The 72089-nt window shown below is 37.5% G+C and overlaps 4 protein-coding genes across 5 annotated transcripts; 2 read left to right on the top strand and 2 right to left on the bottom strand.

The window, feature by feature from the left end:
- Positions 1-43141: 43141 nt before the first annotated feature.
- LOC108021859 (prefoldin subunit 1) lies at positions 43142-43852 on the top strand. The gene is made up of 3 exons (XM_017090648.3): positions 43142-43308; positions 43386-43528; positions 43585-43852. Exons 1-3 carry the CDS (start codon positions 43279-43281, stop codon positions 43790-43792), a joined length of 381 nt encoding a protein of 126 aa, XP_016946137.1. The 5' UTR covers positions 43142-43278; the 3' UTR covers positions 43793-43852.
- On the bottom strand, positions 43806-44676 carry LOC108021858 (protein-lysine N-methyltransferase CG9154). The gene is made up of 3 exons (XM_017090647.3): positions 44458-44676; positions 44245-44404; positions 43806-44189 (listed from the first exon to the last, which is right to left on the bottom strand). The coding sequence occupies exons 1-3, from the start codon at positions 44596-44598 to the stop codon at positions 43819-43821; spliced, it is 672 nt and encodes a 223-aa protein (XP_016946136.1). The 5' UTR covers positions 44599-44676; the 3' UTR covers positions 43806-43818.
- Positions 44677-44829: 153 nt separating this feature from the next.
- On the bottom strand, positions 44830-56096 carry LOC127010768 (uncharacterized). Its single transcript, XM_050885581.1, has 2 exons — positions 55518-56096; positions 44830-45126 (listed from the first exon to the last, which is right to left on the bottom strand). The coding sequence occupies exons 1-2, from the start codon at positions 55910-55912 to the stop codon at positions 45072-45074; spliced, it is 450 nt and encodes a 149-aa protein (XP_050741538.1). The 5' UTR covers positions 55913-56096; the 3' UTR covers positions 44830-45071.
- Positions 51521-54969, top strand: LOC108021857 (Krueppel homolog 2). Of its 2 annotated transcripts, none has more exons than XM_017090645.3 (5): positions 51521-51639; positions 53707-53975; positions 54032-54281; positions 54336-54469; positions 54533-54969. In XM_017090645.3, exons 2-5 carry the CDS (start codon positions 53746-53748, stop codon positions 54759-54761), a joined length of 843 nt encoding a protein of 280 aa, XP_016946134.1. In that variant the 5' UTR covers positions 51521-51639; positions 53707-53745; the 3' UTR covers positions 54762-54969. The 2 variants fall into 2 exon arrangements, with proteins under 2 accessions (XP_016946134.1, XP_016946135.1); XM_017090646.3 differs by having other exon boundaries at positions 51527-51646.
- Positions 56097-72089: the final 15993 nt, after the last annotated feature.

Genomic DNA, 72089 nt, shown 5'->3' with positions numbered 1-72089 from the left:
CAGGTTCAAGAATGGCTAGAGGAAGGGATAATCAAGCCTAGAAAATCCGAGTTTGCTTCGCCAGTGGTGCTTGTAGATAAGAAGAACGGGAAGAAGCGCTTGTGTTGCGATTATAGAAAATTAAATGAAAAGATTGTCCGAGATAACTTCCCAACAGCTCAAATGTGATCGAAAAGCTACAGGATGGACAAGTTTTTACAACTCTAGATTTGACTAATGGCTTCTTTCACGTGCCTGTTCCGCCAGAATCCCAAAAGTACACATCGTTCGTAACTCAAAGTGGTCAGTATGAGTTCCTGTTGGTACCCTTCGGTATAACAAACTCTCCAGCAGTGTTTACCAGGTTTATCATGGCGGTTATGCTGGATTCGATTAAGAACGAGGATGCGGTTGTATACATGGACGATGTGATAATTTCGAGCAAGAGTATCGATGAGGGCGTGCAGGAGTTGAATCGAGTTTTGGACGTGGCACAAGGAAATGGCTTGCGCATAAATTGGAGTAAATGTCAGGTGTTGAAGCGCAAAGTCAACTTCTTAGGCTACGTCGTTGAAAACGACTCCAAGGATTCCAAAGATTCCTAGGTTTGACGTCGTATTTCCGTAGGTTTGTGGAGGGATACGCCGTAATTGCCAAGCTGTTGTCCGACACGTTGCGCAAGGAGGTGAGGTTCGAGTTTCAAGACCAGCAATTAGCAGCATTTAAAAAGCTAAAAGAAACGTTAATCAATGGACCAGTTCTGAAGCTCTATAATCATTCGCTTGACACAGAAATTCATACCGATGCATCCAAGTTCGGATTTGGAGCCGTTTTGCTTCATCGAGATCCCTGTGATAACTTGTGGCATCCAGTTTTCTACATGAGCCGTAAAACCAAGCCATGTGAGGAAAAGTATCATTCCTATGAACTGGAAGTAGTTGCGGTTATTGGAGCCTTGGTAAAGTGGCGGGTGTATGTTTTAGGGAAGAAGTTTAAAATTATTACAGACTGTAATGCTTTTGCCATGACCATGAAGAAGAAGGAGATTCCGCTCAGAGTGTCTAGATGGGCGATGTACAACAAGATTTCGACTACGAAATAGAACACAGGTCAGGTGCTAAGATGAGATATGTCGATGCGTTGAGTAGGGTGTCATGTTACACGTTGACTGACAGTTTGTTTCATCGTTTGCGGGAAGCACAGCTTTTAGATGATTGGACGAAGGTGCTCAAAAGTGTCGTTGAGACCAAAGGCTACGAAGACTTCTACATAGTGAACGAAGTTCTGTTCAAGGATCCTAACAAAGAGTTGCTAGTAGTTCCTTCACTCATGGAAACTGAAATCATCCAGAACAGTCACAGGCAAGGACATTTCTCATCCAAGAAAACTCAGGATTTGATTGAGAAGTCGTATTATATTCCGAAGCTTAAAGATAAAGTAGCTCGAGTGGTTGATAGCTGCGTAGAGTGCATCCTTGTGAATGCGAAGGCTGGTAGGCAAGAAGGGTTCCTTACACCAATAGAAAAGGAGACAAGCCGCTCGTCACATACCATGTAGATCATGTTGGTCCGATGGAGTTAACCAAAAAACGATATAATCACATTTTCGTGATTGTAGACGATTTTTCCAGGTACGTATGGTTGTATCCTACACGAAGTACAGGGGTTGAAGAAGTAGTTGTAGAAGTTGCTTTGGAAGTCCGTATAGGATAGTGTCAGATCGTGGAGCTGCATTCACATCCCACCTGTTCAAGGAGTACTGCGATAACAAGAAGATTCAACATTTGCTGATAGCAACAGGCGTACCAAGGGGAAACGGACAAGTAGAACGCATGCATAAAATAGTTGTTCCGATGCTCTCAAAACTAAGCCTTGAAAGCCCAGGGTGCTGGTATAAGCATGTAGGCAAGGTACAGCAGATCATAAACAACACTGAGCCAAGGAGTACGAAAGTTTCACCATTCAAACTGCTAACAGGATTAGATATGCGTATCTCAGGAGATGTCCAGCTCAGGTCATTGATACAGGATTGTTTGATTGCAGAGTTAGATGAGGATCGCAACAAACTAAGGATGGAAGCAAGGGAGAACATTCAGAGTATCCAAGCTGAAAACAAGAAAGCTTTTGATGCAAAAAGAAAGGTAGAAAAGAAGTTCCAGTTAAACGATTTGGTGGCTGTTAAACGCACCCAGTATGGCACTGGTTTGAAATTGAAAGGAAAGTACCTAGGGCCGTATAAAGTAGTCAAAGTAGAAAAGCATGGAAGATACGAAGTTGAAAGGGTAGGAGAAGGTGATGGGCATCAACCGTCGCAGAGTACATGAAGGCATTCATCGAATCCTGCGTCAGGAGGGCCGATTGTGGGATGCGGTACTGGAGAGACAAGGACCACTAGAAGCGGTCTCACCTACTGATCTCATATCTTTCCCTTTCTGAATGTCTTTGCACTGAATGTCTGTTATATTTATTCTGATTGCAGATTGTGAAATTCTTAACAAACTCCATTCGTTTTTGCTATAAGTTAGGCCAATAATATAGCAGGTTAATTTGTTTATAATTTTCATAAAGCCCTCTGTGTGCTCGACAATGCGTTTCTGTTATTATAAGCGATCTGTCTTCAGCGTTTTCTACGTCTTGGACAAATATTCTAGTAAATAAAAATGTATTTATTAAGTTATCCTTAAGTGGTTTTTGAATTATATAAAGGTCTTCTAAGCTACATTGAATTCCGATTGTTGTATTAGGTGGAATAACTTCCTTTAAGATAGTTATTAAATTTTCCAGAGTGTCTTACTCTATTATATGTCTAGTATTTCCGAACACATTAATCGACTCATGTATTGTATACCTCCCCGTTGCTATTAGCAATTCTTGCTTAAGCTGGTTTAAGGGTTCTCGGATTTCTTGTATACCATTCTCAAAACTTCTCTCTGCTGAATGCTGAATGTTTTGATCTGAGGTGGAATCCTGATTCCAAATCAATTGTGGAAAGGTATTAAGCCTTCCCGAGGTTTGACAAAATTACGGAAGGATCTGCATTATATTTCTATCCGGTATGGTGTTTTCGTTAAGTTTCTTATAATCTATTACTAGTCTAAGTTTTGGAGTTCCATCTTCGTTAAAACCCCTTTTTTGGTACGTCTGATACAGGGGAATTATAAGGGATACTGCTTGGCCTTCTAATTTCTTCTTTAAGCATTCTGGCGACTTCAGAATTTACAAAATCTGAAGCTGATAGAGCATAAGGGTATTGCTTACTATAAGTAGTCCTATAATTTTCGGTATCTGGAATCTGCATATTTATTTTTGAATGTTCTTTATTAATAATATTTAATATTTTGTCCTCCAAATCTTTTCTTTGATATGAGGGTGAATTCTGTATATTGTTGTTTTTTTTGTTTATACCAAACTTTTATTTGTGAAGAATAATTCAACCACGACATGTTCAGGATTTATGTTTCCCATACTAAATTCACTTATATTTCCATCGTCAGATTCAGATCTGATTTGTGGCTTTTGATCAAAGTATTTTTTTACCATGAATTCTTTTAACGGAAGAATGGTGTTTTCCTCTGTCAAAGAATGTTGGTTTAAAATATTACCGTTATCGTAATTTAATTTATCCTCCTTTCCATTATACTTTATTACCCGTTTTGCTGTATCAATTACAGCTCCGATTTTATTCAATAGGTTGTAGTCAATAAATAAATCTGAGTCAAGCCCATCATAAAAAGTATACCGCGTATCGAAAATAGTTATCATATGATAAAACTTAATTATTGAATATCCAATCTGTGTGGATACTTTAAATATAACAAGAAGTTGCACAGTTCCTGTTTGTACTCTTTTATATTGAAGTTGTTCTTGCTGTGCATTTTGTGTTTCGATTCTTTTAGATTTTGATTGTAGTTGTTATTTTGATAATTATTTTATCCTTGATAATTACTGTTATGGGGTCTATTTAGCATCTGAGTTGATTTATCAACATCCATTGGCTCTGGCTTACTTTGTTGTGGTCTAACAGAGTTCCACTGAATTTGTTTATCAATATAAAATTTCAGGTATTGTTTCTATTTTAATTAAAATTGTTATAAATATTTCTGTTTTGATTAAAGTTAAGTTAAGTTGATTAAACCTTAAGTTATTTATTTCTGTTTTGATTATTTGCTTGATAAAACCTTTAGTTATTAGTATATCTTTGATTATTATTATTATTGTTATATTATTTCTGTTTTGATTATTTGCTTGATTAAAACTTAAGTTATTAGTATATCTTTGACTATTATTATTATTGTTATATTGTCTTGGTTTATTATTTGAGTTTTGTTGCCCATATAAGTTTGACTCATTAAGCTTGCGTTGTGATGATAAAAAATTGTTTGCGAATTGCGCCCTCAAATTGTTGCTATCAAGTTCTTGTACTATTACCATTGAGTTCGGTAAATCGGGTGGATTCATTGAAAATATAACAACACTCGTAGTACTGTCTTTCTATGTTTTTTATTAAGTTCAGATATAATTGGATTATTCCTTCCATGTCTCATATGGTTTTGTTAATCAAGAGAGTTAATTTTTTATTTACCAAATTATAAAATTCCATAATCGATAATTTCCCCTGACACTTAAATCCTGTTCTAAAATATGTATAGATCACTTGTCACTAAAAACAAAATCTAGTCTTGCCATTATGGCGTTAAAATTCAATACGGTTCCATTATGAGTTAAAGCATCATTGGCATTGCCTGTAATTTTATTTCGAATAGATAGTGCCGAAAAGTATTTTTCACTTCCCCTTTTGTATTGTCCCATTGCTATTTCCGCCGATTCTCTCCAGATAACATAACTATCTTCTTCGCCCTTATATTTTCAAACCGACTTAATGATTTCTTAAAAAATATCGCACCTTACGTTTGGATCAACATCTTCCACCTTGAATTCCTTAACCTTCTTTATGTTGTAATTTAATTGTGTTTTTAAACTCGCGAATTCATTCCTCAAAGGACTCTATTCATTATTGACTATTTGTTCTATTTAATCGCTTACAATTACCATCTGGCTGCTAGAAGCCATTGAAGGTATGGGTGGAGTCATGGCTAGAATTTTTTCAAAGTAGTTATTTAACTCTTCCACCTTGTTTGTTTTTATTTAAATTTTTTTAAAGTAAACAGCTCACTAAATGTTCTTCTTAGTTTCCTTGTATATGGGATCCCTTCTTTTTGCCTGATGTTCCTGTTTGGGGTCTTCTTATGACGAGGGATGACCCTCAGCTCTTCCTTCAATTTATTTCTCGGCTCTTCCTTGTTTTGTTGAATTTGTATTTGATTATACACTTGCAGAGGGGAAACAAATTAAAAACAATTATATCTTCGCTGTTTTAATAACTTTTTAAGCTTGGAACTATCATTTTTTAATTAGTTCTGAATTTCGAATAAATATTTATCTAAATTGGACGACTATATCATATATATGCCATATGAACGATCGGAAAATTAGTGGTAAAATATTATGAAAAATATATATCTTCGGTGTTTTTTAGAATATAACCTACTAGGCTTGGAAGTAAAATTTTTTATTTAATTGTGAATTTCGAATTAAATTTTATCAAAATCGGAAGACTATATGATATAGCTGTCATAGGAACGATCGGAAAATTGGTGGGAAAATAATATATTACGAATTATAGCTTTTGTGATTTTTGACAAATACCCTTCTTAGCTTGGAAATAAAATTTTTTAATTAGTTCTGAATTTCGAATTTAATTTTAATAAGATCAGACGATTATATCATATAGGTGTCATAGGAACGATCGGGAAAAAAATTGAGTATTTCTTATAGCTGCAAGGGTATACAAACTTTGGCTTGCCGAAGTTAACTTTCTTTCTTGTTTTTGTTTAATATTTGTTTTTGAGAGTAATAGTTTTTTGAGCAGTGTGTTTTTTGTTACGGTCACTAAATAAAGGATTGTTGTAAACAAAGGGGGATTATTGCATTTATTGTTTTCCTCCTTTAGCTATTTTTACGAAGTAAACACTTTTTATTATGTCATCGGTTAGGTTTTTGAGCGGCGCGAATACCCTTTTTTCTCGAAAACTTTTTTGTTTTAAAACATATTTTAGGAATATTTTTTTTAAAACACCCACGTTGGCGAAAATTAAATTATTGAATTTAAAAAAAATATATTTTTTTATTGTTAATTCTTATTCACTAGTTTACACAATTGTTATTAGTACCGAACTTAATTTTCACTGCTCGCGATATTCAAGTTGTCGACCGTTCAATTCGGTTTCAAAAAACGGACTGCCTGACTTTGGTTCAATAATCCATAATCAAACCTCGGCTTAAGAGATTTATCTAAAAAATCTGATTAAGAGAGTCGGAAAATAGGATGATGATATTTGTCAATTAAATTTGAAATTGAAAATTTGCAGTATTGAAACTCTGCCGGAAATCGATGTTTACGCTAGCGGACTTGGGACTCTCTTTTTGGGTCTCTGGTGTTCACAATATCGGCTTGGATGTTTACAGAATCCGTTTGAAGCGGAGAGTGTGAAACTGATCAGGATGGGAATCGATTGGAGGCTTTGTTTAAAGACTGGAAAAAGTGTTTTATAAAGTGGACAAGAGCCCCTTAGTAATAAGTCATATAACTTGTATGTTTGCAATATGTATGGAACACCCACATGGTGTTTAAGTATATTTATAATATTAATGAATCCCTGCCGGTACGTGTTGTGTTGGACGTTTTCGATTTTTTTTTGTAAGTGGACAGTTGAGAAGTTGAGAAAATCTTGGACGCTTTGAAAATCTTGGAAGGTTTTGGAGGCCTGAATTGGCAGAACACTGGAAATTAAATAACTCTCTCTGTATGCTTGGGCTAAATTTGCACAATCTTTTTCTTTAAAGCTTGGATTTTTTTCTCGTATGGATGTACGGCTAAATGCAAATAAAAGGATTCGGAAAATAGGCAATTTGGCCGCATGTAGCAATAGAAAAATCGAAGAAAAAGGGCGATTGTCGGATTTAATCGGATTAGGATTTTAGATAAATCGTTTAAAAAGACAAACGGATTATTTTTTCGAGTGGCTGACTGCATCCCTGCAATTAATGCAATAAAAAGCTTTTTTATCAATTTCGGGAACGGCTCAAATGGATCAAAATGTACGCCGGTCTGCTGTCTGCGCTGGTAGTATTGACGTCTGGAGGCGGCGTCTGGAAACGGCGGCGACGCGTGTACAATATCGAACTGCCCTAAGCCTAAACAGAGTTCGCGCTGCAATGCGCAGTGGAAGGAGGGCCACGTAGGGGATACGGAATAAGAGCGGGAGAGCGAGATCGGGAGAGCGAGATCGGGAGAGCGGAAGTGTGAGAGCAATGCACCAGGCAAGCGGTGCGGGAGTTCGGATTTCGCACCCCTTGCAATCGCTAGCGTTGCAACGAGCTGCCTACGCCTGTGTTGTCAGATCTGGTGGGACGTAGTAGAACTTGTCGAGAGTCGCTTTCCATCGCGATGGATGCATCGTACGCCGAGAGTCTTGGCTATGCTCTCAGTGTCGATCTCGAGGAAGTCTGTTGTCAGAAGATAATTGCCTTGGATATGAGCTAATATTTCTTTGTGGTTGGAGGTCCATTTTCTCAATGAAAAGCCCGCGGAATCTAGAGAACTTTGTAGCTCGCGAACAATGAACTAGCGTTCCGACGGAGTCAGCTCCCGAAAGGACATCGTGTAAGTTTCAGGACTCGAGTCGCCAGGAATGGCGTGCTAAAGTTACCTTCTGTAACTCGAAATCTCTAATGTACCCTTCGCCGTTTCTGAATAAAATGTATTGGAACGGGGAATGCTTTAGATATACCCATGTTGTCGATACATTTTCTCGATATCGGCACTGTAGACGTATCGGAAATATCGCCACTACAGGATCTGGATCTTTAGATCGAGCTGTGAGACTGGACCACAATGAAGGATATCATTTAAACTGACCCCAATCTCTGAAGAACTGGAGGCATTAAATACCACACGCAGCTTGGTGGTTATACTTTCCGGCTTGAGCACGGCATGATGCGGAAGGTAATAACTAAGAGAATTATGGTCTTCTCTCATGTGATGGATGTCGAGATACTCCTGAGTCAAGGAGTCATATTTGGTCTTCAGCTGACTGTCCCTTTTCAGGCGTTGCTCTATTCTTGGGAACTGCAATAGCGCGGAGGATCTAGAATGTTTATGGATGCCGACACGGAAGACTTATCACAGACCTACCGTTATCGTCTCTCGTTGTCGTCCAGAGAAATTTTTCCTCGCTGTCACATCGGAACATTTTGCCACTTTTAGTGGCAGTCCTAAACCTAAATTTTGTGAGAAGCTTGTCTAGGGTGTCAACTGCGATGAAAAGGCGGAAATCTGATTTTTCTTCGGAGCAGGAACGGGTCCAGTTGGGAACCACCCGAAAATGGTTTCTTGACCGAGGAGAGAGCAGCAAATATTCAGCAGGGTGCAGCTTAGGAGAATGGGTGGGAGCACGTCGACCCCGACCAGAATATCTATCTGTGCGCTCTCTTAAAACTTTGGATCCGCTAGTGGCAGTTCGGGAAGATCCCGTAGAAACTGTTGCGGTATCGGACAAGATGAGAGGTCTACAGCTAATTGAGGAAGAACATTGGCCGTCAAGTTTTTGACCCCATATGACAGATGTTAATTATGGCGGTGCCCAGGAGGACGGATCTATGCCCCCACGCGTAGTAATATTGGACTGTAGAGTCCGAAGACTCGGTAGCGGTCGCAGCTGGCATATTTGTTCTTGATCTGGGTCTCGGACACAGCTGCTTTCTCTTTATATATGCCGGCCGCTCGTCGACCGTCATCTGGAGAAATCGTGCACATGTGCGGACCGGATCGGTTTCCTTCTTACAAAGGTCACATCCTTTGGGCTTTGAAGTTAACCTTGTCTCGTTAGAATTTATTCTTCTCTTAGGCAGCGATTGACTCGAACCTGCCATACATCGTCGATGTCTTCTAAGGTCCGGTGACACATGGAAGGAATGTGTTTAGCTACTGCCACGTCGGAGGCTGAGCCTTTTGTGCAAGGACTGTTCCCACAAGGATAGTGTGAGCTTTGGAAGTTTGGAGGAGCAGATGTTACAGATGTGTAACGAACTGATTAGTTAGCTTTTTGCTCGCTACGATATTTGTGCGGCTACCTCAGTAGATTGTGTGTGTTCGTCCCACCAAATTTATATAAATGTGACCGCCCAGTAGTTCAGTGAGAAATCACAGAATTCTCGGGTTCGTAGTGCGTTTATTGCGGGTATAACAACAGTCGGCTTTATAATTTGCTTGTCCTCGCTCTCTCCGACGGTACGGGTTGGGTCGATGTTCTCTCGCCTCGTTGACACGGTGTTCCAGTTTGTAGCTCCCTTGTCCGCTGCTTGTCCCTGACGCGTTGACTCGGTGACTGCTTGGCAACGATTCAGACTCGCTATGGGGTTAGCCGTGCGAGCTTAGGGAAGCGTCACCGTTTTCAGACTTGGGTGAACAGACTGACGAGTTCTCCAGGATCACTTCTTTCGATACACGACCGCCTGTCCCTTGCTCTGTCCCGTATGGTCCCCTTGGGGTCTCCGCTGAAATCGTGCGGACGGTCAAAAGCGAAACGTCAGGAAGCTGCCTCGCTCTTCATTTCTCTTCTACTCCTTGTGTACACGAACGTTCCAACTCAGCCTCACCCTTTCGCTTACTGTCCGAGACGTTCCAGTGAGCTCGGTTCTCCTTGCGTGGCTGTTGCGGTATGGCTGATGGCGGTGTCCTGCGAACTGCTCCTGACTGGGTGGCTGTACGTAGCTTGACTTCGGTTTTGGGTTCTCGGGCATACGCCGATCCGGGACTTCTCTCCCTTCTGGATAGTGCTTGGGGCGGGATACACTTGGGTACGGCTTACCCCCGAGCTCACGATTTCTTGTTGCCGGCCTTCACTGCTCCAAGTCTGGTAGACCCTCCGCCTTGACTTAGCCGTGTGGTGCCCCTTAGACCTCAGCCTCCTGTGTCTCAGTTCGGAGATTCCTTGTAATCCCAATCCCGAACGTAGATAAAATAGATACACGCAACTTATGTATTGTAACTATTGCGGACCTGATACTCATTTCGAGAAGAACTGCTCCAAGAAATGCGATTAAACGAATATTAATAAAAAATAGTGTAAAAATACCTTGCAGTTAGGAATACTATAATATATTAAAAATCATTCTGAACAAAATTAATTTATTAAAAAAAATGTTAACGCAAATTATACATAATTTCACAATGCTTTTTTGTGAACCCTCCGGATCGGGAAAAACCACTTTTTTGAAAAATCTAATTACCAAAAAAAATTATCTTTTTAATATTTTAATGAATAGAATTATTTGGTGCTATGGAGAGGAGACCCAATTTCGAAAATGTGGAATATTTTAAAGGAGTTCCTGAAACAATTGAAATTGAAACGAGTGAACCAATTTTTTTTAATATTGGTTAACTTGAAGATGGAAGCCATTATTAAAAAGTGTGTGAGTTTATCAGTAATAGTGGTAACTCAAAACATATTTCATAAATCTTACTACTATTTTACTAAATACCAAATACGTTGTTGTTTTTAAAAATCATTATGATAAGCTTAAATTTAAATGTTTAGCAAGACAAATTTACCGAGAAAAACCAACGGAGCTATTTCGAATATATAAAGAAGTAACGGAGCAACCTCACGGATATTTACTTAATGATCTTACTCAGGGAATTAGCGATCTCTTAAGATTTAAATCGAACATTTTTAACTCAGAATATTCTGTGTGCTATACAAATGAAAATTGTTTACAAAAATACCTTAAATCGCTTGAATGCGAAAAAATATTCATCTGATGTTCTCAAAACGGCCGACAATAGACCTTAAAGTAATAGTAACCTGGTAAAAACAATAGTAGAGATTGTAATAAACACATTACAATGAAATCAAAAAAATTAGTAAGTCCCATCTTAATGCTCTAAAATAGTATAAACCTTTCGTGCCCAAAGCGTACATAAAACTCTACGAGAAAAGTCCCTTATTAAAAAGTGGGATTTCTAACGATTCTAATCACTCCATTGCTTTCTTGAATTTTTGAAAAACTTTTAAAAAGTAATTAGAAGTAAACACAATCTAAGCAAAGTAATTTTTATGCAACCTAAGACCCATCAGCAAATTGATAAAAAATGATAGAGGATGTGAATTATTAAATTTAAAATTTTTACCAAATTTTAAATAATAACAAAATAATTGATTTTGATGAATGGCTTAAAATTTGTCAAGAATTAAGCTACTATTAAAATAAAAAACGTAATAACTCATGAAATCTTCAAAAAGAACAAAAAATTTTAGTTCCCCGACTTTCCACCTGAAAGGAATGATGATGGTTTTAATTTAAATAAAAGAAAGGAAAATGTAGTATCCGATAATCTTATCAGGATTATTTTGTAATTAGTGTGGAAGTCTTTATCGGAAGTCTTTAGATATCTCCGCATATATTGCAACAAGGACGTGAAATCGGACATTTTTTAGCGGTATTTTTAATTACATAAAACAATTTTTTTCGGGAAGAACTGCTATAAAAAATCAGGCTGCTGAGACTGGTAAGGCTGTAATCAATGAATTTGGGAGAACGCCTTTAAGAAATATAATTCAAGAACAAAGTAAAATTGCTTTGCACAATCTTTCTAATAAAGCAATTGAAAAATGGAAAAAACAACTTCATTATAAATTTAAACGACAACGTAAACATACCGACCCGCATCATAAAAATAAAAATCAACATGAAAATTAAATATTAAAGATATTTTTTTAAAGCAAATATGTACGCATATCGAATATATGAAAAGTGATTTTGTTTGAGATTTGTTTTTGTAAATAAGTTTGCGTCCCAGCCCCAGCAAAGTTCTATTCTAAGAACTGAAGAAGTCTTATACAATCCAGTTGCATTTTGGACGGCGCCTCTTCAATCGATTTTGTTTGCTTGGAAAATGGCGATACTTATTACTTCTGCTGAAGCACAACGCAGAACTAACAAGAAAGGAAGTTAACTTCGGCAAGCCGAAGTTTGTATACCCTTGCAGTAATAAGAAAAAATCAACTTAAGTAACACCATGGGAAATTTTTAAGGACTGTTTCTGACTTCAGTGTTTGGAGACAAGGGAGTTTGGAGAGCAAGAGAATTTAGAGAGCAAGAGGTTTGGAGATCAGGAGAGTTTGTAGACCAAGAATGGAGAAGGAGAGAGGACTTGACGGACGGAGCGAAAGTGCCGTGTGCAAAAGGGAGTAACGGGACGCCGCCGGACTTTGGAAGCGGCCGTGAACTTTGGACCGAGAAAGAATGTGCCACATCTCGGCAGCGGTGCGGCACACAAGCATGCCATATGCATCACTGGAATCAGCGGGGCGGCAGCATCAGACTGGACGTCGGCGAATACCGGTTCCCGGAGGCCCTATATAAACCCGCAGAGCGCTGGCAGCGGGGCAGTCAGTCGATTACGGTCAGTCGAAGATCAGTCAGTCGATTACGTTCAGTCGAGCAGGAAAAGTCGATTACGGTCAGTCGAAGAATACCAACCAAGCAAACTACGAGGGAGCCACAACAAGGCGACGTTCGGGATTGGGACTACAAGGAATCTTTGAACTGAGGCTGAGGTGGCTGAGGTCTAAAGGGGCACCACACGGCTGTTCATTCTGCCAACGGAGTCCTGGCGTTACGCCTGGAGGGTCTACCAGACTTGGAGCAGTGAAGGCCGGCGACAAGAAATCGTGAGCTCCAGTGTACCTCGCCCCAATCACTACTTTGGCGTGTCTCGGCGTGAGCCCCGTGCGTCAAGTGGAGTTGAGCAGGTCCTGGCGCGATCAGCCAAATCACGCTACGCACAGTCACCCAGTCAGGAGCAGTTCGGAGGATGCTGCCACCAGCAAGCAGGACACCACACCGCAACAGCCACGCAAGGAGGATCGAGCCCGTAGGAACGGCACGGACAGTACGCGAAAGGGTGAGGCTATGGTGGAACATTCGTTTACACAAAGCGTAGAAGCGAAGTGAAGAGCGAGGCAGCTTCCTGGCGTTCCGACTTGACTGTCCGCACACTCTGAGCGGAGACCCCCGTGGGACCATCCAGAACAGAGCAACGAACAGGCGGTCGTGTGTCGAGAATTCCTGGAGAACTCGTCAGTCTGTTCACCCTAGTCTGAGAACGGTGACGCTTCCCTAAGCACGTACGGCTGACCCCATAGCGAGTCTGAATCGTTGCCAAGCAGTCACCGAATCAACGCGTCAGGAACAAGCAGCGGACAAGGATCTTCAGGGAGCTACAGAACAGGAATACCGTGTCAGTGAGGCGAGAGAACATCGACACAACCCGTACCGTCGGAGACAGCGAGGACAAGCGAATTATGTAGCCGACTGCAGGTTTACCCGCAATAAACCCACTACGAACCCGTGAATTTGTGCTTCTTCACTGAACTTCTGGGCGGTCCACCAAGGGACGAATACACACAATCTACTAGATAGCCGCACAAATATCGTAGCGAGCAGAAAGCAAACAAATTAGTTCGTCACAACACTAAGAGGCAATACCAATTTTCGGCTTGAATACCAGACATTTCTAACGCCGTTAGGCACCCCTGGATGGTGCGTTGAAGTTCATTCACATTGCTTGTTTTCGAAACGCTCAGTCAGGTTATCCCAGGCTGAGCGAAAGCCACGTTAGTAAGGGGGCATTCGAAACTATAGTGTCTATCACCACTTGTTTTAGAGTTCAGGTAAAAGAGTTTTCCGACTGGCGTCAACCTTTGGTTATTTATATAAATTGCCGTGAACAGATCCCTAAAGGTCGGCCACCGCAGAAAATCTCCGGTGAAAACATCGGTATTGCACGAAGGCAGCCGACAGCCAGAGGAAATGTAATTCCGGGTAGGAGCAGCCTTAACTTGGGGAGCTTGGGCTATCATGTCCGCGATCTAAGCCCCACATTTAGCTTTGAGAATTGGCAAGCTGTCAGATGCACTGTCTTCGGCTTCTGCTTTGCACCCGATGCATTCGTCGTACTCTGCCCTTATGCGGTCCCATAACGCGAATACTTCTTCGCGGCGGATGTTAAGCATCGAAAGAGTAGGGAAAACTGGCGAAGGCGTTTTTCCCTAGACTCAAATTCACTCAGTCGGTCTGGGACCTCAATATATTTGTTTAGAGCAATTTAATGTCATTTTATTGGTTGTGCCCATTTTTCGGGGCGCCGAAGTATTAGCGCTTAGTTCGGATGTGGTTGGATCTACAGATATGCCTGGGACTATAGCAGGTAGAATAGACAACTTGTCCTCATCACTTCCAACATGCCAAAAAAAAGACCATTTTTGGGTCAGAATCTGATCGCTTTTGTTTATGTCGAAAAAACTTGAAAATCTAACCCACTTCTGGAACGGTGGAACGAGGTGTCGACAATAAAAAATATTTCGGATTGGAATAAATAAAAAATGGTGCTATGTACGCCCTCCATAGAGAAAGATTCAACGACGAATCTTAAGTCGGAGACAGGGGAGCATTTGACTAACCAAACTCAGGCTAAAAAAGTCTAAAGAAATTGATATTCGGAAACTTACTGGTGTCGCGTGGCCAGAGCAACGGCTGATCGACCTACTAATAACCATACCCCAATAGCTGGCAAAGTGCAACAGCCGGCCGTTGACTAAAGAGATATCTGATACCGAGAGATAGTAACCCTAGGTAGGAACACCTAGTTTATCCGATCCAAACTGGCTAATCTTGGTGTCTTGCTGACGAAAGCCGCCGGCTTTGAGGAAAGGCGACTTTTCCAGGGGTAGGTTTCCACGGTCCTCTCGCCCAAGATCAGCCACCAGGATCCAGCAGTGCTTGAGGAGGAAATCAATAGCTCAAAAGATTTTCATGTGTTGCCCCATCGCAGCCATTATAATCCAAAAAGGAGGGAAGATCAACCACAAGGACAACATTCGACATACTGGGATGCTTGTGGCCGCAGTACTCGAAATCCTCATGCTTCCGAAAATTGTTCAGCTGTAGGTGCCACCCGATCAGAGGCTTAATAACTAACAGCATAGTTCGAAAATGTGAAGGTACAATGTAAATGTGTCCATCTAAGCTAAATTTAACTTATGCATAACCAAAGGCAAATAGCCTCATATAATACAACCAAAACATAAGTGAAAATAAAAAACATTTTAATCAAGTGAATCGATAGTGTTGATCCTTATAAACAATTGGCGAAGACGAGTCTCACCTCTCGTACGTCTGCTATCCAATGCCTGAGCGCCTGGGAGCCATTCTTTTGGTCAAAGTGTGGATAAAGAGAAAACAAAAAGAGCTGATTAACAATCACATGGATAATGGCTACGGACTATGGCCTATGGCACACGCGGCTCGTTATAAAGTAGCTTTGGACGGCTCTCCTGGCAGAAAAACCACCTTGGTAACTTGACGTTTAACAATGCCGCACGAATATCGACTACGTGGACCTTGCCATCGGTTCTCGGAAAAACGGAGTCTATGCTCCCGAGTCGCCACCCATTTAAAGGCAAACTGTCATCCTTAATGACGACCATATCGCCGACGCGAAGATTTTCGGTGGGAACTTGCCACTTGTTGCGCTTGTGGAGCTTTTCAAGGTACTCATACTTCCAACGGATTGTTGATGAAGAGACTTTAAGTGCTGCCACCGGTTAGGACTGGACTTGGATTTGCCCTTTACTTCAGGTTCCACTATGGACAAAAAAGACCCACCGATAAGAATGTGCTTTGTTGTCAACGCTTAAAAAATAAAATCAGTTGGATCCTCAGGAAAAGAAGATAGCGGTCTGGAATTTAGACAAGCTTCGATTTTCGCTAGGAGGGTAGTCAGCTCGTCGAAGGTGTACTTCCGTGTAGCGGTGGACTTGTAAAACAAGGTCTTGAAGCTCTTGACACCAGCCTCCCATCGGCCGCCCATATGGGGTGGCCCAGGAGAAATAGTCCTAGATGAATGGCCCTTGTAGAAAAACAACTGAAATCCAACACGTAACCTTGCAGGAGCTAAACACTGCCTTCACCAAGTTCTTTATTCTCGGAACCCAGTATTTGGACCAGGTGAGACGCATCACTAGCTGATAACCGCCATGTAATCAGATAAGATTCGTGAATTTACCAGAAGCCGCGGGAGTGAACATTCGTACGTTACGCGGCCGCATGCCCTGATTTACAAAGGGGTTCACGGAGATAATTGAACTTGCCGCGGGCACAGGACGCTTCTGACCTAAGCAGCGGTATTCTTCAGGAAAATACCTGCGCTGAGTACAAATGGTCATGAGCTGTTCCGCGGCGGCAATTTACTGGGCCTCTTACTCTCTGCGTACGACATCGCTAGATGAAACGATAGACATACGCGAGGATCCGCAAGGCTCTATCTAAATTGGAAAAGCGATCTAGGATATCTTTTGTCGGCATAGACATTACGCGGGCTTTGACGACCTGGATTTCAATTTCGGTCACCGGCAGATCGGTTCCCTGGGTTGGCCAATGATCGCGTGGCCGTTGCAGCCGAATGGATTGCTGCCACCAAAGCGGGTTATCAACTAGCTCCTGAAGGGGAACTCCTCGACTAGCCAAATAACCTGGGTTATGTTCGGATTGAACGTGTGGCCAATTGGCTGCCTCTGTTGACCCGGTGATCTTCGTCACCCTGTTGGCAACGAACGTTGTTTATTGACACGCTGGGTTGGATAACCAAGCTAGCACGATGGTGGAATCGGTCCAACAATGGAGTTTTGAAGTCAGCCTCGGCACGTTGGGATGGATAGATTCCGCCATCTCGGACAAAAAGAGAGTGCGACATATTTCCAAGGGACTCCGTTTGAATGGCGCCACAAGCGTCTTCGCCCAAGCAAGCGCACCATCGTCTTATGGCCCATCTCTACGCGCATATAATTCGCAGCTCCGTAGGGCTTTTGCGAGGCGTCACAGCATCTGTGATGCTTTACGTGGAAATCTGGACGGAAGGAAACCCATCTTGGTATTCTGATTTGGTCTAGGACCGAATAACTCTGTTATCTGTTATCTCTGAAGTTTATCGTCCCAATCTATATTTTGAAGCCAAATCTCTTGCAAAAAGATTTTGGCACACACAACAAATGGAGCGAGCCAGCCTTCAGGATCGAACAGCTTGGCAATTTAAGCAAGGGCTTGACGTTTCGTGAGGGAAATTTCCGTTGCCAGATCTGGTGGGATGGAGAAGAACTCGTCGATGCCTCCATTGGGTTTAGACGCACCGATAAAGGCAATGCCGATGACTCACGCTTGGCATTAACAAACATCTCAATTTAGTTGGAGGAACTAAAGGAGAGAGGGTATCAGAGCAGCGGAGGCAAATTATCAATTTCATAGGTGGATGATATCGGTCTTTAGGTACAAAAAAAACGTTATCGTGACTTTAGACGGTTCTAAAAAAAACACAAAATCTAATTGTCTATTTAAGGAATTTTGTATAAAGCTTTCTTGCTGCACCGATAATTCTAAAAGGCCATTCACAAAATCATAGGCGGATAAGTAGGAGGAGACCAAGAAGTATAAAATAGATTAAAGTCACCCAAAACCATCAAAAGGTCTCTGTTAGAAATAAGGGATAGTACAAATTTTACTGCAGACAGATTCTGCTCATATATTACAAGAGCAGAGCCAGGTGGAATAAAAGAACACGTAACAAAAATAGATAAGGACTAGAAGTTCAATTTCATTTGGGACATGAATGTGAATTCTTTCAGATGTTACTCTAGAGGTAACGGCAATTTGAACTCCGCCTCTCCCGTGAGTGGCGATCGGTATTAAAGTTATTTGACAGAACTTCAGAGTCGTAAATCTCTGGTTCCAACCAAAGTTTTCGTAAAAGCCAAAATATCTTAAGTAAAAGTAGAGGAGCCAGCATAAAGCTTGGGTAGCTTCATATTTAGTCCCCTAACATTTTGATACGCCAAAATTGAGTGGAGGGCCTGTTATTTGTTCTCGGTTTATTGGAAACAAATTCTTTAATTGCTAAATCATCATTGAGCCAAAAGCTTTCAGAAAGTAAAACGTATAAAAGACGAAAATTTTCAACTCTAATATTCTCGGATGGGAATTTTTCACGTAAAAATTTCAAAACATCCTCAGATGTGGGGTCTGGGGTGTATCTAGAAACAAATAATAGCTTCTTTAATGGGACAACTGAAAGTTTCTTACGCCTTACAGCAGCAGTCTGAACCTAAATAGGCTGAGAACCAGGAACGGTGCCTACTATACCTATAGGTACGGTCGGCACCGAATTCTTTTACTTAGCCAGTACTAAAAATTTTATTCCGGAAACAAGGACTCCACCCAAACTAGCTGTATCCATAGGCAAAGTTGGATCATTTACCCCTGTGTCAACAGAAACTGTTGCTACCAAGTTCGGATATGGGGTAGATTCCATACTCGTATTGACGGCGGTTGAGGTGGCTTTTTTGCGTTTAGTCGACTCGGTTAAACATTTTTATACCCTTGTCCGTCCGTCCGTCTGTCTGTCCGTTTCTACGCAAACTAGTCTCTCAGCTTTAAAGCTATCGGTCTGAAACTTTCCCAAAAGTTTTCTTTCTATAGCAGGTAGTATATAAGTCGGAACCAGCCAGATCGGATAACTATATCTTATAGCTCCCATTGGAACTAACGGGAAAATAATTTTAAAAAATTATACCTTCGGTGTTAATTAACATATAACCTTCTAAGCTTTGAAATAACTTTCTTTAATTAATTCTGACTTTCGAATTAAATTTTATCAAAATCGGACGACTATATCATATAGCTGCCATATGAACGATCGGAAAATTAGTGGTAAAGTAATATGAAACAAGAAAGGAAGTTAACTTCGGCAAGCCCTTGCAGTTATAAAAAACAATTGATAATTTTATTAAATTGAATTAAATTCTTAAAAATACAAAAATTTATATTCCCAATATTATAAAATAATTTGTCAAAAAGCCTTAATAATTTGTTTCACAATATTTCCCACCAATTATCCGATCGACAGCTATGTGATATAGTCGTCCGATTTTAATTAAATTTAATTTGAAATTCAGAACTAATTTTAAAATTGTTATTTTCAAGCTTATATGGTTTTATGTTAAAAAACCCAAAGGATATAATTTTTATTTCATGTTTTCCTACTAATTTTTCAATCGTTCCTATGGCAGCTATATGATATGGTCGTCCGATTTCGATAAAATTAAATTCGAAATTCAAAACCAAATAAAAATTGTTATTTCCAAGCATAGAAGGTTAAAAGTTAAAAAACACCGAAGATATAATTTTTCAATATTATTTTACCACTAATTTTCCGATTGTTCCTATGGGAGCTATGCGATATAGTCGTCCAATTTTGATAAAATTTAACTCGCAATTTAGAACTAATTTAAAAATGTTATATCCAAGCTTAAAAAGGAATATATTAAAAAACACGAAAGATATAATTTTTTTAAATGTTTCCCCGATTGTTCCTATGGGAGCTATATGATATAGTTGTCAGATCCGGCTGGTTCCGACTTATATACTACCTGCAATAGAAAGAAGACTTTCGGGGAAGTTTCAGCTAGATAGCTTTTAAACTGAGAGACTAGTTTGCGTAGAAACGGACGGACAGACGGACGGACAGACGGACGGAGAGACGGACGGACAGACGGACGGACAGATGGACGGACAGACGGACATGGCTAGATCGACTCTTCTTGCGACGCTGATCAAGAATATATATACTTAAATGGAAACGTCTCCTTCACTGCGTTGCAAACTTCTGACTGAAATCATTATACCGTCTGCAAAGGTATAAAAATTATATCTTCGGTGTTTTTTAACATATAACCTTCTAAGCTTGGAAATAAAATTTTTTAATTAGTTCTGAATTTCGAATCAAATTTTATCAAAATCGGATGACTATATCATATAGCTGCCATACTTTAATAGTGGTAAAGTATTATGAAAAAATTATATCTTCGGCGTTTTTTAACATATAACCTTCTAAGCTTGGAAATAACATTTTTAAATTTGTTTTGAACTTCGAATTGAATTTAATAAAAATCGTGCGTCTATATCATATAGCTGCTATAGAAACATCACCTTCTAAGCTTGGAAATAACATTTTTAAATTTGTTTTGAATTTCGAATTAAATTTAATAGAAATCGGGCGTCTATATCATATAGCTGCTATAGAAACATCACCTTCTAAGCTTGGAAATAACATTTTTAAATTATTTCTGAATTTCGAATTAAATTTTATCAAAATCGGAAGACTATATCATATAGCTGTCATAGGAACGATCGGAAAATTGGTGGGAAAATAATATATAACAAATTATAGCTTTGGTGCTTATTGACATATAGCCTTCTCAGCTTGGAAATAACATTTTTTATGTGGTTTTGAATTTCGAAATTAATTTTATGAAAATCCGACGACTATATCATATAGCTGCCATACTTTACTAGTGGAAAAGTATTATGAACAAATTATATCTTCGGTGTTTTTTAACATATAACCTTCTAAGCTTGGAAATAACATTTTTAAATTTGTTTTGAATTTTGAATTAAATTTAATAAAAATCGGGCGTCTATATCATATAGCTGTCATAGGAACAATCGGGAATTTAGTGGGAAAATAATATGAAAAAATTATTTGCCGAAGTTAACTTCCTTTCTTGTTTATTATTAAACTGGTCACAGACGGAATTGAACAACTTATTCTTTTGTCCTGATATATTCAATAGGCTGTATCTATTCTGCTTCATAAAGCCCCTCATCTCAAATACCATTTCCTTGCAAAACCTACATGACCACATAAGACCAGAAATAAGATCAATAAAATCTTGAACTCTGCCGATAAATCCTGCACATTAACGTGCATCATCGAATCAAAGAGCCCGCAAAAAATAAATGGGTCCTTAGTTGAAGACGCAAGAGTACAATTTTTCTTAGAACAGACAAGCCATATTATAAGTTTAAATATAATAAAATTCGAGAAATACCTCAAAGTAAATTTGACACTGCGATCAAATTCAAAAACCACAAAGGCACAAAACACGAAAAAAAAACGCGAGGTCGCAAAAATTTATCAAACGTAACAGAGCACAAGAGAAAAAGTATTCTATCGACTGAAAGTGGCTTGTGCGAGGAAAATTCATAAAACATGATCTGCAGAATCAATTTCACCTCTTATAAGTATAAAAATAGTATAAAGCATTGTTCTATGATTTACAAGTGTAGGTAAATTAAGCAATTGTAATCTACTCTGATAGGAAGGTAGCCTTAAGAGTACCGTCTCAATACGGTCGATGTGCACTTGATATTATGGACTCCCAACCGACGAACAAGATTCCAAAATAGGACGGACAAGGGATGTAAATAATAATATGGTAGTATAATTTGGTGGTGTAAGGGTCATCAAATTGTTTTGACCAACGCTTTATAAATCAAAGAACACTGTTGGCTTTGTTAACAGATGTCACGTAGATCAGTTTTGAAACAACATTCTTGAATATAACCCTCTGAGTCCTACCATTCAAGTAACATGAAATCCAAGATAATAGATACCAGGAAACCCAAGTTGATCTAATTTAAATAAAAGAAGAAAGTGGTTAACGGAGTCAAAGGCCTTACTATGCAATGTCAATTCAAGAAGATTGGTGGTGGTCGATCTTCGCTTAACAAAACCATGCTGATACGGTAATACAAGCGAGGAAGATAAATGTTTCAAAGAAGAAGTGATAAATGCTATAGAAATTGCTGACAATTTAGAAATATCTAAAATAAAAATATAATTTTGGGCATCCGCCTTCGCACCCTCTTTATGGAGTGGAATAATAAATATGTCCTTCCAGATAGAATAAAAAACTAATGATGAAGTAGACAAATTAAAAAGTCTAAGAATCGGTTTAAAAATGGTTGACGCACATAACTTAAGGACACATCCAGGAAGTCCATCTGGACCGGGAGAAAATGTTGGCGTTGTTGTTGCTAAATCTCTTACGAGAGAGCTTTCGGTGAATATAGGGGAAAAGAATTTAAGGGATTAGGGTAGTTCGAATTTGAACAAGATGTCGAACTATAAGTATTTATTTCAGCAAATAAATCAGCAATTTCAGAATTCGTCGATGCCTCCATTGATTTTATACGTACCGATGAAGGCAATGCCGATGACTTACGCTTGGCATTAACAAAGTTGTAAAACTGTTTCGGATCGTTTGAAAATTCAAATGTACATCGATTTAGATACATAGATACATAAAATCCGTTCGGCCCACCAAATATTTCTAAAAATCTGTTGGTCTACCCGGTTTTTTATACTTTTTATAAGTATTAGATTTCAGGTTTTTAAGTCTTTGTTTGTTTTTGTTTAGGTTTGAAAGAAACCTTTCAGGAACGCATTCATTAAAAAAATATATTTAACACTGTATACAATAGTTCAGTGGAGTTATCAATGCCTGTACATTGAGAAATCATATCGTTAAGTTTATTATAGTATATTTACGAAAACATCTCATTTTATTTGGAGAAACTAAAGGAGAGAGGGTATTAGAGCAGGGGAGACAAATTGTCAGGCAGATTAAAGTCACCTAAAACAATCAAAAGGTCTCTGTTATAAAGAAGTGGTAGAACAGATTTAATTGCAGACAGATTGTGCTCATAAATTACTAGATCAGAGCCAAGTGAAATACCTCAAAGTTAATTTGGCACTGGGATCAAATTTAAAAACCACAAAGGCACACAAAACACAAAAAAATAAGAGCGCCAGATCGCGAAAATTTATCAAACGTAAGAGAGCACGAGAGAAAAAATATTCTAACGACTGAAAGTGGCTTGTGCGACACTAACAATTTTAAGCACCACCAAATAAAATGTAAAAAAGAAAGAGAGACAGAGAGAATTACAGAAATAGCACCGAAAAAGTTTACCAGAAATACAGCAGGTTCATAGAGAGGGTAAATTACAGTTATAAAATAGAGCGAGGGAGAGGGAATAAAAGAGTTTTAGGAAGTTTAGAGGGCATAAGTTACACTAACAAAGCAAAGAGATTAAAGGAATGTAATATAAATGTTAAAATATCTATAAACACGTACCCGTTAACTGGGAGATCTACTTAAAATATCTAACACAATTGTTAGGCTAAGCTTTGTAAATAAATACACACAGAACACTCGCACAAAATCACTGAAAAAGACAAAAACTAGGAGCACAAAAAGTAAACACAGCTGTTTACAAGCGACGTTAAATCGAATGTGAAATAGCTAAATATTGTATACCCGTAACTTGTGAATTACTAAAGCTACAGGCTTGTGCTATATGTCGTTTCTTAATACTATTTACTTGAGCTTGAGTTTGCTATTTATTTTGATTTGTGCAAAAGAAATGTGAACAATTATTATTTTGATAATAATTAAATGTATATCTTCCTCTATTATAATTAGTCTGCCAATCGACTGCCGATTGTTATTAGGTTTATTCTGGAATCGAATCGATGCTTTTGATTATTTTTTTGCCAAAAGTTTCTTTTTTTGTAGCCAATTATAATTTTGGTTGTTACTCCAATTATTTTTTTTTGTATTATTATTTTGTCGTTTTTGATCAAATCGTATGTTGTTTCCCATTAAGGAAAATCATTAAAATATATATAATTTATTTTCGTTTTTAAATCAATTAAACCTGTTTGCATATTGAGCACGGAAATTGTTTGATTCTAATTCTTGGACCTTTGCCAAAGGATTAAGCACATCTGGTGGATTTTATATGAAAAGAGTTATCGAGATAGATCCATTTAGCCCTGATGTAAATATTTGTAGAGAATTGCTCCTTATTGTTTCGTTTGCTTCATTGGTAAATTCGCTGTCCTTTCCGTATATCATTATAGTTTTGTTTATTAGTACTCGAAAATATGTATTGGTCGTTTATCGATATATATAAAGACCAACCTAGATAAGATTCCTTAAAAATTTTAAGCAGTGCCGTGATTGGTAATAAGAGCATCATAGGCAGCTCCCACTTTTAATTTTAAAAAGACTTACAGCATAAAATATGCAAACTTGACGTGCGTGCTTTCGAAGACAACAGCTGACTATACAGTTTTAACATTTTGAGTTTGAGGCATAATAGTTGGATATTTTGTTAAAACATTCACAGTAACTTAGTTCGAATAGGTGCACTTTCAAAAAAGGTCTAAATGCCAGTTAAAGTGGACATTTACACCTTAGTGCGGTGGAGATAATTACCTCCGGCTACACACCTAGTTTTATTCTCAATTAAAATAAGCGAATGACACCTCAACTGTCAAAATCTGATGCTCCGTTCAAAAGTAATACGCAAAACGAGATTTTCGGGGTCTTCTCAAAATTAAAATTATATTTTATTCTGTCCGTTGGTCAGTTTGTCCCAAAACGTTATTTTAGAAATACTACTAGCACTTTTATATTTTATCTTTTCTTCCAATGGCACTTAAAGTATTACGGCATTTTTTGTACTACGAGCCGTTAAATTCTCATTGGTTCTTTACCAGCAACAATGGTAAGACCTACTTCTTGTTTTAAGGAAAAACAGCGATAAAAATTTGTTTGTCTATGTTTTGTACAGAAAAAATTGATAAACATCTTAATCTAAGATAAAAATAAATTAAACAAAAATAAAACATGTCATATCTTTTTTATCCTTTCAAATACGTTTTTTTTTTCATTTTCTAAAAATTGTATAGAAGGGGCAATATCTATGAAAAACAAAAAAGGAAGTTAATTTCGGAAGCCGATGTTTGTATACCCGTTCAGAAATAAGAAATAATCAACGATTACATGTTTAACGATTGTTGCTAGCTTCACGGATATTAAAAAAAAACGAATCGTCCGATTTTTACTAAGTTTAGTTCGAAATTTGTATTCTCGTTAGAGAATACTCGTAGAGTAACTCGTAGAGTAAAAGGGTATACTAGATTCGTCAGAAAGTATGTAACAGGTAAACGACCCCATACGTATATATATCAGGATCAGGATCACTAGCCGAGTCGATCTAGCCATGTCCGTCTGGCCGCAGTCCGTCTGTCCGTCCGTCGGTATGAACGCTGAGATCTCCTTCTAAGCTTGGAAATAACATTTTTAAATTTGTTTTGAATTTTGAATTAAATTTAATAAAAATCGGGCGTCTATATCATATAGCTGTCATAGGAACAATCGGGAATTTAGTGGGAAAATAATATGAAAAAATTATTTGCCGAAGTTAACTTCCTTTCTTGTTTATTATTAAACTGGTCACAGACGGAATTGAACAACTTATTCTTTTGTCCTGATATATTCAATAGGCTGTATCTATTCTGCTTCATAAAGCCCCTCATCTCAAATACCATTTCCTTGCAAAACCTACATGACCACATAAGACCAGAAATAAGATCAATAAAATCTTGAACTCTGCCGATAAATCCTGCACATTAACGTGCATCATCGAATCAAAGAGCCCGCAAAAAATAAATGGGTCCTTAGTTGAAGACGCAAGAGTACAATTTTTCTTAGAACAGACAAGCCATATTATAAGTTTAAATATAATAAAATTCGAGAAATACCTCAAAGTAAATTTGACACTGCGATCAAATTCAAAAACCACAAAGGCACAAAACACGAAAAAAAAACGCGAGGTCGCAAAAATTTATCAAACGTAACAGAGCACAAGAGAAAAAGTATTCTATCGACTGAAAGTGGCTTGTGCGAGGAAAATTCATAAAACATGATCTGCAGAATCAATTTCACCTCTTATAAGTATAAAAATAGTATAAAGCATTGTTCTATGATTTACAAGTGTAGGTAAATTAAGCAATTGTAATCTACTCTGATAGGAAGGTAGCCTTAAGAGTACCGTCTCAATACGGTCGATGTGCACTTGATATTATGGACTCCCAACCGACGAACAAGATTCCAAAATAGGACGGACAAGGGATGTAAATAATAATATGGTAGTATAATTTGGTGGTGTAAGGGTCATCAAATTGTTTTGACCAACGCTTTATAAATCAAAGAACACTGTTGGCTTTGTTAACAGATGTCACGTAGATCAGTTTTGAAACAACATTCTTGAATATAACCCTCTGAGTCCTACCATTCAAGTAACATGAAATCCAAGATAATAGATACCAGGAAACCCAAGTTGATCTAATTTAAATAAAAGAAGAAAGTGGTTAACGGAGTCAAAGGCCTTACTATGCAATGTCAATTCAAGAAGATTGGTGGTGGTCGATCTTCGCTTAACAAAACCATGCTGATACGGTAATACAAGCGAGGAAGATAAATGTTTCAAAGAAGAAGTGATAAATGCTATAGAAATTGCTGACAATTTAGAAATATCTAAAATAAAAATATAATTTTGGGCATCCGCCTTCGCACCCTCTTTATGGAGTGGAATAATAAATATGTCCTTCCAGATAGAATAAAAAACTAATGATGAAGTAGACAAATTAAAAAGTCTAAGAATCGGTTTAAAAATGGTTGACGCACATAACTTAAGGACACATCCAGGAAGTCCATCTGGACCGGGAGAAAATGTTGGCGTTGTTGTTGCTAAATCTCTTACGAGAGAGCTTTCGGTGAATATAGGGGAAAAGAATTTAAGGGATTAGGGTAGTTCGAATTTGAACAAGATGTCGAACTATAAGTATTTATTTCAGCAAATAAATCAGCAATTTCAGAATTCGTCGATGCCTCCATTGATTTTATACGTACCGATGAAGGCAATGCCGATGACTTACGCTTGGCATTAACAAAGTTGTAAAACTGTTTCGGATCGTTTGAAAATTCAAATGTACATCGATTTAGATACATAGATACATAAAATCCGTTCGGCCCACCAAATATTTCTAAAAATCTGTTGGTCTACCCGGTTTTTTATACTTTTTATAAGTATTAGATTTCAGGTTTTTAAGTCTTTGTTTGTTTTTGTTTAGGTTTGAAAGAAACCTTTCAGGAACGCATTCATTAAAAAAATATATTTAACACTGTATACAATAGTTCAGTGGAGTTATCAATGCCTGTACATTGAGAAATCATATCGTTAAGTTTATTATAGTATATTTACGAAAACATCTCATTTTATTTGGAGAAACTAAAGGAGAGAGGGTATTAGAGCAGGGGAGACAAATTGTCAGGCAGATTAAAGTCACCTAAAACAATCAAAAGGTCTCTGTTATAAAGAAGTGGTAGAACAGATTTAATTGCAGACAGATTGTGCTCATAAATTACTAGATCAGAGCCAAGTGAAATACCTCAAAGTTAATTTGGCACTGGGATCAAATTTAAAAACCACAAAGGCACACAAAACACAAAAAAATAAGAGCGCCAGATCGCGAAAATTTATCAAACGTAAGAGAGCACGAGAGAAAAAATATTCTAACGACTGAAAGTGGCTTGTGCGACACTAACAATTTTAAGCACCACCAAATAAAATGTAAAAAAGAAAGAGAGACAGAGAGAATTACAGAAATAGCACCGAAAAAGTTTACCAGAAATACAGCAGGTTCATAGAGAGGGTAAATTACAGTTATAAAATAGAGCGAGGGAGAGGGAATAAAAGAGTTTTAGGAAGTTTAGAGGGCATAAGTTACACTAACAAAGCAAAGAGATTAAAGGAATGTAATATAAATGTTAAAATATCTATAAACACGTACCCGTTAACTGGGAGATCTACTTAAAATATCTAACACAATTGTTAGGCTAAGCTTTGTAAATAAATACACACAGAACACTCGCACAAAATCACTGAAAAAGACAAAAACTAGGAGCACAAAAAGTAAACACAGCTGTTTACAAGCGACGTTAAATCGAATGTGAAATAGCTAAATATTGTATACCCGTAACTTGTGAATTACTAAAGCTACAGGCTTGTGCTATATGTCGTTTCTTAATACTATTTACTTGAGCTTGAGTTTGCTATTTATTTTGATTTGTGCAAAAGAAATGTGAACAATTATTATTTTGATAATAATTAAATGTATATCTTCCTCTATTATAATTAGTCTGCCAATCGACTGCCGATTGTTATTAGGTTTATTCTGGAATCGAATCGATGCTTTTGATTATTTTTTTGCCAAAAGTTTCTTTTTTTGTAGCCAATTATAATTTTGGTTGTTACTCCAATTATTTTTTTTTGTATTATTATTTTGTCGTTTTTGATCAAATCGTATGTTGTTTCCCATTAAGGAAAATCATTAAAATATATATAATTTATTTTCGTTTTTAAATCAATTAAACCTGTTTGCATATTGAGCACGGAAATTGTTTGATTCTAATTCTTGGACCTTTGCCAAAGGATTAAGCACATCTGGTGGATTTTATATGAAAAGAGTTATCGAGATAGATCCATTTAGCCCTGATGTAAATATTTGTAGAGAATTGCTCCTTATTGTTTCGTTTGCTTCATTGGTAAATTCGCTGTCCTTTCCGTATATCATTATAGTTTTGTTTATTAGTACTCGAAAATATGTATTGGTCGTTTATCGATATATATAAAGACCAACCTAGATAAGATTCCTTAAAAATTTTAAGCAGTGCCGTGATTGGTAATAAGAGCATCATAGGCAGCTCCCACTTTTAATTTTAAAAAGACTTACAGCATAAAATATGCAAACTTGACGTGCGTGCTTTCGAAGACAACAGCTGACTATACAGTTTTAACATTTTGAGTTTGAGGCATAATAGTTGGATATTTTGTTAAAACATTCACAGTAACTTAGTTCGAATAGGTGCACTTTCAAAAAAGGTCTAAATGCCAGTTAAAGTGGACATTTACACCTTAGTGCGGTGGAGATAATTACCTCCGGCTACACACCTAGTTTTATTCTCAATTAAAATAAGCGAATGACACCTCAACTGTCAAAATCTGATGCTCCGTTCAAAAGTAATACGCAAAACGAGATTTTCGGGGTCTTCTCAAAATTAAAATTATATTTTATTCTGTCCGTTGGTCAGTTTGTCCCAAAACGTTATTTTAGAAATACTACTAGCACTTTTATATTTTATCTTTTCTTCCAATGGCACTTAAAGTATTACGGCATTTTTTGTACTACGAGCCGTTAAATTCTCATTGGTTCTTTACCAGCAACAATGGTAAGACCTACTTCTTGTTTTAAGGAAAAACAGCGATAAAAATTTGTTTGTCTATGTTTTGTACAGAAAAAATTGATAAACATCTTAATCTAAGATAAAAATAAATTAAACAAAAATAAAACATGTCATATCTTTTTTATCCTTTCAAATACGTTTTTTTTTTCATTTTCTAAAAATTGTATAGAAGGGGCAATATCTATGAAAAACAAAAAAGGAAGTTAATTTCGGAAGCCGATGTTTGTATACCCGTTCAGAAATAAGAAATAATCAACGATTACATGTTTAACGATTGTTGCTAGCTTCACGGATATTAAAAAAAAACGAATCGTCCGATTTTTACTAAGTTTAGTTCGAAATTTGTATTCTCGTTAGAGAATACTCGTAGAGTAACTCGTAGAGTAAAAGGGTATACTAGATTCGTCAGAAAGTATGTAACAGGTAAACGACCCCATACGTATATATATCAGGATCAGGATCACTAGCCGAGTCGATCTAGCCATGTCCGTCTGGCCGCAGTCCGTCTGTCCGTCCGTCGGTATGAACGCTGAGATCTCGGAAACTATAAGAGCTGGAATATTCATACTTGGCATGACTCCTGGGCTTCCTACGCAGCGCAAGTTTGTTTCAGCGGTGTGCCACGCCCACTCTAACACTCATAATCCGCGTGCCTACAGTTTTTTTGACAGAACCAAATTTTACTGAAATGTATTTGTTTCATCAATACCTATCGACTCACCAAAAAATAAGATGCCACGGCCACTCTAACGCCCACAAATGGCCAAAACGCTTAAATCTGTCCGCCTGAAATAGCCGGTAGGAGCCGCCCTAATCTATATATATCTCTTTTCTGCTTATATATCTTCATTATCCTTTTGCTTCTGTTCAGACGAACTTTAATAAAAACAAAAAAAGAAGTTAGCTTCGGCAAGCCGAAGTTTGTATAGCCTTGCAGTTATAAGAAATAATCAACTTTAGTAACACCATGTGAAATTTAAGAATGGTTGCTGGCTTCAGTGATATTAAAAAAAATAATATTTCATTTTTTTTAAACATTTTTTTGACATCTATATGATAGAGTAATACGATTTTTATTAAATTGATTTCGAAATTCTTAAAAATATAAAAAATTATATTCCCAATATTATAAGATAATATGTCAAAAAGCACCAAGGATATAATTTGTTTCATATAATTTTCCCACCAATATTCCGATCGCTCCTATAACAGCTATATGATATAGTCGTCCGATTTTGTTATTTCCAAGCTAAGAAGGTTATATGTTAAAAAACATCGAAGATATGTATTTTTTTAATTTTTTCCCCGACAGTTCCTATGGGAGCTATAAGATATAGTTGTCCGATCCAGCTGGTTCCGACCTATATACTACCTGCAATACAAAGAAGACTTTTGGGAAAGATTCAGCCCGATAGCTTTAAAACTGAGAGACTAATTTGCTTAGAAACGGACGGACAGACGGACATGGCTAGATCGACTCGGCTAGTGACGCTGATGAAGAATATATATACGCTATGGGGTCGGAAACGTCTCCTTCACTGCGTTGCAAACTTCTGACTGAAATCATATACCCTCTGCAAGGGTATAGATATATCAACGCTTTGTTGCTAATGGATCTCATACCATAGGCGTGCCAAATGATCAATTTCTACGAGGTCACAATTTCTCTCCCCACGGCAAGGCAGTTGCTAGAATAGAAGAGAGCGTGAAGCAACATTAAGAAGATATGGGGGACGTTAATCATACTCAGGAACCTTCGCAGTTTAAGGAAGGCTCATTGACGATCAATCATTTTTTGGCCCTAAATATGGTTACCCCTCAACGGGGGAGAATGTTCGAGCCCAAGGTTGCTCAACATGACCAGCACCCAACAAATTATGTATTAGCCAAGTTGAGGACAGTACCAGGCGCTCAGTGTTGCCCACTTGTTATGAGAACTGCTGATCACCATAGTATAGTCAATGTTAACGGTTCACTCAACTTTTCACTAATTCGACTGCACACTGACTCGCCAGTGTGTTCAGCTCATTGTTGCACGAGTCGTGTGAGTCGAGCCAAATACTTTAAATGCTACCAACATCAAAAACCACATACTCTACTGAATACTACTCTGGAATATATCATACTTTACTAAACTTCCGTACTCTAAGTAGTAAGCATGTACCACTTAAGGAAAAAACCAGTTATCAACGCATTATGAGTGCGATATTGTACTTCCTACAACTGGGAAAAGGCCTCCTACTTTGCTTAGACACAAACAGGGATGTTTCCGGCCACATAAAGTATATTTATTCTTGACAAGCATCACAAGACGAGCCATGTCCGTCTGTCCGTTCGTTTTTACGCAAGCTTGTCTCTCAGCTTTTAAGCTTTCGGGCTGAAAGTTTCCCAAAAGTCTCCTTTCTTTTGCAGTAGTATACAAGTCGGAACCAGCCGGCTAGAACAACTATATCTTATAACTCCCATAAGAATAGTCCGAAAAAAAGTTTTAAAAGTGATATCTTTGGTTCTTTTTATATACAACCTCTTAATTTTATCAAAATCGTACGATTATATCATGTAGCTGCCAGAGGAACGATAGGAAAATTGGTAAGAAAATAGCTTCGGTGTTTTTTGACATATTATCTTATACCATGCATTTTTGGTATTGTTGAGAATTTCTGATTAAATTTAATAAAAATCGGACGAGTGTAACATGCAGCTGTTAAAGAAACGGTCAAAGAGATAATAAAAAAAGTATTTTCTTTTTTTATTTATTTTATTTTAACTTTTCAGAAATACGAACCCAATTTAATAATATAATAATAATGTAAAATAATATTTTCTTATATCACTAAAGCTAGTTTGCTTAAATTAAGTTTTAAGTTTTTAAGTCTAGTTAATTTGCCAATCTTCACCTCTCACATTGACTTGTATATTGCTATATTAACCCAATATTGTCTTATATGTATAGCAAAAAGGCGACAACTTGTGCATGAAGTAACTTTGTTGAATAGCTTGATCCGAATGAATATAAGAATTCGTAATTTTGGTCGAATTCCACCAGCTACGCAGTAATGTGTTATATCGTGATTGTAGTAAAATCGCGAAATTCATATGCGTTATAGGAGTATGTTGACTCCTCGTCGAATCAGAAAATTTAAGAGTTATCTGATCGGAACTTTCCGTTTAATGGTAAACAAATGTGAAGGGTCTGAACGTTGAATAATGGTTCGAAAGTTATTCAAAATTTTAGGGGTACGCAAATTCTGAAGTTCGTTTTCAGAAGCCGAATCTTTTTATGGACCTGCAGCACTTTAGGCTGTATACAGTGAAGAAATCTGTATGCCAGGACTAGAGTGAATCACAACCTCGATGTATGTAGTTGCTTGTCTTTTATAAATGGCAATAGCTTCTGCAGGTAACCCTCGAAATTACTTTGTTTGACTAGAGATAAATTGAAATTTGTGGTTTTCGAAAGTTCTTCAAGAATTGAATCCTATCTCCCTGAGAACAGCTGTGGCTCCGCTTACGGGACCATCTTATGTATAACCATTGACCGTCATCAATGAGAGACTTACAAAAACCTAATAGATTTCGTCTATATAAGGTCTTTAGAACCTGCAAATCATACATGCAAGGTGCTTAGCTAGTCATGGAGTTAAAAATAAAACATCAGATTCCAAAAGCCAATTTTCATAGTTGTGAAAAAGGTTACGTTAAATTAATTTCTCTGATACTTTAAAAGTCTTTTATTTTTTTTAACTTTTATTGATTTCTCAAAAACAGCTCTAAAGATTTTAGTTAAGGTATTATAACCGTTGAGATCCAGGGGTGGTCAAAAGTATTTTCCCAAAATAAAAGTGAAATGTATTCGTAACTGGAAATTGCTTCGTTTAACTTTTGGCATCAATGGAAAGGTTATTTAAATGCAGTTTGAATGATACACTATTTTTCTTAACCCATTCAGTACTTATTGAAAATTCCGAATTTCTGTAAAGTCTACATATTAAATTTTTTTCGTCGTCTTGAAAATTTAAAATTTTTATGCTAAAAGTTTCTTTAAACAAAATTAACAGAAACTGCAAAAAAAAATTCAAAAATCCTTTTTCTTATATTTTTATGACAATGTCGGGAAGAATTTGTATGAAACATGAAAGGAAGTTAACTTCGGCAAGCCGGAGTTAGTATACCCTTGTAAAATTTTTAAGGATTGTTGTTGACTTCAGTGATATTAAATAAACATTTTTTCATTCTTTATTAAACTGAATTAGAAATTCTTAAAAATTTTAAAAATGGTATTTCCAAGCTTAGAAGGTTATATGTGAAAAAACACCAAAAATATTATTTTTTCATACTTTCCGGCTAATTTTCCGATCGTTTCTATGGCAGCTATATGACATAGTTTTCCGATTTTAATAAAATTTTTATTCAAAACACCCTCTGCAAGGGTATATTAAAATATAATACTTTATGAGCTCTGTACATGTCATAAGCTATGATCTGTAATTGTAAACCTTACAAGGGAGCTGTGTTAGCTCTTGTAATCTGTAAGGGTAGGCCACTTGAGCCTTACCGAAGTTTATCACTTGAGATGTTTCTCACATTGCACCAAGGGTTCCTGTGCGGGGATAGATTAGACCAGAATAAAAATTTCATGTTCATTATGGTCCTTCGACAACTCTGCATTTTTCCCCCACCAGTGGTAAGAGACTCAGAACTTAGGCCAGCACCTAAAAAATAAAATCTCTAACACTTGCAGTTTTGTTTAAGGTGTTAATGAATAAATGACTCTGGTTTTCCCCCACCAGTGGTAAGAAACCGTTAAAAATTTATTAAAATCAAAAGGATATAAAACAATCTTTTATGATATAAAACAAAATTTATTTCAAAAAATCAAAAAAAAAATTCTTGCCATCGAGCAGTTAAATTTATTGGCGTCGAAAAGTGATAATTAAAATCAGTCGTATTCGACCGTCATCGAAAAAGTTATAACGGTGAAATAAAAAGTTTGGGAGTCACTTTTATTTTTTGACAAAATAACGGGTATAATAATATCAAAGTGACCCCAAAAAATAAAAAGAACTATAAATAAATAACGAATCATTAAGTGACTCACCATATAAAAAAAAATCGCAAGAATACAAAAAAATTTAAAATAACTCTTAAATCATTTGTAAAACGTCTGAGGTCTTCAGCACGTCTACGACTACGACTACTACAACTACAACTACAAGAACAGCATCGAAACTAATTAACAAGCATCAATAGCGAATAAACGAATACCATATAGCAACGACAACAACAGCGGCAACAATATATAGGATCAGATAAGTCCTACCTATCAAATTAAATTTTTATTTTTTAAAGGTATTTAAAAGATACATTTAAGGACATTCAAAAAGATAAAATTAAAACTTTTGAAATTAGGATTGGGAATATTAATTTTTATTGAGATAAGCTAGTTCTTTTTAAGCAGGGAAACACTACAGACGTTATTGTTAGATGATATAATGATATAATGGAGGAATTAGCTTTCAGTATTTGAATGGTAACTAAAGACATGAAAAAAAAGGAAATTGTGCCAAAAAAGGTAAAAAATGCAAATCATAAAATTAATGATTACATTTTATTCCAAAGATTGGGACCTTTTTTATGAGTTGCTAAATGAACTCATACATTTATGGGAGGATCTCAGTCCTTTCTTGAAATTTAAGTACCTTAAAATTTCACTTAAGGGAGAAGCCAGGAATGTAGTTTCTCACTTATTGTTGTGATCAGGGGAAAATTATGAGGCCGCTTGGGAATTATTAACCAAGCGGTATGAAAATAAAAGGAACATTTTTTCCGATCAGATTAATCACCTTCTTGATCTCCAAAATTTATATGTGAAATCAGTTCGGCAATTAAGAATGTTTATTGACCAGATTAATGAGTTAATTCACATGATAAAATTAAAGGCAAACATTTCTGACTAGGTTGATATAGTTTTTGAACATATAATAATAAGTAAATTTAACTAAGAAGCTCTGCAACTATATGAGAGCCATGTTAACAAAACAAAAGAAATTCAAGCGTTGTCCGACGTCATTGAAATTTTAGAGCAACGACTAAGTTCAATTACCTCAGTTCAGGACGAAAAACGTGGTAAAAAAGTCTTCAGTAGCAATATAAAAGAGTTGTCTACTAACAGTTGTCCTATGTGCAAAAGTACGGGTCATTTGATACTTCAGTGTCAAAAATTTAAGGCTTTGAATCCATCTGAACGGATGGAAAACATAAAAAGGCACATAAATGCCTTAAGCACTTATATAATAAGAAATGCCAAAGTGACATTTTATGTTCGATTTGTAAGAAAATTACATAGTACATTTTATGTAACACATTTATGTAAGGTCTAAAACAAACCAAAAAGTTTAAAAAACTAATAAAGAAAAGTAAACATGTTTATAACGTCGAAGCAAGCGTTGCTAGCTACAGCGCTCATTCAAATTCAAACCTTTGAGGGAGGTATCGAAAATTTTAGAGCTTTGATCGACAGTGGTGCTCAAAGCACAATTATTTGAAAAGAATCTGCGCAGATTCTGAAATTGGCCAAAACTCGGTCTCAAACAGAGATCAGATCAGTGGAGTATAGTACACGGGAAAGTGCATCTCGAAGCACAAGGTAAATCTTTCAATTAAACAGAATAATTCCCGAAAAAAAATTAAAGTTGAAGCATTAATCCTTCCAAAATTAATGAGGGCTCTCCCAGTCAGCACAGTTAATGTTGACAAATCAAAGCGGGAGAAGTACAATTTGGCTGACCTAGACTTCAATAAGCCGGGTCGTGTAGATCTGAAAATTGGGGCAGATCTATACACTCACATTCTGCAGAATGCAGTGGTCAAAATCAATGGCCTCGTCGGTCAAAAAACCGATTTCGGGTGAATTGTCTCTGGAAGATATGGATCGGTATTGGGTTGAGGAAGAAGACACAAATGATATCGAATCAGAAATATGTGAAAATCATTTTATAAAAACTACAAAACAAGCTTCAGATGGTCGATACATTGTGTCAATTCCATTTAAAGATGATGTACCCTTAGGAGATTCGAAGAAACAGGCAATGGCTCTATTCATTAATCTTGAGAAAAAATTAAAAATAAATGAGAATCTAAGGTTAGACTATGCAAAATTCATGCATAAATATACGGACTTAGGATATATGGTTGAAGTGGAGAAAGAAGGAAAGTACTTTTTACCTCACCAGGCAGTAATTATTAGATAATTAGATTCGAGCCTGACGACCAAATTAAGAATTGTTTTTGACGCTTCAGCAAAAACAACTAATAAAAGAAATTTGAATGACATAATGTGGGTTGGTCCACGAGTTCAAAAACATATTTTTATACCCTTGCAGAGAGTATAATGATTTCAGTCAGAAGTTTGCAACGCAATGGAGGAGACGTTTCCGACCCCATAAAGTATATATATTCTTCATTAGCGTCACGAGTCGATCTAGCCATGTACGTCTGACTGCCCGTTTCTACGCAAACTAGAGTTTTAGAGTTTTAAAGCTATCGGTCTGAAACTTTCCCAAAAGTCTTTTTTTTTATATTGCAGGTAATATATAAGTCAGAACCAGCCGGATCGAACAACTATATCTTATAGCTCCCAGAAAAAATCGGGGAAAAAATTAAAAACAAAAATAATATCTTGGTGTTTTTTAACATATAACCTTCTACACTTGGAAATAACAGTTTTTAATTGGTTTTGAATTTCGAATTAAATTTTATCAAAATCGGATGACTATATCATATAACAGTCATAAGCGGGATCGAAAAATTGGTGGGAAAATAATATGAAACAATATATAGCTTCGTTTTTTTTGACATATAACCTCCTACTCTTGAAAATACAATTTTTGAATAAGTTCTGAATTTTGAAATAAATTTGATCAAAATCGGATGACTTTATCATATAGGTTCCATACGAACGATCGGAAAATTGCTGGGAAAATAATATGAAACAAATTTTATTTTTGGTGCTTTTTGACATATTATCTTATAATGTGTTGTCAGATAAACATTAATGATAATGATCAAGAGTACCAATATATTTATGGAGAGATTATCCAGATGAAAAAATCATAAATTGACAACAGTCACATATGGTACTCCATCTGCAGCATATTTAGCTACTAGAGTTCTAGTAGATATTGCTGATAAATGCAAAAACAAAGATGTAAGTGAGATAATTAGGAATGATTTTTATATGCCTTACCTAATTACTGGCGCTGATTCTATAGAAGATGCCAATAATTATATTGCTGATAAATGCAAAAACAAAGATGTATGTGAGATAATTAGAAATGATTTTATATGGATTACCTAATTACTGGGGCTGATTCTATAGAAGATGCCAATAATTATAATAATTATAATAATAATTAAATTAATTTCTCAAGAGTTACAAAAAGTTGGAATGAATTTAAGGAAATGGATTTCAAACAGTTCAAAAATAATGGAAACTGTAGAATTTACAGGAGATTACAAGGTTCTCACTGTTGTGGAAAATGAAAGCGTAAAAATCCTGGGGCTTCAATGAAAACCGCAAAAGGATTTATTTAAATTCAAAGTAAATTGCGGGGAGTCGAAAAACTTTAACAAAAGGATAGTGCTATCAACATTATCAAAAATATATTACCATTTGCCATGGCTGGCTCCTGTAACTATTTTAGAAAAACTTTTTATTCAAAAACTATGGATAAATAAGAGTGAATGAGATCACGAATTATCCAAGGAAAAAAAGATTATTGGGTAAATTTGAAAGAAAATTTATTGCTTTTAGAAAAGATCTGAGTCCCAAGATGGATTAGTTTCAAAAATTGTATAATAATACAGCTTCATGGATTTGCTAACGCTTCCGAAAAGGCATATGCAGCAGTGGAATATACTAAAGTAGAGAATTGTGTAGACATAATAGCCAGCAAAAGTAGAATTAATCCAATTAAAAATAGAAAAACTATTCCCAACCTAAAGTTATGTGCAGCTCACTTAGTAAAATGATCAAACGAATATTTGAATCCAAGGAATTATTAAGAAACAACAGGAATATCAGTTCAGTCTAGAAATAAAGTGCTTTGAAGCAAAAAAAGAAATTAAGACAAGTAATAGGATATTGTCGTTGAACGCATTTTTAGATAAGGAGGGAGGGAGACTACAAAACTCCAATGCAAAATTTGAAGTAAAGACTCCAATAATTTTAGACAAGTGCAATTTAACAAACTTATTAATTTAAAAGGCTTATAAATAAACTTTGCATGGAGGAATAAAGGTAATGCGAAATTATATCCAAAGGAATAATTGGATTTTCGGGCTAAAGAGTTCCTTAAAGATGTACCTGAGAGTGTCTGTGTCATGTCTGTGTCAAGTGTGCTAGGTACAGAAAAAATACAGCTCAGCAAATAATGGGCAATCCGTCTAAGTACAGAGTTTCGATGTCGTACCCATTCTTAAATACTGGAATAGATTTCAAAAGTCCCTATTTTGTTAAATGTACCAAGATTCGTGGACTAAAAACATACGAGTATAAGGGGTACATTGCCGTATTTGTCTGTATGGCCACCAAAGCCATACTCGTACATCTAGAAATGGTAAGTGATTTAACCTCGGATGCATTTCTATCAGCCCTAAGAAGATTTGTTGCTAGAAGAGTAAAAAATGCCAATATCTATTCGGATACCGAACCAATTTCGTAAGAGCTTCAAGAAAGTTAGATCAAGAGTTAGTTAAAGAAAGGAAAACACAATGAATGCCGCTCAGCTCGAAAAATATGGAATTGATTGGCATTTTATCCCCCCGGCAGGACCTCACTTCGGAGGTATTTAGGAATCTGAAGTTAAATCCATGAAGCACCATTTGAAACGGGTGATAGGTAAAAATAGTCTGACATACGAAGAGATGTCAACACTTTTATGTCAAATAGAAGCATGCTTGAATTTGAGGCCAATGTATACTTCTGAGAATGAAATAAATCAACATGAAGTATTACTCCAGGCCATTTTTTAATGGAAGACTACCGTTGAAGATTGTTGAACCAGTTGAAAATGAGAAAATTGGTAATTTAGATAGGTGGAAATAAATCCAAAAAATTAGAAGAGACTTCTGTGTTAAATGGAAAAAGGAGTATTTGCATACCATACAACAGAGAAACAAGTGGAAGAGGGAAAGTCCAAATATAGAGAAAGGAGAAATTGTCTTGTTGAAGGTGGAAAAAGTCCGTAAGGGTAAAGACGGAAATGTTAGAGTGGTAGAAGTGAAATTACAAGATGGATTTATAATCATACCAATAACCAGACCAGCGGTAGAAGTGAAATTACAAGATGGATTTATAACCAGACCAATAAGCAAAGTTTGTCCCTTAGACGGAATAAAGTCTGACGATAAAATGGAATCGGATCCCGAAGAGACAAAACCGAAAAGACAAACAAGAGGTACATCAAAGAGCTCAAAACTTGATTTTCTAATGGCTATGTTATTACTTATATTCTGCCAATTTGCTAACGCTTTAGCTAAAGTTGATCAGCAAGGTATGCAATAAAAAAGATAAATAAGAGCTCGGCAATATATTTAGACCCAATAAGGGACGTTGAAATTGTAACTTAATAATATTTTATAATATGGACGTTTACTTTGAAATGCTTAAAAAATGTAAAGAATTAATACCAAAAATGAAGGTAATTTGCGATCGTCTTCATAGTTTTGAGGATCAATGCCTTTTAGTTCTGAGTAACACAGAAAGGCGGATCTCAGACATGGAAGAAAATAATAAACTTTTTATGGCTCAGGCAAAATCAATAAGTAAACGTGCTCCATTTGGTTTTATCGGATCTCTTTAGCACATCTTACTTGGGGTAATGGATTAAGACGACAGGATACAAATGGAGGAAAATATGAAAAACTTATTAAGCAATCAACATAGCCTTAACGAGCAAAGTAGGAAACAGACTTCCTAAGCCGATTCTAGGGCTAATATTTTAAAGAAAACGACTGACGAAATAAACTCAAATTTTAAAATGAACAAAAGAATCAAGAACATGACAGCGTTATTGCAAGAATCTTATTATGTGAACAAAGAGTCTTTCAACTTTTTAATGATAACCACACAGCTGGTAACATTATAGGTGAATGCGAGAAAATTCAATATGGTATCATGAGCCTATTCATAGACATAAATCATGGCCGACTTAATACAAACATATTAAGACCTAGTCAGCTAAATAGTGATATTTCCAGAATAAAAAACAGTTTGTCTGAAAATTTAGTCTTGCCAGGGAAAAGAATAGGCACAGAATTAAAGGAATTTACACATTATTGACGGCTGAAGGTTTGTTTGTGGATTAAAAATTAATGCCAAAATACCTTTGTTTGGTAGACATGCTTCTGTACTTTATAAAATTATCCCAGTTCCGGTTAAATTTAAATTCTCAGTATTTAATTTATAATTTTAAGGTCGATGCATATCACCTTATGGCATCTACTATTAATAAATGTCAAAGGTAGCAGTCGAATAAAAGAGTTTGTGATGGAAGTTGTCCTTGGAGTAGTGCTAACGACAATAGTTGTGAGATTATACCTCTCAAACCAAATAAGGCATCAAACTACAGGTATAAATGGATTGTAGAAAGTAAGTCATATTGGTTTGAGTTGGAAAAGAAAAGTGGTTGGCTTTTTAAGGTTCAAAACAATTCTAAGGCTAGAATTCAGTGTAGCAACTCAAAAATAGAGATAGTAGATTTACCTGAACAAGGAATAATGACTTTGGGGTCAGATTGTACTGCTCAAACTGATTATAAAATATTGGTAGCTTAAGACAGTATTCAATTAGATCAGTATCATTAGCGTTGTCTTACATTGGAGAAGCTAACGAAATACCAAAGATTATTTGGAACCCGCTCGACATGCCATTAATTAATAATTGCAAGCCGTGGAAAGGTGTCAAAATTATTATGAAAATAAAATATATCGAATTAATAAAGTCCAATAATTTTGTATTGCACACATACACCTAATATTGCCGGCCCTTGCTGGAATGTTCAGACGAACAGTAATAAAAATAAAACATAATACTTTAGAGCTCTGTGCATGTCATGTGACAATTATAAATCGACCCAGAGCCATAAACTAAGATCTGTAATTGTAAACCTTACAAGGGAGCGGTGTTAGCACTTGTAATCTGTAAGGGCAGGCCACTTGAGCCTAACCGAAGATATTCACTTGAATCAGGCAGACGCGGCCTCTACATAGGCCACCGATAAGACCAGAATAAGAATTTCATGTTAGGGACTTAGAAAATAAAATTCTAGAAAATAAAATTTTAATACAGAACTCAACTGAAAAGGTTGTTTTTATTCAAATAATGTTCATCCCTTTCAGCTCCTTTAAGCTGGGTAACGGGTATCTGATAGTCGAGGCACTCGACTATAGCGTTCTTCTTTGTTAAATATATATAAAATGATAATTATAATAGTATAATGATAACATGTCAAAAAAACACCAAAGCTATACATTTTTTATACCCCTTACTCTTAGAGTAAAAGGGTATACTATATTCGTCGGAAAGTATCTAACAGGAAGAAGGAAGCGTTTCCGACCCCATAAATTATATATATTCTTGATCAGGATTACTAGCCGAGTCGATCTAGCCATTTCCGTCTGTCTGTCTGTCCGTATGAACGCTTAGATCTCGGAAACTACAAGAGCTAGAACAGGCGGACTTGGCATGCAGACTCCTGGGCTTCCTACGAAACGCAAGTTTGTTTCACCGGGGTGCAATGCCCACTAAAACGCCCACAATCCGCGAAAATCTGTAGCGCCTACAGTTTTTATGTTAGAACAAAACTTTTAACAGAAATATATTTGTCTCAGCAATACCTATCGATTGACTCAAAAAAATGTGCCATGCTCACTCTAATGCCCACCAGACGCCCAAAACTGTGGTGTCCACAATTGTCATTCTAGAACATTTTGTTTTGCTATAACGTATTTGTCTCATCAATACCTATCGATTGACCCAAAAAAAGACGCCCACTCTAACTCCCACAAACCGCCCAAAATTGTGGCCCCAGTTGTCATCCTATTCTTTTTTTTGCTAAACTGAATTTGTCTCATTAAAACCTTTCGAATGGCCTAAAAAAAATGCCACACCCACTCTAACGCCCCTAAACGGCTAAAACGCTTAAAACTGTCTGCAGCCCACATAACATATACCAATGTAGCCGGTAGGTGGCGCTTTACATTATTTCTTTGCTGTTTATGTACATATCTCCATTTCTATTTTGCTCCCTCAACTCACTATAGCGTTCTTCCTTGTTCACATTACTTTCTTACCAATTTTCTGATCGTTCCTATGACAGCTATATGATAAAGTCGTCCGGTTTTGATAAAATTAAATTCAAAATTCAGAACGAATAAAAAAATGTTCTTTCCAAGCGTAGAAGGTTATATGTTTCAAAACACCACAGAATAACCTTTTCATATTATTTTTCCACCAATTGTCCGAAAGTTCCGATTTTGATAAAATTGAATTCGAAATTCAAAACAAATTAAAAAATGTTATTTCGAAGCGTAGGAAGTTATATTAAAAAAAAAAATATATAGATATAATTTAACAACTTTTGTTTCGATTATTCCTATGGGAGCCATAAAATAAAAAGTTATCCGATCCATCTGGTTCCGAAGAATATACTACCTGCAAAAGTAGGACTTTTGAGTAAGTTTCAGCGCGATAGCGTAGAAACGGACGGTCCGCTTTCCTGAGCAAGAATATATATACTGAAAGGGGTCGGAAACGTCTCCTTCACTGCGTTGCAAACTTTTGACTGACTACCTAGAGAATCAATTTTATTCCGATCAGCAGCATTTACTTCAGCAATTGTCCATGATTCTTTTTAATGTAAATGGCTTTGTGCAGAAACACAAGCAACTGAAGCGGAGTCTATGTGAACAGGCTATTAAATTGTAATCGATAGGACTATCGACAACGAAAAGGGAAATCAAGAAACTGAGTGCAGGTGTTCCAATTTAAATAAAATTCGAATTGATTCAATAAAAATCGTAAAAATCAATATAGCATTACCAAAAAGGAGCGGTCCCAAGACGAAATGGCTTTAATGGACATAGAGTTAAAGAAGGTAAACTTTTACAAAAAGTTGTGTGAACGCGTGTTCCCCCAAATAGTTTACCCAATGCTCGCTGTTTTTGCCAACAGGCTTTCACTGAGATGCAGATCAACAAACTGGAAACCACTAAAAAAATCAACATGATTGACATGAAGTGCGACATGGTCAAAAAGGGGAAACACAAGTACCTGCTTACTGAGAGGGGTACCAGCGGCCTATCCGACCACACAAGGTAAATGTAACCACTATTTAAAAACACCAGATGCCTCGTTGACTATACCTTTCTAGAGTTTACCAGTCCGTTGGCCGCATGTTTCTGCTGACAGATGTGCAGAACATGCGCGAAGACCTAAAGTCCAAACAAGAGAAGTGCGACAAGGCGATAGAACTACTTGAAAAAAAGAAGGAGTTCCTACAAAAGTCTCTCAAGGATCAAGAGGACGGTCTGCGCGAACTGGTGCAGCAGCGTAAGGAGGCCGACCTGGCTGCGAAATAGAAACATTTATACCTCAATGTAATGGATTATTTATTTTCAATATATTCGTCTAAATTGAAATTAGCGTAGCTTACAAAGGAGTTGCCCAGGTTACGATCGTGTTCCGGTCGGAAACCGCATTTTAAAACAGGAAGGCCTGTAGTCAGCCAGGGTTCCGTCACTTCCCCAGAGCAAATAATTATCTTGGACTCTGATTGATTTCGCTGCAGCCTGGTGATTATTTCACAAGTTTTAGCTATGCACTCCTGAGACAAGAAGGGCGGATCGGCAACAATTATGTCATACTGCTGATGGTGTTCCTTGAGGTAGTTTGGGTTGCCTCCTACGCAGTTCAGGTCGTAGAACACAAAGTCCGTACCGTAGGCTTCAAATCTTGGATCATACTCAAAGATGCGCACTAAATACATAGGCACTAAATCATTTTAGGCATAGACATTTTTCTATTCGCTTACCATTATCATGGATGTTTCTTATGTCCTTGTAAAGCGAGGGACATGATAGGAGAGCAATATGAAAACCCACCAAATCAGACCTTTGTTCGTCCAGTAGCTTAACCACAACATCGCGCAGAATAAGCTTAGTTTCCGAATTGTACCAAAACTGACTCAGTTGCTGCAAACGAAAAATGTCAAGCAATTCTTAAATGTATTTATAGTTTTTCTTGCCCAATCTTCCTCGAATTCAGCATCAATGCCAGTCTGGTTGACGACTTGATTCTCCTCATCGACTTTGCGCTTCGAGCGTTCCAAAAGAAATTCGTTAAGAATAGCCAACGTGTCGGCGGGGAGCATAATGTCAGCGTCCATTGTAATGTTTTAAAATATTTTAATCAAAAAAAACAATATGTGCATTTGTTGAACTAGAGGTGAACATTTGGCGATAGCTTAAATCATTAGGGTATTCCTTTTCTTATGAGCTGAGAACTTATCCGCTTAGCTGTTTATCAGCACCTCCATACAATTGGAGTGACATGCCAGACGGCAAACAGCTTTTTGTCTTCGGAGATTCCTCTCTTTCTGTGTTTTATAATCTGCCTTCCCGTGGCTCAAAAAGAGACAACCTTCGGGGTTATTTTTTGCGTCCCTCCGTTACGTTCAGAAGGAAATCAAAAGAAGAAGAAACCCTGCTGCAGGCCGTTTAAATTGTGCGCTACGACACATTTTTATTTATTAATAAAAGTGATATTTTTGAAAATAATTAGGATAGTTATGTGCTACCTTATATAAAAGACGTTGTGCGTTGATCCACGTTTAAAGTACGTCCCTTTTTGATAATTTTTTTAGGTTTTACAACAAAACCTAGAAAATTCTGGTCCGTTACCCGAATGTGGCGAGCTGAAATGTTTTGTGCCAATAAAAATGTTGCAAAGGGTTTTACACAGCTCAAAAAGGTGAATATAAAAGTATACATGTAAAACATTTATTTTTTAACACATACCCTTAGTGTTTTAAGTGCGTTGGCCAGTATTTCCGAGTAACCGGACAAATATTTACGAAAGGCGATGACAAACATTAAAAACAAATTAACAAAACAAAAAACTAGATTTACGAACAAGAACTGTAATTTAACAGAAAAATTAAATAATACAATTTAAATAAAATAAGGCAAAATTTAAATAAATTCAAATTTTTAATAAGTGAAAATTTTTCGGAAAAATTTAGAATTTACAAATTGATTTCACCTGGGATGTTTCACTTGTAAGGGGTTTCACAGTTAAAAACTTGTTGGAAACATTTGGTATTTACAAAGTGATTTCACTTGGGACGTTTCACTTGCAGGTGACAAATGAGTATAATTAAATCTTAAGTGACTTCGAAAAATTTTCCTTTGTATTTTCACTTGTGAAAAATGGGAAATCACACACATTTTCTGTATGGAGCAACATGTAGGCTGACACGTCACTCCGGATTTGCAAGTGAAACTTTTTTTTCAGAAATTAATGGTTGAAAAATTCTACTACCTCGGCCTCAAGCTTATTAAATTAAAAAATATAAAATACAAGTTATTTGTTCTTTATACGAAAGCCTTACTATCGTAATGCAAACGGGATCAAAAGTATAATGCATTTATGCTACAGAAATGCAGCAGATTTGTACCTATATATGATATAACTAAAGATATAAGAAATATTCTGTAAATCCCCGACAATTAAACAAGTTATAATTTTTAGAATACATGTATTTTGGCGAACAAATTTTGAAAAACCATATAAGTGAGCGAGAGGCAATCACGAGGCTAACGCTATTTGCGTTAAAATTAACGGGGACATGGATTGAGTACAAACAACAAATATAATGGATATTGCACTTCTAAAAATAATATAAACGAATTATGTAATAGCTACTGTTGTTACAGAATTAGTTATTAAAGTCAAAGACAATAAGAAGGAACCTAAATCTCGTTGGATTTATCAGTACTTTGCCCAACGTCTTACGAAGGAACGGATTTCGGAAGATGTAATATTCGCTTGTGAACAGCTGTGTTTACTTTTGTGCTCTGAGTTTTTGTCTTTTTCAGTGATTTTGTGATTAGCCTAACAATTGCGCTAGTAATTTTAAATAGATCTCACAGTAAATGGTTACGTGTTAATAGTTATTTTAGCATTTCTATTAGATTTGTTTAATCTCATAGCTTTGTTTGTGTAACTTACGCTCCTAAACTTGCTAAAACTCTTTTACTTCCTCTCAATCTCCCTCGCTCTATTTTACAACTGTAACCTGCTCTCTATGCACCCGCTGAATTTCTGGAAGACTTTTTCGGTGCTATTTTCTGCAACCCTCTCTCTTTCTCTTGCTTGATTTACTTTGTATTTGTTCGTGCTGAAAGTTGTTAGTGTCGCACAAGCCACGCTCAGTCGATAGAATTTTTTTTTTCTTTTGTGATCTCTTACGTTTTGATAAATTTTCGCGATCTCGCGCTTTTATTTTTTTTTGTGTTTTGTGCCTTTGTGATATTTGAATTTGAACCCAGTGGCACATTTACTTTGAGGTATTTTTGATATTTTATTTCATTTTTCATTTGTTTGTCTTATAATGGCCCTTGTCTGTTCCAAGAAAAAATGCACACTTGCCTCTTCAACGCAAGACCCCTTTATTTTTTGCTGGCTCTGCGTTTCGATGATGCACGTCAAATGTGCAGGATTCACCGGCAGAGTAAAAGATTTTATTGATCCTAACTCTGGTCTTATGTGGTCATGTGGGTCCTGCAAGTAAATGGTGGTTAAGATGAGCGGCTTTATAAAGCAGACTCGGTACAGCCTGTTGAATATCTCGGGTGCTTTTAGGCAACTCAATGAGGGTTTTAATACCGTCTGTGCCCAGTTTAATAATAATAAAAAATTATTAACCGAGTCGTCTAAACGCAAAAAAGCCAGCTTAACCGCCGTTAATGCCACCATGGAATTCAAACCAAATCCGAACTTGGTAGCAGCAGTTCCTGTCGACACAGGGGTAAGCGAACCAACTGTGCGTATGGATACAGCTAGCTCGAGTGTAGCCCATGTTTCCGGACTAAAAGCTTCTGTACTGGCTAAGTCAAAGAAATCAGTGCCGACCGTTCCTATAGGTACTGTAGGTACCGTTCCTGGATCTCAGCCTAGTGAGGTTCAGTCTGCTGCAGGGGGCGTAAGAAACTTTCAATTGTTCCACAAAGGAAGTAATTATTTGTTACTAGACAGGACCTCCACTGTGCCAAAAAACTAAAAAGTTTAATTTTGGCGTATCAAAATGTTAGGAGATTAAATATGAAGATACCCAAGTTTTATGCTGACTCCTCAGCATTTACTGAAGATATTTTAGCTTTTACGGAAATTTGGGTGAAACCAGGTATATCCGACTCTGAAGTTCTGGCTAATAACTTTAATACTTATACGACCGATCGCCACTCACGTAGGTGGGGCGGTTTCCTGATTGCCGTTACCTCTAGCCTATTATCTGAAAGAATTCTCATTCATATTCCCAATGAAATTGAATTTTTAAGTGTGAAAGTTTCTTTGCAATCTTTATCTGTTATTGTTACATGTTCTTATATTCCACCTGGCAATGACCTAGTAATTTATGAGCACCATCTGTCTGCAATAAAATCTGTTGTATCCCTTCTTTCTAACAGAGACTTTTTAGGTGACTTTAATCTACCTGATATTTCTTGGTCTCCTCCTACTGACTCATTTGTCGCTATGCCGTTATCCGCCCATGATTTTGAGGATGGCTTTTTAGAATTATATATAGAATTATATATACACTGTATATATATAGAATTATATATACAGTCTTTTTTAATGAATGCGTACCTGATGGGTATCTTTCAAACCTAAACAGGCCCCCTTGGTTTACCAATTCGCTTTAAAGACTTAAAAACCTTGAATCTAACACTTATAAAAAGTATAAAAAATCGGGTAGACCAGCAGATTTTTCGAAATATGTGGTGGCTCGAACAGATTTTAATGTTCCATGCGTAAGTCATCAGCATTGCCTTCATCGGTACGTCTAAACTCAATGGAGGCATCGACGGATTCAGAAATTGATGATTAATTTGCTGAGTTTTTCCAAACTACTTATAGTTCGACAGCTTGGTCAAATTCTAACTACCCTAATCCCTTAAATAGGGCAATATGTATTTTTTCCCCTGTATTCACCGAAAGCTTTCTCGTAAGAGATTTAGCAACAACAACGCCAACTTGTTCTCCCGGCCCAGATGGACTTCCTGGGTGTGTGCTTAAATTTTGCGCATCAACCATTTTTAAACCGATTCTTAAACTTTGTAATTTGTCTATTTCATCATCAGTTTTTCCTTCTATATGGAAGGACTCTTTTATTATTCCACTCCACAAAAAGCTGCTAAGGCAGATGCCCAAAATTATAGAGGTATTTCTAAATTGTCGGCAATTCCTAAAGAATTTGAACGCATTATCACTTCTCATTTGCAACACTTATGTTCCTCGCTTATATCACCGTATCAGCATGGTTTTGTTAAGCGAAGATCGACCACCACCACCTTCTTGAATTGTCATCTATTGTAATAAATGGGTTTAAGAAAAAAATGCAGACTGACATTGCACATACAGATTTTAGTAAGGCCTTTGACTCCGTTAACCACTCACTTCTTTTATTTAAATTAGATCAGCTTGGGTTTCCTCGTAATCTATTATCTTGGATTTCATGTTACTTGAATGGTAGGACTCAGAGGGTTATATTCAAGAATGTTGTTTCAAAATTGATCTACGTGACATCTGGAGTGCCTCAGGGTAGTCATTTGGGCACTTTGCTGTTTACTTTGTTTATTAACGATATTCCCCTAAATCATAACACATTCTCGTGTACTAATGTATGTTGATGATGTTAAGCTTTGTTTTTCATATAATGATATAGCATCGGGATTTAACTTACAGTCGAATATTGATTGTTTTCATGGATGGTGCGAGTACAACCTTTTAAATTTGAACTGCCTTAAATGCAACGTTATGACTTTTTATAGGGTCCTACGTTTATCAGTTACTTTCTTAAAAATACGCCACTTGACCGTATATATTCAGTTAACTATTTAGGTGTTCTTCTTGACCCTAAACTTAAATTTGACTGCCAAATTATGTCCACTGTTAAAAAAGCCATGAGTGTTCTTTGGTTTATAAAGCGTTGGTCAAAAGAATTTGATGACCCTTATACGAACAAATTATTATTTACCTCCCTTGTCCATCCTATTTTGGAATATTGTTCGTCGGTTTGGAATCCACAATATCAAAAAAAAATTGTCTTATTTGCCCTGCGTAGTTTGAACTGGGATCAAAATGTAAGGCTTCCTTCCTACGAGAGTAGATTACAATTGCTTAATTTACCTACACTTGTAAATCGTAGAACAATGCTTGGTACTATTTTTATACAAAATCTTATAAGAGGTGACATTGATTCTGCAGAACTTTTAAACCGCCTAACATTCAACGTTCCCGTTAGACGAAATTATTATCCTCTAAATTTGCCACGATGTACATAAAATTTTTGTCTGCGCGAGCCCTTTCGCGTTCTATGTAATAACTATAATAAACTTTATCATTTAATTTGGATTTCAACATCTATCCCGGTATTAAAAACTAATATTTTAACTCATTTTCTTAATTCTTAGTTGTGCCTTTTATTTTCATTTGTGTCCCGTCTCTATTTGTTTTATGTATGTATCTTCCTCGCGAAACCGCATTTTCGGCCCAAATTGAAAATTAAATTTAGAGGAATATAAATAAAAAAGAGAAACGTGGTACAGACTTTTGTTTAAGAAAATTTTTATTTTTAATATAATTTGTGTTATTTATAAAAAAATTTAAAAAAGTTGGTTTAAGCAACAAAAAGCTTATAAGAAATTTAAAAATTGGTTTCAGCTACAAAAAAGTTTTTATCGCTTTACTCCTTAAATAAAAGAATATTCCCAAAAAAAAATATTGCAGTTAGAAGGAAGCTATTTCGATCCTATGAATAATATATACTTGATCGGGATCAGTAGCTGAGTCGAACTGGGCATGCCCGCTTGTGTGCTTTATGGGGTCGGAAACTCTTCCTTCTGCCTTTTACATACTTTCCGAAGAATCTATTATAACCTTTTAATTAACGAGTAACGGGTATAATTCTTGGGCTTTTTTATTTTTCACATTATTATATAAAAACTGAGGTGCTATTTTAGTCCTACATATTTTTGAAATTTAAACTATTCTCCTATTTCTTAACAAAACTTTCAGGTTTTATTTTTATATATTGCAGCAGTCCTCTAAAGTTTTTTTAAATTAAGTTCAACTAGAAAAAAATTGTACCACGATAAAATATTTTTTTAATTTTTTTGCCTCTCGTCCGCTTGCTCACTATTTCCTTCGTAACTTTAAATATACACTGAATTTTTGTGGACACGTTCTTGGATAGTTTAGGTATACATTTATGCAAAATCGTTATTATCTTCTAAAACAGGAGCTCCTTTAAGATAAAACTCTAATCAGTAGTTCCCGTGCTGAAATAAAAAGTGGCTTTCCCACCTGTTAACGGTGGTGCACAGTATTACGTTTTGTATAAGATACATTCGACATTGATATTATACATTCTGATGAACAAAACTTATTTCTAACGACTTTTACATAATGGGATTTGGCATAGTTTTATTTTAAGGAAAGTTTTTCCTCCAGCCTCACGCTTAGTCCTTCTTTGCAAGGACTTGTTGCATCAAACGTACATCATTTATCTAAGTAAAAATGAATTTGAACACCTCCCAAAATTGTTGCTTAAAATGGATATGGTCAAAGAACCTTAAAAGACAAAGGTATTAAAAGCAAAAGGGTGATCATTTCTAATTGCAATATTTATTTTCCCAATGTTAATTGCCAAGCTCCGAACCGTTAGAAATCTCTATGCACCAAAAACAATATTTAGCAGTTTCATGGCAGCTTAAATCCATTTCCTTAAAAAAATAAGCGAAAAGCCAAGTACATAAATTTCCATATGAAAACACTTAAATACTTAATTGATTAGCGTCTGCGGTCCTATTTTCCGCTGAACCGAGGGGTAGCAACTTATGTTGTCTTGTCTTATTTTTTCCTATAAAATAGGCGGTGAAGCGAAATAAGGTCGCTAATGCGGAATACCTTTCTGTGAAAATTGGTTGTCGTGGAAGAAACTGAAGCGGGTTTATGTTGCTGAAGCGAAAACCCTCTGTGTGAATAGAATATAAAAAAAATAAGATGATACACTGTGAAGTTCGTTTAAATTTTCTATCGAATTTTTTCAGTACTCTGTAATCCACACGGAGCAACGACCCATACGTATTAGCTTAGGGGAAATATTTGTGTTCAATTTTGAAAAGGAGAGAAAAGCCGCTGCTAGGTGAGATGTGAGTGGGACGCGTTTGACAAATTAATTAAGAAGACAACGAACTCGCGGTGACCGACTTTCTTTTTGACAGGTCGTCGTCCCAAATCAAATAAAATGTGCTAGCGTGGCAGTGTAAATCAAAATAATGAAAGTCTTCCACTTTAATCCGTTCCATTTATTTAATATCGCAAAATAGAGCACCCAGTTCCCACAGACCGGGAACAAAGGGCGCTGCAAGCTGAACGCCGTGCCACTGCGATTTGTATGCTTAAATAGTTTAGTGAGGTCAATCAGCCTAAATTGCGAGCAGTACCTAGTGAATCTCTGACGTGTACCTATTATTTAACAGACATATATTGGTACATTGTACATATCACTGCCCGGTTGACCAAACAGGTGACGAACTCACTCATACTCCCCGCGTCATATCTCTGCGTACAGGGGAAAATTTGCTTAATATGTCACTTTGACTGTAAAGATTTTGGAATAGTCATATAAAACAAGAAATGAAGTTACTTCGGCAAGCCGAAGTTTGTATACCCTTGCAGCTATAAAAAATAATCAAACTTATAACACCATGTGCAATTTTTCAGGATTGTTGCTGACTTCAGTGATATTAAAAAAAAATATTTCTTTCTTTTTTCAGACCATTTTTTAGACATCTATGTATATGTTAGAGTACTGCGATTTTTATTAAATTGGAAATAAAAATATAAAAAATGATATTTCCAATATTATAATATAATATGTCAAAAAGCCCCAACGCTATAATTTGTTTCATATTATACTATGACAGCTATATGATATAGTCGTCCGATTTTGATAAAATTAAATTCAAAATTCAAAACCAAAAAAAGTTTTATTTCCAAGCGTATGTTAAAAAACGCCAAAGATATAATTTGTTATTAATTCTTTCTATATATATTGTTGTCCGATCCGGCTGGTTGCGACTTATATACTACCTGCCATAGAAAGAAGACTTTTGGGAAAGTTTTAGCAGTTTCAGTTTGAGTGACTAGTTTGCGTAGAAACGGAGAGCCAGACGAACGGACAGACGGACATGGCTAGATCGTCTTGTCTAGTGACACTGATCAAGAATATATATACTTTATGGGGTTGGAAACGAATCCTTCACTGCGTTGCAAACTTCTGACTAAAATTATTATACCCTCTGCAAGGGTAAAAAAACTTTAGAACATAATTTTTATACGGTGGTATTTAGACAAGTCGTGTTTAAAGGGCGTACATAGTATTTCGAAATACCTTTCTAACGACGTATAGCTCCCGTCCTTCACAAGGTACGGATATACAATAGTTAGCTACTTTTAGCAATTTTTCCGCCAAACTATCCAGTTTTTTCAAAAGTGGTAGAAATAATGTTTTTTATATTGAGCTATAAAACAACGTTTTGGGATAAACTGACAAACAAAATAAAATTTTAATTTTGAGAAGACCCCAAAAATGTTGTTTTGCGTATTACTTTTGAACGGAGCATCGTATTTGACAGTTTGCAATACCTTTCTTTTGATATATAACTGGAAACAATCGGACGATTACTGTAGATTTTCATTTCTTCTTGTATATATAGTAGCCTTCGCACACCCTCCTGGTGCGATTCGTCACTACGTGGACTGCCGTCCAGAGTAATACAATGACCGTTATATTTCGTTTTCGGTAAATATGTGTTGTGGTAAATAAAAAAGGAATATTTTTGTAAATTTTATGTTGCTGTACGCAAAGAGCTGCCTGTAATTATGTCTAGATCATCTTGGCTTAAGTTAACTTGGTTTTCGTTTTAGATGTGTTCGCTAGATACTTTTCATTTTATTGTTTAAACGGTTGACACTAACTTTCAAGTAATACCTGAAGCCGGTGCTACAGAGCCCTTGAGAGCAGGGCCACGAGAGTCCAATTCGGCAGTATTGAATTACATCAAATAGTCATGGTTATCGAGCTGGGGTTGCCTTACCATTGCCTGCGCTCGAGATTTAGCTAACTTCCAAATCCAGGCCCATAAGTCTTAAACTAGCCTCAAAACAATTATCTCTACATTTTAGCCTTTTTATAATTGCTTTGCAGACTGAAATCTAAATAGTAACCAAGCACAGAAGGCACTCCATGATGACCACACCCACCGACCAACCTCAACGGTTTGATAGCGCCGAGAGCAACACCTCAGAAGAATCCCCAACACAGCAACAGCAGAATCAACCACAGCAACCTACATCACAAAATGTTCCAGTTAAGCTCTTACAGCATTTTCAGACAAACCGCATCGATTCAGCGCTGTGGGCCCTGCGTCTACTTGTCATCTTATTCACCGTCAGCTATGTGTTGCCCATCTTCACGTGAGTATAAGGTTTCAGACAGTAAATTTTTTTTAATCATTCTCATGCCTCCATAGTTCTCAACAGAGCGCATTTAGCAAGGTCCTGATTGCCAATGCGGCGATCTCTGCCCTGCGTTTGCATCAGAGAATCCCCGCGTTCTCCTTCAGCCGGGAATTCCTTGCCCGACTGTTCGGGGAGGACTCGTGTCACTATATGATGTACTCCCTGATCTTCTTCAACATCCGCCCATCGCTGCTAGTTCTAATCCCTGTGCTGCTCTATTCGGTTCTACATGCCTCCAGCTACTCGCTCAAGCTGCTCGATGTAAGCATATTAGGTTAATAAACTGACACTTATTTTAAATAATTGCACTTGCAGCTGATTGGCCAGAATTCGTGGTGGGGTGCTCGTTTTACCATATCCATTGTAGAGTTTCAGGCGGCCAATATTCTGAAAGCCACCGCTTTCTGCGAGGTCTTTATCATGCCCTATGCAATTGTGCTGACCTTCATGTGAGTTTTCCGTATTACTTCCATTTGGGATATTCTTTGTAACATTGTATCTTGGAATTTTAGAAGCCACGCGGGATTGATGACCCCCATTATTTACTATCACTATCTGGTCATGCGCTACAGCTCACGCCGTAATCCCTATCCGCGCACCGCTTTCGCCGAGCTTCGTATAATCTTCGAGGCGCTGGCTGCGCGATCGCCGCCCGCTGTGGGCAAGATCATTCGCGGAGGCATCGGGTTTGTCAACCGCCTTGCACCGCAGCCACAGCCGCCGTCCCCTGCGCAACAATAAAAGACAAGTGGTTTTTTTTATCTGACCTCAACTAATTACTCCGGAAAAGCTTATTTAATACCAATCCACTTATATAGACGTTAAGGTATGACAGCGGGGTATATCCGTATTATTTGTTAGTCCAAATTCATTGCAGCATTTGAAAGCTCGTATTACACTAGTTTACCAAATAAAATCCATGAAACGCCCTCACGCGACTGATGACAAATTCTGTAATTGTTGTAAAGAAGTCTCGTCGGCTGGGATATAATCAGTCCCGCCAGGGACTCTACCGAAAATATTTGTAAAGGTATGGGACAAAAAGGTCTAGGACGAAAAGCGGTTGGCTGGCGTGAGATGTAGAGTGCCAGCCACCGGGACACGGAGTGAGAGAAATAGTTTATTCGGTGTCTGCTGCAGAGCGAAAAGGGTCAGGTAAAGCGCATTTGGGCCTGGCTCATAGCATTCGCTACGCTCAACTTTTCCTAGGGCAGAATTTATGGCCTAAAATCTGGGCATTTGTTCTGAAATATTTATATTTATGCGTGGTTTGATTGTATTCTTTTCCTACGAGTTGTATTAAAATCAGGCGAGAAATACATTTATTAGAGAATTTTTGTTTTCTTGGTTCATGTTTTTCTCAGTGCTCGCAGGTTAACGGGTTAGGTTAGTTCATGGTATATAAATTCTAACCTACTCTGGTCGAAGCCGTATCGAGGCCTTCGAGAAATTTCTCATTGCACTCTCGATGGCCAAATTGCGGTTCACTCCACTCACCCACCCGTCTCGCTCTCACGCACACACACACGCCTGAATCCGGGTGCTCCAGCGCTGGTCCTGGGCCGGCACACTCTCCTTTGCCAGAGTCCCCTGCTCGCACTTCTGATCCCAACCGCCGCGTTTGCCAGAGTCCTCTGCTCGCACTTCTGATCCCGTGCGCCGCGTTTGGAAGAGTCCACTGCTCGCACTTCTGATCCCGTGCGCCGCGTTTGCAAGAGTCCACTGCTCGCACTTCTGATCCCGTGCGCCGCGTTTGCAAAAGTTAAGCTTTGCCCGCCGTTTTCTTCAAGTTTTCGGCTGCTCTGGGTTTTTTCCACTTCTCGAAGTTTCGGTACTCCTTTTCTCTCGCTCTTCCCTTGGCGCGTGGGGGTTGTTTTCCTGCTCGATCGCATGTCCTCTCTCGCTTGCTCCTGTGCGGCGCTGCTCACGCGAGCACTTGTCGTGGTGAATATTTTGTTGCTCTCCTGGTGTGTGTGTGTGTACTGCTGATGTGTGAACGGAGGGTGAAAGATAAACAGAACCTATCGCTTGGGCTTAGCTAAGACAATTATTGTGTACCAATATAGCTACAAATCTTACAATTATTGGCTAAGCTTACATATTAGGTGAACTGTACAAAGTTTTTACAAAGTTATTCGCGAGGGTTTTGTTTTGTTGTAAGCTGCTGTTGTTGTTGCTGCTGGCTGCTTTTGTTGTGGGCGCTATTTGTGAGGGGTCAAACGACTCCTCACACCCTCTCCTACTTCGGGGGGCGTTTAGAAATGGTGATACGGTCGGTTTTTGTGATGTGTACCCGGAATACTTTACTATTTACCCGCCGGTTCGTCGTCCTTCTCTGCCGGATAGTCAATGACGACTCCGTTCGGGCCCGCGTCTTCTAAGGTGGCCGTCGCTTGCGTCGCCATGCGCCAAAGGGGGGTCGGGTTGTCCGACGCCATGTCTGTAGGGGAGAACCAAAGGATATTAGTGCTTTGCTTTAACGATTACTACTTGGGTTTTAATTGTTTAGTTAGTAATCATGGGGAAAAAAGGAGCGTTGAGTTCCCACTAGGAAAGTGGAATGTTGGGAAGGCGCACCCTCCAGCAAGTGGCCCCACTGACTCAAACATGGGCTCCTGTCGCAGTGTTCCTAGTTGGCTCTCGCCTCGGCCAGATCGAGCGTCACTCGCCGGCTTGTTTGTGGCAAGTTCGCTGGTATTGTGCCGTCTTTGTACGGACTTCTGGAGCTGCTGCTGCGATAATATCTTCGTGTATGCTCCCGCCGTCTGCTGGTATCCTTGGATGCTTCTCTGCTGCTCTCGTCTTGATGTATACATTTCTACGTGCTGGCTTCTCGTTGCTTTCGCCTTGATGCGGGTATCCTTGGTTTCTGTATCTCTGCTGTTCTCGTCTTGATGTGTACATTTCTTCGTGCTGGGTTCTCCGTTGCTTCCGCCTTGATGCGGGTATCCTCGGTTTCTGTATCTCTGCTGTTGCTGTTGCTCTGCTACGGGTTTTTAGCGTCAATCGATCGCTAAACTTGCTCCACCATCTGAATGTCTTCGTTGTCGTCCAGTCGTCTGGGTACCAGATTCTGGGTTTCTGGCTCGTTGACTGCTTCCTTCAAATCTCTAAGGGATGCCGTTCTGCGTTGCCTGCTCTGGGTATGTTGCAACCGCACTATGGTGGGAGAAAAGAACTTATTTACTTTGTACGGGCCTTCGTACTTGGGTGCTAGCTTAGCTAGGTGCTGTATGCTGGATCTCCATCCCCGCCTGCTTGCAGAAAGCTTTGATTGAACGACTCGTAAATTGTGTCCCATTATCGCAGACAAATGTTCGGGGAATACCAAAGTGATTCAAAATTCTCTCCCGAAAGATTTTTTCGAGGTGCCCCGAAGTAGCTTTTCTCAAGGGGACCAACTCAATCCATTTCGAAAAGGCGTCGAAGAATACGAGCAGCATCGTAGCAGGATCGCGGAAGGGTCCCAATAAAATCGGCTAAGTATCGAACGGCTCGTTAATCTGTCTGGTGAACATCTTACACGCCGGTTTGGTTTGGTTGACTTTGAACCGTTGGCAAGTGTCACACTTGCGGACTTACCTGGCAATATGGCGGAAAAAATCCGACCGGTAATATCTCTCGCCGATCCGGCAAATCTTCCTGATTCCGAGATGTCCTGCCGTGGGCTGGTCATGGCATTCCGACAGTACTCGCTGTCGGTGTTCCTTGGCACACGCACAGTTTCCAGGGCACAGAGTCTTTGTCGTCAGGTCGGGATCCGATAGCTGTTGGTTCTCGTACGCGTAGTCCGGGTAATCTTCAGGACTGTCCTGAACAAGTTTCAGCATCCGCTGGTCACATGTGCATCCCGGCTTATCCTCCTGGATCATCTGAAGTACTTCCAAAGGCTGTCGAGAAAGTGCATCTCCAGCAATTGTCTGGCTCCCGCGTCGATAGGTGACGTCAAACTGGTACTGCTGCACTTCCAACGCCCAGCGCGCTATGCGGCCAGTGGGATTATCAATCGAGTTGAGCCACTTCAAGGCGAGGTGGTCCGTTATCACCTCGAATCGATAACCTTCCAAGAAGCATCTGAGTTTCCCGATGGCTTATATTATAGCCAGACACTCCTTTTCTGTGGCGGAGTAGTTCTCCTCGGCGGCGATGAGGCATCTGCTGGCGAATGCGATAATTCGTTTTTCTCCCTGGATTTTCTGCGTTAAAACTGCTCCTAGGCCGATGTCGCTGGCGTCTGTTTGCAACACGAACTTCTCGTTGAAGTCGGGACAGGCGAGAACCGGCGCCTCCGTTAGTTTTCTTTTGAGTTCCTCGAACGCATCTTGCTGCTCCTGTTCCCATTGCCATTTCTTTCCTTTCTTGAGTAGCGCTGTGGGGGATCCGTGAAGGCTCTATACAGTCGTTGTGTAGCAGTTCGTCGATCTGCTCATCAATAATCCTCTGTATCGCGGGATTCTTAGGAAAATACCTCTGTTTGAGGGCTTATCATTCTGCATCGCGATCGTATGCTCAGCGATATTTGACACTCCCGTCAATCCTTCGAATTTGGCCAATTCCTCCTGTAGAAATTTGTTTACGCAGGGTTCTAATTCTTCTTGCTCGGTGTTTGCTGTGATTACGGTTAGTGCTCCTCCAGCTTCAGGTGTGTACCTTAGTCTGGCTGGGGAAGGCTCTCGCCCTTCCTATGCTGGTTCCGCTGAAGCAGTAGCTTGATTCCGCCGAAACGGATTATTTTGCACGACGTTGTCGTCTCGAGGCCCTAAAATACTGCTGGTCGGGGTGGCTTGCACCTCGGTACCTGGATCGTTGTTTGCTGGAGTGAACGCGTTTGTCAAGAGAGGAGGCATAGCTAAGTCGTTGGTGGGGCTGCTTATTAAGAGAGGGTTCAGCTGCAGCGAAGCGCGGCCGCATTGGAGAGTGGCAGACACGCCATGCCCAATAGCACGTCTTCCATGATCGAAGGGAAAACTAGCAGTGGAAAGGTGACCCAACGTTGGTTGAACTGGACTTTGGCTACCAGAGACTTGATTATCTCCTTTCGTGAGCCTTCCGCCAGGCTGACATAAGTGTGTACCGACCGTACGTTGTGTGGCGTCCCTACACGTTGAACAACCCGCTCGCTCACGAAGCTTCTGCTAGCTCAATTTGCAGCTGCGCGATAATTCTGCTCGACTGAAGATTTCTCCTAATTCCGGGGATTCCTTTAGGCAGTCTTCGTCCGTTTCCCGAGGGTGCGAAGACTCCTCTCGTTTCCCGGCTGGGTACGACGGCAACACTCGAGAGTGCGTACTCCTCTGCGACAACAATCCCAACAAAAGAGGACTCTGGGATTGCGGAGGTGACCCTCCTGGGCACAATTCCTGCAAGCAAGACTGAAATTCGGCACCATTGACATGTTCCCGACTCGAGGAACTGATTGTGGAACTGTGGCTGGTATTCTATTGACCTGTTGGTATTGCTCCTGCATACGCTGGGATCTCGTACTCGTTCCTTCTCGGCGCTGGCTGTGGTTCGGCCAACATTCTGGCATAGCTTCCTGTGCTCCGATCGCGGGTGACGTCGTAGTTTACCGCTAAAGTGGTAAAGTGGTCCACAGTGGTGAAGTCGTGTCTCCTTGCGTACATCTGATACTCGGGTTGTAGATTTTCATAGATACGTTCCAACTCCTGCTCCGCATTATACCCCGCTCTGTGCATCATGAGTCTGATGTTGACTAGGTATTGTTTGAAAGTCTCTCCTCGTCGCTGATCTCTGGTGCGGATCTCATCCTCGAGTCGCTGAACGTACCTGGGTGGCAGAAAGAAGTCAAGAAACGCCTTCTTGAAGTTCGTCCAAGATTTTCCTAGCAGCTGGCTTGTCCGAAACCAGTGCTCAGTTGTATCCGTCAAAAGACCAGGGATGGCCTGCGGCACCTTCTCCAAGTCAACTTCGTATGCAGTGGCTCGTTCCTCGAGGTGTTGGATGAAGGTGATGGGGTCCAAGGTTCCGTCAAAAGTAATTCCCCAATTCTTCAGCTTCTCCGCTAGCGTGGCTGCGGACATCTCTGCTTTCCTGGGAAAAATATCCCGCTTGACCGGATGGATCTCCGTGTCTCCGACTACATCCGCGGCACCTCTGCCTTCCAGTGCTGGCACCTGAAGCTGTGTTGGACCCGGTGGGTGTGGGTTCGGAGTCGGTGAACGCTGCTTCCTATCGCTCGGCTATTTCCAGCACGTGGTCGTCCCGATTATTAAAAGCAGCCAGCCGGCTCCTCATTTCCTCAACTGTTCCGGTTGCTTCCAAGGAAAACTCCTTCAGAATCGCCTCCAATTCCCGCTTCCGGAGATACGAAACCCAACGCGCCCCCATATTGCTGTAAAATAATAGTTAACTGGCAAACGACAGGAAAGGTTTCGATAGGACGAGAGAAATTCTTGGACGAGGGTCAAACGATGTTCGAACTGCTTAAAATCTTCATAGAAAATTTTATTTTATTTGTCACTAAGAATTCACTGAATTCCCACGTGCAACGATGGTGACCACAATCCGATGTCAAACGACGATTTTAATTCCTAAATTTTCTCTACGGTGATTGAAATGTTGTTTGACGACGAGGTAGTTTTTAAATTTTTCCACGACCATGTTTTCGAGAGCTGCCGATGCACGTGTTGACTCGGCGACGGTTATATCAGAAGCCCCCCAACCGATCCCGTGGCCTGTACTCGATCGGCTCCTGCTCGTGTGAGAGACACGACGATGAGATTGAAACGAAAAACAAAATGGCTGCGCTGTGGGGAGCTTACAATATCTTTACCCTACCTCGTGCTTTCAGTCACTCTCGTGACCTGAGTTGGCTAACCTAGAGGGCTCTCGCTCTCTCTCTTCGATTATCTGCCTGTATGTGTTTCGTCCTCACGTGATATGCTGGCCACGTGATCTTGGAACAAAGAATCTCTGATTTTAAGGTATGTACTTTGCTCTGCTTAGAAATAAATGTATGTGTGCCTGCGTGCGTTAGAAATTTCTCGCTGTGTGTGGGTATACTTTTAAATAAGTTCTTCCGAATGTACCATGTGCTCTGCTTAAATTTGAAGTTTTTTTTTTTTCTGAGGTTATGTTCGATGCGTTGCTATATTTTTAAATATATATATAGTTCCCTGTTTCCTGCCTTAGAAATATTTGTGTCCCTCGATATATGACTCTCCTTACGTTCCGACTTAAAAATTTCGCCTCTATGTGACTGAACCGAAAATTTTCAAACTCCATGTACCCAGATGGGTCTTTAGGCCATATTTAGGTCGTCTAAAATTTCGTACACCCCATGTCACTGTTCGGGCGCCATTCTGTAAAGAAGTCTCGTCGGCTGGGATATACTTAGTCTCGCCAGGGTCTCTTTACCGAAAATATTTGAAAAGGTATGGGACAAAAAGGTCTAGGACGAATATCGGTTGGCTGGCGTGAGATGTAGAGTGCCAGCCACCGGGATACGGAGTGAGAGGGTCAGCTGTAACGCGCATTTGGGCCTGGCTCATAGCATTCGCTACGAGAAGGCCGAGAGAGAGAGGATCGGTTATGTAGACAACTTTTCCCTAGGGCAGAATTTATGGCCTAAAATCTAGGCATTTGTTCTGAAATATTTATTTCTTTTCATACAAGTTGTATTAAAATCAGGTGAGAAATACATTTATTGGAGCATTCTTATTTCTTGGTTCATGTTTTTCTCAGTGCTCGCAGGTTAAGGGGTTAGGTTAGTTCATGGTATATAAATTCTAACCTACTCTGGTCGAAGCCGAATCGAGGCCTTCGAGAAATTTCTCATTGCACGGTACTCTCGATGGCCAAATTGCGGTTAACTCCACTCACCCACCCGTATCGCTCTCACGCACACACACACGCCTGAATCCGGGTGCTTCAGCGCTGGTCCTGGGCCGGCAGACTCTCCTTTGCCAGAGTCCCCTGCTCGCACTTCTGATCCCGTGCGCCGCGTTTGCAAGAGTCCACTGCTCGCACTTCTGATCCCGTGCGCCGCGTTTGCAAGAGTTAAGCTTTGCCCCCGTTTTCTTCAAGTTTTCGTCTGCTCTGGGTTTTTTCCACTTCTCGAAGTTTCGGTACTCCTTTTCTCTCGCTCTTCCCTTGGCGCGTGGGGGTTTTTTTCCTGCTCGCATGTCCTCTCTCGCTTGCTCCTGTGCGGCGCTGCTCACGCGAGCACTTGTCGTGGTGAATATTTCGTTGCTCTCCTGGTGTGTGTGTGTGCCTACTGCTGATATGAGAACGGAGGGGGAAAGGTAAACAGAACCTATCGCTTGGGCTTAGCTAAGACAATTATTGTGTACCAATATAGCTACAAATCTTACAATTGTTGGCTAAGCTTACATATTAAGTGAACTGTACAAAGTTTTTACAAAGTTATTCGCAAGGGTTTTGTTTTGTTGTTAGCTGCTGTTGTTGTTGCTGCTGGCTACTGGCTGCTGTTGCTATTACCGATGGCTGCTGTTGTTGTGGGCGCTATTTTGAGAGTCGAACGACTGTGAATCACAAAAATATTCACCAATAATTTTTATTAATGGCACAGCTTTTTTCTCAGGTGTTTTAAAGATTAAAATACTAAATGACTTTCGTATTACTATTTTAATTCATATGTAAAAAATACTAGATTAATATTAAAATCAATATTTGAGGGCCTATTCCATACAGATTAATATGATTTGACAAGTAACGCCAGCGCAAAAAGTCGACAATTTTGGAAAAGTGAATTTGAAACGAAAAAAGTGTGTCGAAAATCTAACACTGGACAACAAAATATACATTTTTAAATGGTACAGGCCTGTGGGAGCTCATCGCCGGAGCTCGACAAAAATAGGTGTTACATTATGTTAACTTAGACGTATAAGCCAACCTGCTTACTGAAAATTTGATACTAACAAGAAAGGAAGTTAACTTCGGCAAGCCGAAGTTTGCATACCCTTGCAGTTATAAAAAATAATCAATCATTTTATTAATATGACTTCGAAATTCTTAAAAATATAACAATTTATATTCCCAATATTATAGGATAATATGTCAAAAGGCCCCAAAGCTTTATTTGTTTCATATTATTTCCCACCAATTATCCGATCGTTCCTATGACAGCTATATGATATAGTCGTCTGATTTTAATAAAATTTAATTCGGAATTCAAAACTAGTTTAAAAATGTTATATTCAAGCTTAGAAAGGTATATGTTAAAAAACACCAAAGATATAATTTTTTTTCCCGATAGTTCCTATGGTTGGTACGGCTGGTTCCGACTTATATACTACCTGCAATAGAAAGAAAACTTTTGGAAAAGTTTCATCCCGATAGCTTTAGAACTGAGAGACTAGTTTGCATAGAAACGGATGGACAGACGGACATGGCTAGATCGACTCGTCTTGTGATGCTAATCAAGAATATATATACTTTATGGGGTCGGAAACGTCTTCTTCACTGCGTTGCAAACTTCTGACTGAAATTATTATACCCTCTGCAAGGGTATAAAAAGAGGTTTTATATAATATGTTTTTTGCTCTTTTATTTTATTTGCTTTAATATAAGATTTCCTCGAGATTTGGTACCCAGTTGTATTGTATTTCATAAGGTGCGCATTTTTCGATCTATTAAATAAATACATCGTGTCGAATGTTCAAAAATTAATAAAATGTATTTATTTAGTAGGTCGTAAAATACATATTCGTCATAAAAGTTGATATCAAAACTTTTTTTACTGTAGGTGCGATCGTCACAAGATTTTTTACCTCGTTCAGAAGTGTTTTATTTAATATCAGAAGTTTTTGTTTTAAAAAACAACTATAAAATTCTTATCGGAACAAAAAGCTTTCGGTCATAATCATTAAACAAAAGTATAACATTCTAACGACAGATAGCGAAAACCTGTACATAAGAACGGGTATACAAAATTTACGTTTTCATAGCTGATTTCTCGCCAAACTAGTCAGTTTTTCAAAAAGTGGTAAACATAGGTGGTAAAGTGGTAAATATAGGAAACAATAGTTTTATATAAGCTGTTTAACATCATTTTACATTTTCAGGACCTTCGTTAGAGTTTAGACCCGCACAAAGAAATGTTAGTACTCAGGCAGTGTAAGATGCTCTGAACTGCAATTTTTGTTGATTAATAACTTTAAAACGTCTATTTTTACAAATATTGGTCGTATATTAGAAGCTGGGGAATCACAAGGGCTATATACTTTAAAATTTTATTTGAAATCGTTAGAGCCGTTTTTGAAAAAACTGAAAATTGCCAAAAAAATCTAAAAACAAGAAAGGAAGTTAAGTTACCCTTGCAGTTATAGAAAAAATCAACTTTAGTAATATTATTAATACCACTTCAGTGATATTAAAAAAGAAACATTTCATTCTCTTTTTCAGACCATTTTTTTTTTTACATCTATATGTTAGAGTAGTCCGATTTTTATTAAATTGAATTCGATATTCTTAAAAGTATAAAAAATTGTATTATAAGATAATATGTCAAAAAGCCTCCAAGCTATAATTTGTTTCAATTTTACGATTGTTCCTATGACAGCTACATGATATAGTCGTTCGACTTCGATAAAATTTAATTCAAAATTCATAACTTTTTTAATTAGTTATTTTTTTTTTTATTTCCAAGCATAGAAAGTTATATGTCGTTCCTATAACGGCTTTATGATATAGTTGTTCGATCCGGCTGGTTCTGGCTTATATACTACCTGCAATAGAAAGAAGACATTTTGGAATTTAAGATGATGTTAAACGTCAAGTTTTTTATTGCGATGTTTTATCCTTTCTGATTCCTAAAAATAACTCTAACGATGTCGAATGAAATTTAAAGGTGTATAGCCCTTGAGATTCCTCAACTTTTGGTTAGCTAGGTTGGCGAGAAAACAGCTATGTAGCAATTTTAGCTATAGTCTTGCGGTACTATTTACCTCTTTCGAACACGATTTCTCTAAACATTACCGTCTAAAATTAATGGGCTTATTTTTTTTATTCCAATTTTTTCAGCTTTTTTTCTGATTGCTCAAAAAGCTGTGTAGTTCTTGAGGATCCTCAACTTTTACTTTGCTGTAAAAAGTACCAATTCAAAATATTTATAAACAAGAAAGGAAATTAACTTCGGCAAGCCGAAGTTTGTATACCCTTGCATTTATAAGAAATAATCAACTTTAGTAACACTATCTTTAGTAACACCATCTTTAAGGATTGTTGCTGGCTTCAGTGATAACAAAAAAAAAAAATTATTTTATTCTTTTTTTATACCATTTTTTTACATCTATATGGTATTGTTGTAATGAGAACACTCAGCTTTTGTAGTTTCCTTTTTAGGTCTTTATTCAGAAGGCTGGAGCAGCATTAGTGCCGCTACCAACGTCAAGTTGTGTCTGATTTTACAATTCTCCTTAGGTTCTAAGTAAGCCTAAGTCTCGTAGCTGCGCTGCCTACAGTTGGACGGCAGAGAGACGGCTATGTATATCATATATATTAGTGTATTTAATTATGCTCTCTTTAGCTGAAGCGCGAGGGTATTATATGTACTTGAGTTTGGCTGAGCGGCCGGCGTGTGCAACAGAATGCTGACACTTGTACTTTCCGTGAGCGCGTCGATCGACTCATGTTTCGGCCACTTAGGTTTTTGACCGGGCCTTTATTTATGAAAGCACTGCAACAAAGTATTACAGTGTTTTTGCTTCAAGTACTCTTGGTACAGTAGTTATTCAATATATGTGTATGTATATGCACTATAGCTTGAAAACTGAGAGACCAGTTTGCGTAGAAATGGACAGACGGATATGGCTAGATCGACTCCTCTAGTGACGCTGATCAAGAATATAAATACTTATTGGGTCGGAAACATCTCTTTCACTGCGTTGCAAACTTCTGACTGAAATCAATATACCCTCTGCAAGAATTTAATTTGGAACATAATTTTTATTCGTTGGTATTTAGGCAAATCGTGTTTAAAGGGCGTACATAGTATTTCGAAATACCTTTCTAACGACGTATAGCTCCCGTCCTTCACAAGTTATGGATATACAAAAGTTAGCTATTTTTAGCTGTTTTTCCGCCAAACTAACCAGTTTTTTCAAAAGTGGTAGAACTAATGTTTTTTATATTGAGCTATAAATTAACGTTTTGGGATGGAATGGATCTATCTCAGAAACTTTGTTCTTATAAAATCCACCAGATTTGCCTAATGCTTTGGTAAAGGTCCAAGAATTAGAATCAAACAATTTTCGTGCTCAATGTGTAAACAGGTTTAATCAATTTAAAAATGAAAACAAATATCAGGGAAACAACATACGATTTTATCGAATACGACAAAATAATAATAATAATAAAATGAAAAATAATTGGAGTAATAACCAAAATTATAATTGGCCACAAAAAGGAAATTTTTGGGAAAAAAATTTGTTTCGACCCCAGAATAAACCTAATAACAATCGGAAGTCGATTGGCAGGCAAATAATAATAGAGGAAGATATACATATAACTATTATCAAAATAATAATAGTTTAAATTTCTATTGCACAAATCAAAATAAAGAGCAACCTCAAGATCAAGTAAATAGTAGTTCACAAATTACGGGTATACAAAATGTAGCTATTTATAGCTGTTTTCTCGCCAAACTAGCTATTTTTCCAAAAAATTGTAGAAGGTTCTTTTATTAAACTGTTTTCAAGACCGTTAAGTAGAGTTTGGATACGCAAAAAAAAGTTCAATGCTCAGGCCATGGTAATGTGGCCGGAAAGTATGTAACAGGTAGAAGGAAGTATATATATTCTTGATCAGGATCACTAGCCAAGCCGATCTAGCCATGTCCGTCCGTCTGTCTGTCCGTATGAACGCTGAGATCTCGGAAACTACATATATAACAGTCAAACATAGTATGCAGATTCCTGGGCTTCCTTCGCAACGCAAGTTTGTTTCAGCGGGGTGCCACGCTCACAATAACGCTCACAATCCGCCAAGACCTGCTAACAGCGCCTACAGTTTTTATGATAGAAACAACATTTTAACTGAAATGTTATTGTCTTATCAATACCTATCGACTGACGTAAAAAATGTGCCACGCCCACTCTAACGCCTACAAACGGATTAAATTCATAAATCTGTCTGCCGCCCACATAACATCTACTGAAATAGCCGGTAGGTGGCGCCCTAACATATCGCTGTGCTGCTTATATATCACCATTCCCCTTTTGCTCCTTTAAGCTGAGTAACGGGTATCGAGGCACTTGACTATAGCTCTCCCTTGCTTTTATACCCTTGCAGAAGGTATAATGATTTCAGTCAAACGTTGGCAACGCAATGAAGGAGACGTTTCCGACTCCATAAGGTATATGTATTCTTGATCACTATTCACTATTTTTTGATCTAGCCACTTTCTAAAACTTTTCTAAAATTCTTCTTTATATATACCATATAGATAACAAAAAATGGTATAAATAAAGAATGAAATATATTTTTTTTAATATCACTGAAGCCAGCAACAATACTTAAAAATTTCAGATGGTGTTACTAAAGTTGATTATTTCTTATAACTGCAAGGGTACACAAACTTCGGCTTGCCGAAGTTAATTTCCTTTCTTGTTTATAAATATATTGAATTGGTACTTTTTACAGCAAAGTAAAAGTCAAAAGTTAAGGATCCTCAAGAACTACACAGCTTTTTGAGCAATCAGAAAAAAAGCTGAAAAAATTGGAATAAAAAAAATTAAGCCCATTAATTTTAGACGGTAGTGTTTAGAGAAATAGTGTTCGAAAGATGTAAATAGTACCACAAGACTGTAGCTTTAATTGCTACTTAGCTGTTTTCTCGCCAACCTAACTAGCCAAAAGTTGAGGAATCTCAAGGGCTATACACCTTTAAATTTCATACGAAATCGTTAGAGGTATTTTTAGGAATCAGAAAGAAGGACAAAATATCGAAATAAAAAACTTTAGCCCCAATTTTCAAACGGTGGTATTTAAAAAAATAGTGTTTTAAAGGCGTACATAGTTTTTCGAAAAACGTTTTTATCGACAAGCCTGTAGCTTCAGTAATTCACAATATACGGTGTATACAAGTTTTACTATTTATAGCTATTTCCTCGCCAAACTAGCTGAATTTCCAAAAGAGGTAGAAGAAAAGTTTCTTCTATTAAGCTGTTTAACATCATCTTAAATTCCAAAATGTCATCTTTCTAGTGTAGGTAGTAAATAAGTCGGTACCAGCCGGATTTTCAACCAGCAACCAGCATAAAGGCTAGTGGTAAATGACGTCCATACGGTAATTATAGCATGTGATATTTCATTCGGGAAGCACATATTTTAAGGTTGTGTTAAGTATTCAAGCCAGACAACCAAACAACATCAACATATGTAACTTGTAAACGCCACAACCCTTTGCCTTTCAGGACATTTTTTTGTTTATCAAAAGTCCGATTTCCAACCTAAGAGAACTGGAGGTAAATATGCGTAAAATACGGCTCCTTCAGATGGCGCATATTACGACTCCTCTAAGCCAAGTGTAGAGATTTTAACAAAGCAACTTACGTTTTCGTATGCGTTGCAATGTTTAAAGTCAAAAAATGCAATCCAAATACTCCAATACTTCAACAATTCCACCTGCGAAACACTTATACAAATCAATAAGTATTGCCAAAACTAGGAGGATTGCATACCAAGATTTAAAAAAATCAATCAATTGAGAGTCAGAAGAAGAGCGAAAAAACGAATGGCTCATCGAGCCATTTTATTTTTATTGCATATTTGGTTTGGTCTTCAGTGCCAGGAACTATAAGATATAGGTCTAAAAATTACATATGTCGTGGATTACTTAGAAAATTCAAATTATAACGAAATTTAGCTTTGATTTGTCCCCGCTTCCCATTTATTTTCGTGTGCTTCTGTGCTGTTTCTTCGCTCTCCAAATCGAGGCGACAGTTTGCGCTGGTGTGAGTGAGATAGAAAGATGCAGGTGGCCGCTTCAAAAGGGAATAGCGGAAAGTTCTTAGAACTTTATGTGTTGCAGTGTGAAGGAGAGAAAGAGAAAGAGGAAGCTAGCATAGATTGAGATCATTCGTAGTTGAGAAGCGGAACGGTAGATCATGCCAAGCGTCAGAAAACATTTCTGTTTAAAGCAGCTGCGAGAGCAGCCAGAATCAGAGGATAATTCGAGTGAATCCTTATATTATTTATTATGTATTAAGCCTTACAACCAACAGCGAAATTAAGGTTTCTGCACGTAAAGAGCTTGGTCGCACGCTCAAGATAAATTGAAGCGCTGAAAAGGCTTTCTCAACGGATACCTGAGTCGCCGGTATAGCCAGTACAACGTGTGCTGCAGATAATGAAACAAACCGCCGGCACAGAATCCAGAAGATAGGAAACGCAAAAAAACGAAAGACTTTCATTTTCTTTGGTTGTCGAAAAAAGGTCATCGAATGAGCATAGCAAAAAGGATACACGAAATGATGTTTTTAATTAAGAACAGGCCGATTTGTTAAAGATCTTTCTTTTTGGCGAAAACATCAATGTTTCAAAGATGTTTTAAATTTAATTTTTTTTAAATTGTAATGTTTAAAAATAATAAACTTATTTTCAACAAAAAATGGTCCATTATCTAAAAAGTAAGTAATCGTTTTTAAATATAAACGAAAAGAAAAAAATTAAAATAATAATGTTATATTGTATAATATTTATTTAATTTTTTAAATTTATTTTTCTTAGCGTTGTCCTTAGTCAACTGACGGGACATTAGTTCGACTCATTAAATTAATAAACAATTTTACTATGTATATATATAATATATATATATATATATATATATGGTGAGTGGATTTAGTGTAACAAATTTTGATAGGGCAAGAAAAATAATAAGAACAATAACTACAATTATTATAGTTACGTAAAATGTAGTGTTATTTTCTGAAATTAGTTTTAAAACGTCATTGTGTTCTACCATTTTTATCTTAGTTACATTAATCGGTGAATACAATGGTGTTAAATAACATTTCCAATTTTAACTCTACATTTTTTTATTCTAATAATTTTGTTTCCATTTATTTTTATATCGCCATTTAATTTTTCATAATTTTGTGCTTGTTAGGTTCCATGTAAGTATAATACTCGTATTTGGCTCAACGTATTGAATTATTTTGAGAGAGTTGGTATAAAATTACATGTTGGGTTCTTGCGCTGAATTATATTTTTAATACATTCATTATTAACTTCTTTATTGTCTTGATTATAAATTTTATTCTCATCTTCAAAATATGATTGTTGGTCTGAGCAACTTTGAGAAAAAGTCCAAGACGAGAAAGTTGCATGCCCATTTCCATGTCTTCAATGTACTTCTTAATTGCATGAGTTCATAAACAAGCGTGTCAATACTATTGCGGTTAATTTCGTAAGTTTCTTTAATCCTTTATTCACAAACCTTATAACATCGTTTAATATATAAAGTTGAATTAAATTTTCTGCAATTAGATCCATTTTTTTTATTAATTTTTATTCTAGTGTGCCAAAAATAAATTTAAAGGATAGACCTACTATGCCAAATAGTCCACGTTTCTGCCTATTTTGCTGTTAAATAGTTATACCATTTAATTCTTTTAGTAGTTTATTGTACAAGAATTTCATTCTGGACGAGTATGTGATTTTGTTACCAAAAGAATTTGTGATGATATTGATTTCTGTTAAATGAATTCTTAGACCGGATGTTTATACACTACCGGTATTTGAATTGGAATGCTTGAGATGAGTAAATAGCCAAGGTCGGAATCTGGGGTGGTTATTTGAATTTGTTAAGTGTGGCCCGTGGTGTATAATAGAAACAACATTATTGTACAGAAGGTTCCTGTGGGAGTTTAACGGAATTAGTTATCTTTTGTTTGTTAAGTTGTGTTTCGTAGTATTTGGTTTCTCTATTTCGATTAGTAATTTTGTAATGGTCTTCGTCTATTTTTTCTACATTTTTATTTGCTTTAAATTGATTTTCTAGTTTACCCTTTTGAATTGGTCCTTTTCTGAATCTTGTGTCAATGTTAAATTCCTCTCGATCTTCATTTAGTTTATCTATTTTCCTTTCTTTAATATTTTGAGTGTCTTATATTGGATGCCCAGCGTATAAAAATATTTGAGCAGGTGTTTGTCCAGTAGTGTCATGTTTAATTTTATGGTTGTAAGTGTAAAGGATTGTTTCTATCTTGCTTAATTTTAATTCTTCATCATCGGATGAATGGATTATTCGAATTTTTTCATTTATTGTTTCATGAAGTCTTTCGACTTCTGCTACGCCGTTTTTTTGCCGTATTGATTTGTAATTCAATTCCTTCTGCTTCAAGCCATCGCTTAAGAGTCAAGCTGGAGAAAGCTCCGTCTCTGTCTGCCTTGGGTTTACCTAACTGATTTAAAAAACGCATTAGCGCGTTCCTGCATTCTATCCATTCTTTTGAATTTAGAATAAATGTCAATGCAACTGATGTAATGTTTTCCCTCAGATAAATAAATATCTACTACAAATTTGTCTCTACAATGTTCAGGGTGGGATGTGATTTTAAAAGGCATTTTTGTGTTTCTGTGTTCTGTTTTAGCCAGATTGCATATGTTGCACTCATATATTATGTTCTGAATTAATAATTGGCTATTGGGGAAGAAGTGATTTTCTTTAAATAATTTTGTCACTTTCTGTATACCAGGATGTAAGTGTTTTTCATGTGATTGAAGTATAATTTCTTTAAATTCGGCATATGAACTAAGAGTCTTTAAAAGGTAGAGTCTTCGAATTACTTTAGTGTAGGTGGTATTAATAATTTCTCTGTGTGCTCTTTGAAAAAGTTCAAAATCTACATCGCTCTCAATATAAATGGAAATGTTTTTATGAATAAAATAATCAAGTAAAATCTGTTTGGCCTTTTCGAATGTCATTTCATTATATTGAATTGTGGTAATGGAGTTACCATATATTGTTGAATTCTCTACTTTATTTTATGAGTTTTAATGAAAATTATTTGTTTCTTGAAATAATTTATGGGTTTTTCTGTTAAATAAATAGATTGCTATTGTCGTCGTCTGCACTATGTTGAG

The sequence above is a fragment of the Drosophila biarmipes genome, chromosome 2L (genome assembly GCF_025231255.1).
Source record: "Drosophila biarmipes strain raj3 chromosome 2L, RU_DBia_V1.1, whole genome shotgun sequence".
NCBI classification, from domain to species: Eukaryota; Metazoa; Arthropoda; class Insecta; order Diptera; family Drosophilidae; genus Drosophila; species Drosophila biarmipes.
Note: the sequence above shows the minus strand (reverse complement) of the source record. Positions and strands in the feature narration are given on the sequence as shown.

Coding starts and splice junctions, on each gene's coding strand:
- LOC108021858 (XM_017090647.3), bottom strand. CDS start 44,598: ATGGACGCTGACATTATGCTCCCCGCCGACACGTTGGCTATTCTTAAC. Junction 44,405..44,457: donor CTGAATTCGAGGAAGATTGG/GCAAGAAAAACT, acceptor TTTCGTTTGCAG/CAACTGAGTCAGTTTTGGTA. Junction 44,190..44,244: donor AAGAAACATCCATGATAATG/GTAAGCGAATAG, acceptor CTATGTATTTAG/TGCGCATCTTTGAGTATGAT.
- LOC108021857 (XM_017090645.3), top strand. CDS start 53,746: ATGATGACCACACCCACCGACCAACCTCAACGGTTTGATAGCGCCGAG. Junction 53,976..54,031: donor TATGTGTTGCCCATCTTCAC/GTGAGTATAAGG, acceptor ATGCCTCCATAG/TTCTCAACAGAGCGCATTTA. Junction 54,470..54,532: donor GCAATTGTGCTGACCTTCAT/GTGAGTTTTCCG, acceptor TTGGAATTTTAG/AAGCCACGCGGGATTGATGA.
- LOC108021859 (XM_017090648.3), top strand. CDS start 43,279: ATGGCTTTAATGGACATAGAGTTAAAGAAG. Junction 43,309..43,385: donor TGGACATAGAGTTAAAGAAG/GTAAACTTTTAC, acceptor TTTTGCCAACAG/GCTTTCACTGAGATGCAGAT. Junction 43,529..43,584: donor GGCCTATCCGACCACACAAG/GTAAATGTAACC, acceptor ATACCTTTCTAG/AGTTTACCAGTCCGTTGGCC.
- LOC127010768 (XM_050885581.1), bottom strand. CDS start 55,912: ATGCGATCGAGCAGGAAAACAACCCCCACGCGCCAAGGGAAGAGCGAG. Junction 45,127..55,517: donor CGTGAGAGCGAGACGGGTGG/GTGAGTGGAGTG, acceptor AAAACATTTCAG/CTCGCCACATTCGGGTAACG.